Raw genomic sequence first — 57,104 nt, forward strand, 5'->3', positions numbered from 1 at the left:
TGAGCGGATACATAAATTATGTAACATAACGCTCCCAAGGGTCTGAGGCCGCTCGTCCCACTCAGCTACGTTAATATTTTTGAGGGAAGATGTGTGAATATTCACACCAAAGGAGAGCCGTATAAATAGTTCCTATTGGTTGATTTGCCGCCACTTGAGACCTGGCCAAAATTAACCCTCCCAAAATGGGTTTGGCTTGTCAGAGTTTTTTGGAATTCAGAATTGCAGATAAAGGATTCTGAATTCTACATTAGCAGGCTGCTTGCCAGTGCAGCCACATATATTCCTCAGCTTCGGTTTTCAGATTTGGAGGTTTTCAGGATCCTTGGACGCCCCTCCTGGCAGCCCCGGCCCTTGCAGTCAGCTGCGGAGTTGGGAAGTCTATTGGCTGAGACCACCTCCAGGGCTGGATCCTGACTGGTCTAAATTTTTATAGTAATCCCGCCTTGCCTTGCCAGTAAGTGGGCAGGAACCCCAGCCTTAACCAACCAGCACTTAACATCCCCCTGGCACAGGCATTGGTTCAGGCGTTGTCATGTGACACATTTTGATCCAATCAGATTGAAGCAAAGACCTTTGGTTCATTGGTAGGAAACAGAACTCCTTTTGAAGGGATGACAATAAGGAGCTGGCAGGTACTTCGGCCTGTGAGCAGCTGGTCTACCACCCCGAGGGACAGCCACTTGGGAATGAGCCAGACCCTGAAGAACCAGAAACAGTTTAGGACCCTGATATGGTCATGAAGGGAAACTGCTGAGATCTTCCAAGGGCACCTGCTGCTGTGCTCAGCTGATGGAAAGCATCATTGTGTTAGGGCCAACTCCATGCTTCCTTTGGCTGCGCCCAGCAATGACTGACCACACCGGATATTAGTGCCAGCTCCCTGCTACCCAATGCAGGACTCCTCTGCCGGACAACCTGTTCAAGGACTCCCCTTGGTGGTGGTAGCTGCCATCCGTGTCAGCCCCCAACTCATGGTGACCCCATGTGTTACAGAGTAGAATTGTGCTCCATAGGATTTTCTTGGCTGTAATCTTTATGGAAGCAGATTACCAGGCCTTTCTTCCACGGTGCCACTGGGTGGGTTAGAACTGCCAAACTTTGGACTAGCAGCCAACTGCAAACCACTTGCACCACCAAGGCTCCTAAGGACTCTGCATAGACCTGGCCAAGACATTCTCAGAACTGTGTTGCAACTTGAGGCACCTCCTACCCAGACCCTCCTTACCTCTCTCATTTCACAGCTTCCAGCCTGGCATCACACAAAGTCCTGCTCCTTCCCCTCCACCCCTTACACTCCCCACATGTCTAATTCATTCTGGCGTCTGCTTCCCAGAGGACCCAAACTGAAAAGTCCCCAGTGACACTGGAGAGAGCTTAAAAGTATAGGTTCTGGGAGGTCAAACTGCCCAGCCGTCAAATCTTTGTTCTACTGTTTATTAGCTGTGTGACACTGGGCAAGTTACTCCACCTCTCTGAGCCTGTTTCCAAATCAGTAAATGAGGGATAATAATAGTACCTGCCTCATAGTCTTGCCATGAGGGTTGACTAGATCAAGGGCTTGGAATAGGATCTGGCTATTTTCACCACTCTGGAGTCCCTGAGTGGTGTAAATGGTTGATGCACTGAGCTGCTAACTGAAAGGCTGAAGGTTTGAGTCCACCCAGAGTTGCCACAGAAGAAAGCCCTGGTGATTTACTTCCCGAAAATCAGCCATTGAAAACCTTGTGGAGCACAGTTCTACTCTGGCACATATGGGGTAGCCATGAGTCACAATTGACTCAACAGCAAGTGATTTTTTTTTTTTTTTTTTGCTATATCACCCAAAAACCTCCCAGTTGTGTGAGCGTGTAATAAAGAATTTGGCCTTGCCCAAAAAGGGCAAGCCCTTGATATATACAAAACCAAACCCGTTGCTGTTAAGCCAGTTCCGAGTCATAGCAACCCGATAGGACGGAGTAGAACTGCCCTAGAGGGTTTCCAAGGAGCATCTGGTAGATGCAAACTGCCAACCTTTTGGTTAGCAGCATGAACTCATAGCCACTATGCCACCAGAGCTCCGTATGTATACATGTACATATCCTACCTGATACGAGTGTCTTTGTTTGGGGTAGAGTCTAGCCACACCTGATAGTCTTAGGTTGGAAGTTGGTCATACCAGAAAGACTGTGTGATTTAGGGAAAGGGGTTTGGGTCATGCGGTATATTCATTTCCTATGGCTGCCGTAAAAAATTACCACAAACTGGGTGGCTTAAAACAACCAAAATTTCTTCTCGAACAGCTCTGAAGACTGGGAGTCTGAAATCAAGGTGTCAGCAGGGTTGATTCCTTCTGAAGGCTCTGAAGGGAGAACCTTTTCCACGCCTCTTTCTTAGATTCCAGTGTTGCCAGTAATCTTTAACATTCCTTGGTTTTCAGGTGCGTCAGCCCAATCTCTGCTCCAAAGTCAGTCAGCCTTCTCCCAGTGTCTCTGTCTCTTCTCCTTTTCTTAAAGGGACATCCGTCATATTGGATTGAGGACCCATCCTGCTCCAGTGCGACCTCATCTTAACTAATTACATCTGCAGTGGCCCTATTTACAAATAAAGTCACATTCTGAGATTCCGGCTGGATATGAATTTTGGGAGAGCTGATACATGGTGTCATTCGACCTGGAGGCTAAGATCAATCATGCAATCAATTGATCAATAATGTCTATATAACGAGAATAACAACGATTGTGAGGATGGTGCAGGACCCAGCAGTGTTTCATTCTATTGTACTTAGTGTCACTATGGATCGGAACCAATTGGACGGCTCCTAACAACAATAACAACGATGACGACCCAGTCAAAACTCTGGACACTGAGGCTTAGATGAGCTTCCCTGGTTGGCAATACTCCATGTGTGTTGTCACACATCCAAATCTGTAGGGCATGTGGCAGGTGGGAGAATCCTGCAGTCTAGCCTCCCAAAGTCAAGAGGTCAGGCAACGGGAAGAGTTGCAGAGAGAGAGAGAATCAGTTCTGCAAAATATCTATTTATAGTCTGGAGGGTAATGTGTCCTGAGGACAACAGAAGCTTCTGGTTTCAATCCTCCTTGATTCTACCCTAGAGGCCTATTCCTCTGGCTGATTTTGATATTGTGGTGAATTGAGTTCCTTTATAAGGCCTTTTGCCTCGATTCTTCAGAAAAGAGCTTTTTCCCCTAAGCCTGAGGAATTACCTGTCCCCTAGATTTCCACCCCAAAAGGTCTGTTACTTTTGTCCAGGTTGATTCAGAGGCGTAGGGATGGGAAGTTAAAAAAAAAAAAAAAACTCATTGCTGTTGACTCGATTCCGACTCATAGTAACCCTACAGGACAGAGTAGAACTGCTCCATAGGGTTTCCAAAGAGCACCTGGTGCATTCTGTTGACCTTCTGGTTAGCAGCCATAGCTCTTAACCACTATGCCCCCAAGGTTTCCGGGTGGGGGGTTAGAGGGAGGCATTTGCTCCCAGGCACAAGTACGGGGGGCACCAGAAAGTTCCTGACCCACTCCCATCGAGGGGAAAGGGGATAAAAACTTAGAAACATTACTTTCCATAACCCTCTGGCCTTTGATTGACATTTCGTGGGTAACCTGCAAACAACTCGAAGTTTTATAGTTTTTGTCTGGCCCTGGACTGCAGCCTGCCCTGTGATTGGTATGCACTTTCCAGGGATTAGTCAATACGCTAGTCAAATGAAGTGACTATGGACTGTGCAAACCAGGTGACTGTAGCCTAGTTCGTTGTTAGGTGCCGTCCAGTTGGTTCCGACTCATAGTGACCCTGTGTACAACAGAAGGAAACACTGCCCGGTCCTGCACCATCCTCAAAATTGTTGGTATGTTTGAGCACATTGTGACAGCCAATGTGTCAGTCCATCTCATTGAGGGTCTTCCTCTTCTTTGCTGACCCTCTCCTTTCGACATCCTTCTCCAGGGACTGGTCCCTCCTCATAACATGCCCAAAGTACATGAGACTCAATCTCGCCATCCTCGCTTCTAAGGAACATTCTGGTTGTACTTCTTCCAAGACAGATTTGTTCATTCTTCTGGCAGTCCATTTAACATTCTTTGCCAACACCATAATTCAAAGGCATCACTTCTTTTTCAGTCTTCCTTGTTCATTGTCCAGCTTTCACATGCATATGAAGCGATTGAAAAAAAACATGGCTTGGGTCAGGAACAATTTGACATCAAATTGACACTTTAAAGAGGTCTTCTGCAGCAGAGTTGCCCAAAGCAATACATTGTTTGATTCTTGACTGCTGCTTCCATGGGTGTTGATTGTAGATCCAAGTAAAATGAAATCCTTGACAACTTCAATCTTTTCTCCGGTTATCATGATGTTGCTTATTGGTCTAGTTGTGAGGATTTTTGTTTTCTTTATGTTGAGGTGTAGTCCATACTGAAGGCTGAGGTCTTTGATCTTCATCAGTAAGTGCTTCAAGTCCTCTTCACTTTCAGAAAGCAAGGCTGTGTCATCTACATAACGCAGGTTGTTAATGAGTCTTCTTCCAATCCTGATGCCCCGTTCTTCTTCATATAGTCCTGCTTCTCGGATTATTTGCTCAGCATACAGATTGAATAGGTATGGTGAAAGGATACAACCCTGACACAAACCTTTCCTGACTTTAAACCACTCAGTATCCCCTTGTTCTGTTCAAACCACTGCCTCTTGATCTATGTACAGATTCCTCATGAGCACAATTAAGTGTTCTGGAATTCCCATTCTCCACAATGTTATCCATAATTTTTTATGATCCACACAGTCGAATGCCTTTGCATAGTCAATAAAACACAGGTAAACATCTTTCTGGTGTTCTCTGCTTTCAGCCAAGATCTATCTGGCATCAGCAATGATATCCCTGGTTCCACATCCTCTTCTGAATCCAGCTTGAATCTCTGGCAGTTCCCTGTTGATGTACTGCTGCAACTGTTTTTGACTTATCTTCAGCAAAATCTTACTTGTTTGTGATATTAATGATATTGTTCAATAATTTCTGCATTCTGTTGGATCACCTTTCTTTGGAATGGGCACAAATACGGATCTCTTCCAGTCAGTTCGCCAGGTGACTGTCTTACAAACCTCTTGGCATGGATGAGTGAGCAGTTCAAGTATTGCACAGCCTACAAGGCAAATGAAATATCTGTGACCTATGGAGAGGGAATTGGTCAGTTTGTGGCCCTGGCGGAAGGGCCATACCTCGAAATTCATGATGAGTTTGTGTATATATGCAGTCAACCCCACAGAGGTTTTTCAGACAGAAAGAAGCAGGAAGAGAAGCAGCAGGAAAGAGCAGAAGGAAGAAGAGAGAAGCAGAGAGGGAGAGAGGGGTTGAGGAACCTCCTAAAAGAGTTGTAACAATGGCTATGACACTGATGACAGCAAGAGTCCCGGAAGAGGCCCAGTGGCAGAGCCAGGGGTGACAGAGAGCAGAGCCAAGAGGAGCCTGCCCTGAGAGGGCTGAGAGGAGTCCTGTACTGCCAAGAGGAGCTGAGAGAGCTGTCCTGCACTGAAGAAGGGAGACTTTGCCTACAGGCTTCCTGATCCTGATCCTGAGTTGTAGCCTGTTACTTCCTTCATAAACCACCTAACTGTAAGTATGGTCTGTGAGTTCTATGTGGCCATTGCAACAGATTGTTGAATCCAGCAGAGAAGTAGAGAGTGCCATGGGAGGGATGGCTGGTGTAAGAACTGTGAAAAAGTGTTGAGAGTGAAGATATGTCTGACCTCCACCTCCTAGGGATCAGCCTTGGCTGATCTTGATTCGCATTATCCCCCCTGAAGTTAGACAGGTTCTGACCCTACTGGGAAAGCCCACTGCACACATAGTGACCCCATAGGGTTTCCAAGGCTGTAAACGTTTACAGAAGCAGACTGCCACATCTTTCTCACACGGAGCCTCTGGTTGTTTCGAACCATCAGCCTTTCCATTAGCAGTCAATGCTTTAGCCACTTTGCCACAGGGCTGCTGATGATACCACTACTACACCATTTTTACAGATATGTAGCCTTCCCCTGTAATAAACCATAACTGTGAGTATAACAGCTTTCAGTGAGTTCTGTAGATTCTTCTAGCGAATTATTAAACCTGAGCGTGGTCTTAGAAACCACTCCCCAACCTTGCAATTGGTGTCAGAAGTGAAGCAGACTCATGAAGGACTGTGCCCTCAAACCTCGAAATTTGGCTAACTCTGGGTAGTTAGCCAATCAAGTTCCTTATGGTCAAATCCAGGTAGAGGGAGTCCTGGGTGGCTCAAACAGTTAGGAGATTGGCTACTAACCAAAAGCTTGGCGGTTCAAATCCGTCCAGAGGTGCCATGGAAGAAAGGCCTGGCAATCTACTTCCAAAACATCACAACCATTAAAAACCCTATGGAACACAGTATTACTCTAATACACATGGGGTCACCATGAGTGGGAATCGACTGGATGACACTTTTTTTTTAAGCCATGTAGAGTTGAAGGTTTCTGTTACTTGTAACCAAGCCCCTCCTGACTGATGCGTTACCATCTTCCCTTCCCCAAGTCAAGCTGCCTGACTCACAGAAACAAGTCACCTGTGAACGATATGGTTAGGGAGCCTCCTCTAGGAAGCCCTCTCTGATCTCCAGACTGATCCGGTGGCCCCTGCCGCCTGGGCTCCCTCATTCCATCCCTGACTACTTTGGATTGTCACTGTCTGGGGTCAGGTCTGTCTCTCCCACTGGACTGTGGGCCCATGAAGGCAGGGACATCACTGCCATGTCCCCAGCACCACTCAGCACAGGGCTGGGCGAGAACGGCCCAAGGTGCAGGGTCACCACCATCTGCAGGGCTCTGACTGTTCCCAGCCCAGTGCTGAGTGCTTGATGCAGGTCTGGCATTGACTCTTCACAATCCCTCTGTGAAGCCAAGACTACTATTCTTCCCTTTTCCAGATAAGGAGGCTGAGGACAACAGTGACATCATAGGATACTTCTGGAACATTTTGAGACCCTAAAATTCAAGAGGGGCAGGAATTAATCTCTTCAAGTTTCCCTGGACTGGGATGTGGGAAGCTGGCAGGGTTTGGGGAGCTTTTTTGTTTTGCTTAATAATTTATTTTATTTTTGTTTTTCTTGAGAATATACACAGCAGAAGATACCCTGATTCAACAATTTCCACACGTACAATTCAATGACATTGATTGCATTCTTGGAGTTGTGCAAATATTCTCATCCTCCTTTTCTGAGTTGTTCCTCCCCAATTAACATAAACTCACTGCCCCCTAAGGTTCCTATCTAAACTTTCAAGTTGCTGTTGGCAATTCCATCCTATATAGATTGTTCTGAAAAGAGCCCAATGCTCAGGCAGACAATTTTTCCTAATTAATATTGTTTGGTTTACAGAAGACTTCAGGGGATATTTTTGATTCAAGGTTTAAAGATGATCTCAGGGCAATAGTTTCAAGGGTTCATCCAGACTCCCTGGCTCCAGAAAGCATTGGGGTGGGGGGGTGTTTAATCAGTATACTTTAGAATTGTTTCACAGAGGAAAGAAAGGGAGAGACATGAGGGAGAAAACCCGGCAAGTGGGGAGGAAAGAGAACGGAAGAGAAGAAGAAAGTAGTAAAGGTCCTAACCCTGATACCCGGTCTTGGGTATCTAGTGCTGCTATAACAGAAATACCACAAGTTGATGGCTTTAACAAAGAGAAATTTATTTTCTCACAGTCTAGTAGGCTACAAGTCCAAATTCAGGGCGTCAGCTCAAGGGGAACGGTTTTTCTTTCCTGTCAGCTCTGAAAGGAGGTCCTTGACATCAGTCTCCCTCTGGGCTAGAAGCTTCTCTGTATAGGAACCCTGGGCCCAAAGGACACGCTCCGCTCCCGACACTGCCTTCTTGGTCATATGAAGTCCCCCTCTCTCTCTGCTGGCTTCTCTCTTTTATATCTCAAAAGGGATTGGTTTAAGATACTATCTAATCTTGTAGATCTCATCAATGTAATTGCCATTAATCCATCTTATTAATATCATAACGATAGGATTTACAACACATAGGGAAATTACAGCAGATGACAAAATGGTAGACGATAATAAAATACTGGGAATCATGCCCCAGCCAAATTAATATTCATATTTTGGGGGGACTCGATTCAATCCTGACATACCCATCAGTCTCTGAGTTCAACAAGTAGCCCCACCATCCACCCAGGTGCCCAGACCCAAACTTAGGTCAGGCTTCTCTCTTCCTCACCCACAGCCAACCCAGTTGGTCCTACCTTCAAAATATATACAGATTTTGTTTAGTGGTTCCTCAAGTTAAACATAGAATTACCACATGACCCATTAGTTTCACTGCTGGGTATATACCCAAAAGAATTGAAAAGACATGTTTAAACAAATACTTGTGCGTGAATTCTCATAGCAGCCCTATTCACAATAGTCAAAAGGTAGAAACAACTCCCATGCCCACCAACGAATGAATGGGTAAACAAATGTAATATATACGTATGTTGTTGTTACTGGGTGCCATCGAGTCAGTTTTTGACTCATAGTGACCCCATGTGACAGAGTAGAACTGCCCCCACAGGGTTTCCTAGGTGAGTAGGAATCAACTCAACAGCAATGGGTTTTGGGTTTTTTGGAATATTTACGGGAGCAGATCACCAGGTCTTTCTCCCACAGAACTGCTGGGGGAGGGGGGTGTTCAAAATACCAGCCTTTCAGTTAGCAACCAACCATTTAACCATTGCACCACCAGGGCTCCTTCCATATATACATATAAAAACCAAATCCATTGCCATGGAGTCGATTCCTTCCGACTCATAGCCACCCTATAGGACAGAGTAGAGCCACCCCCACAGGGTTTCCAAGGCTGTAATCTTTAAGGAAGCAGGCTACCACATCTTTCTCCCCCAGAGCAGCTGGAGGGTTTGTACTGCCGACTTTTGGTTAGTAGCCGAGCGCTTAACCACTGCGGCACCAGAGCTCCTGTATATACATATAATGGGCTATTATTTAGCCGTAAAGGAATGAAGTCCTGACAAATGCTACAAGGTGGAGGAACCTTGAAAACATTATACTGAGTGAAAAACACCAAATGCAAAATGACACACACTGTATGATCCCACTTACATGAAGTGTCTGGAGTAGGCAAATCACAGAGACAGAAAGCAGATTAGCCATTGCCAGGTATTGGGGGTAAGGTGGGAAGCAAATGTTTAATGGGTACAGTTTTGTTTTGTTTTTAATGTTCTGTTTTACAATGCAAACTGTTTAAGAGCCGGAACTCACCAGGACTGCCTTGTTTTCCGGGCCTCACAAGCTTTCTGCCTTTGACAGGATGCAGTCTTAACCACTTTTCTATCGCTCGTTTTAGTGGGAAATATTTGAGTTTTCCTTCTCTGACAGGTTTCCACCTTACACAGGTACTGACTTTTGCAAGTTTTACTGTAGATAGTGATGGGTGCGCTACTTTTTGTACGTAAATCCCACTGAATTGTTCACTTTAAAGTGGTTAAAACGGTAAGTTTTATATTATATGCATTTTAACACAATAAACACACATATATGCATATTTTGACAACTTTCCCCCTCCCCAGCCACCACCCTGGTCCAGCCACCTTCCTACCTCATCTGAACCTAACAATGGTCTCTTTTCTCAGTGGCCTCTCGGCTTCCACCCCGGCCCCCACAGTCCATTTCCCACATGGCCGCCAGAGGGCGCCTGTGAAAACCTAAGTCAGCTCCCTCCCTTCCTCTGCTCAGAGCCCTTCAGTAGTTCCTGTCTCAGAGTGTAAGCCAAATTCCTCACTGTGACCCAAGAAGCCCTACACGATCTGGATCTGCCCCGTATCTCTCTTGCCTCCCCTCCTCCCACTCTTCCCCTCACCCGCTCTGCTCCAGCCACACTGGCCTCTTTGCTGTCCTTCGAACAAGCCACACACCACCAGCCACAGGGCCTTAGCACTGGCTCTGCCCTCTGCCTGGAATGCTTTCCCTCCAGGTAACTGCACGGCTCCCCACCCTCCACCTCCTTCAGACTCCTACTCAAGTGTCCCATCCCTGACCACCCTATACAAAATAGTAATCAGCCCCCTTGCTCCCTATCACCTTTTCCCACTTCCTTTTCTCCTTTGTGATTACTACTATTGACATATACAAGCAAACAAAAACCAGTTGCCGTCCAGTCAATTCCAACTCGATCTGACGTTGTTGTGTGCTGTTGTTTCCAACTTCATAGGGACCCCATATGACAAAGTAGAGCTGCCTCATATGGTTTTTTTGGCTGTAATCTTTATTCTTTTACTTATTTTTAGTGAAAATATACACAGCAAAACCTGCTCCTATTCCACAGTTTCTAGACACAATGATCAGTGACATTGGTTACATTCTTCACGTTGTGTCAACATTCTCCTTATTTCTGTTGTAGTGGTTTCACTTCCATTTCCTTAATCCCCTGCCCTTCAAACTTCTCATATGTGCTTTAAAATACCTGTTGACCCTTTAGTCTTATGTTGTTGTTGTTATCGGGTGCCATCGAGTTGGTTCCAACTCATAGACTGGATTCTTTACTGGCTATAATCTCTAAGGAAGCAGATGGCCAGGTCTTTCTCCCTCAAAGCCACTGGGTGGGTTTGAACAGCCAACATTCCAGTTAGCAGCAGAGCATTTAACCCTTGCGTCACCAGGGCTCCTTCAATCTGACATGCTGCTGTTGCTGTTGGGTGCCGTCAAGTCAGTTCCAACTCATAGCGGCCCTATGCACAACAGAATGAAACACTGCCCGGTCCTGAGCCATCCTTACAATCGTTGTTATGCTTGAGCCCATTGTTGCAGCCCTGTGTCAATCCACCTCGTTGAGGGTCTTCCTCTTTTCCACTGACCCTCTGCTTTGCCAAACGTGATGTCCTTCTCCAGGGACTGATCCCTCCTGACAATGTGTCCAAAGTATATAAGATGCAGTCTCGCCATCCTTGCTTCTAAGGAGCATTTTGGTTGTACTTCTTCTAAGACAGATTTGTTCCTTCTTTTGGCAGTCCATGGTGTATTCAATATTCTTCGCCAACACCACAATTCAAAGGCATCAGTTCTTCTTCGGTCTTCTTTATTCACTGTCCAGCTTTCACATGGATATGATGCGATTGAAAATACCATGGCTTGGGTCAGGTACACCTTAGTCTTCAAGGTGACATCTTTACTTTTCAACTCTTTAAAGAGGTCCTTTGCAGCGGATTTGCCCAATGCAATGTGTATTTTTGATTTCTTGACTGCTGCTTTCATGGGTGTTGATTGTGGATCCAAGTAAAATGAAATCCTTGACAACTTCAATCTTTTCTCTATTTATCATGATGTTGCTTATTGGTCCAGTTACAAGGATTTTTGTTTTATATTGAGGTGCAATCCATACTAAAGGCTGTGGTCTTTGATCTTCATTTAGTTAAGTGCTTCAAGTTCTCTTCACTTTCAGCAAGCAAGGTTGTGTCATCTGCATAATGCAGGTTGTCAATGAGTCTTCCTCCAATCCTGATGCCCCATTCTTCTTCACGTAGTTCAGCTTCTCAGATTATTTGCTCAGCATACAGATTGAATAGGTATGGTGAAAGGATACAACCCTGACGCACACCTTGCCTGACTTTAAACCACTCAGTATCCCCTTGTTCTGTCCGAACAACTGCCTCTTGATGTAGGTACAGGTTCCTCATGAGCACAATGAAGTATTCTAGAATTCCCATTTGTCGCAATGTTATCCATAATTTGTTATGATCCACACAGTCGAATGCCTTTGCATAGTCAATAAAATACAGGTAAACATCCTTCTGGTATTCTCTGCTTTCAGCCAGGATCCATCTGACATCAGCAATGATATCCCTGGTTCCACATCCTCTTCTGAAATCGGCCTGAATTTCTGACAGTTCCCTGTCAATATACTGCTGCAACCACTTTTGAATAACCTTCAGCAAAATTTTGCTTGCATGTGATGTTAATGATATTGTTCAATAATTTCTGCATTCAGTTGGATCACCTTTCTTGGGAATAGGCATAAATATATGGATCTCTTCCAGTTGGTTGGCCAGGAAGCTGTCTTCCATACTTCTTGACCTAGATGAGCGAACACTTCCAGGGCTGCATCCATTGGTTGAAACATCTCAATTGATATTCCATCAATTCCTGGAGCCTTGCTTTTTGCCAGTGCCTTCAGTGCAGCTTGGACTTCTTCCTTCGGTACCATTGGTTCCTGATCATATGCCACCTCTTGAAATGGTTGAACGTCAACTAATTCTTTTTGGTATAATGACTCTGTGTATTCCTTCCATCTTCTTTTGATGCTTCCTGCGTCATTTAATATTTTCCCCATAGAATCCTTCACTGTTGCAACTCAAGGCTTGAATGTTTTCTTCAGTTCTTTCAGCTTGAGAAACGCCAAGCATGTTCTTCCTTTTTGGCTTTCTATCTCCAGCTCTTTGCACACGTCATTATAATACTTTACTTTGTCTTTTCGAGCCACCCTTCGAAATCTTCTGTTCAATTCTTATACTTCATCGTTTCTTCCTTTTGCTTTAGCTGCTCGACATTCAAGTTTCAGAGTCTCTTCTGACATCCATCCATTTTGGTCTTTTCTTTCTTTCCTGTCTTTCCAATGACCTCTTGCTTTTTTCGTATATGATGTCCTTAATGTCATTCCACAGCTTGTCTGGTCTTCGGCCATTAATCTGACATAACAGGCATTTAATGTATTAAGTGTATCTCTTGTCTGTCTTCCCACTAATGTATCAGCTCCATAGAGGGCAGGGATTTTTGCCCGGTTTTTTCACTGCTGTATCCCCAGTGCTTAAACAAGACGTGGTGCATAGTAGGTGCCCAATAAATGTGTGTTAAATGAAAGATTAAGCCTAGAAGAGACCGGGAGAAACAGAGAAGGGAAGAGAGATTGAGAAAGGGGAGGAGATAGGGGACGGGGAGATGGGCTGAGACTAGGGGAGAAGTGGAGAAGGTAGGTAGGACAGAAAGGGAGAGCAAGGTGGGGAGGTGTTGAGGGGAGGTGTGGGGAGAGAAGAAATAAAGGAAGCATGGGGTGGGAGGGAAGAGAGCAACAGAGAGAAGATAGAGAGTAGAGAGATACAGAGTGAGAGACAGGCAGGTAGACACCACGAAGAGATTCAGGGAGAGACACAGAGACACAAAGATTGAGAGACAATAGTGAGACATCAGGGAGAAACAAAGACACAAGTATTGAGAGACAGAGACAATACTGAGAGATACCAGGGAGAGACAGATAGATACAAGGATTGAAAGACAATACTGAGACACATCAGGGAGAGACACAGAGACACAAGGATCAAGAGACATCAGGGACAGAGAGACACAAGGATTGAGAGACAGACAATACTGAGAGACATCAAGGGGAGACAGAGACATAAAGATTGAGAGACAATGCTGAGACATCAGAGAGAGACAGAGACACAAGGACTGAGAGACAGAAACAATACTGAGAGACATCAGGGAGAGACAAAGATTCAGAGACAGGAACAGAGAGACAGACACAGAGAAAATAGGAGAGAAATGAAGGTGGAGAGGAAGACACAAAGACAAGGAGAGAGACAGAGAGGTCATGGAGAAATAGGGCTGGAAGAAAAAAGCTGGAAAACAGAAAGAGGGCAGCTAGTGGGAACAGAGATGGAGAGGTCCCTCCCTCTTAACCATTTGCTGGGGTTCAGGGCTCTGAGCTGACTTATCCCTCAGGATCCAAGGTGTGGTTTTTAAAGCTCTGAGGGATGGAGGAAGATGGAGAGAGAGAGCTTGTGATGCTGTTCTAAGGGCTTTAGATGACTAACTCTCAGAGCAACTCTGTAAGTACAATTATCATCTTCATTTTACAGGCTCAGAGGGGTTGAGTAGCCTGCCCAAAGTCACACAGCTAATGAGAGGAAGAGCTAAGATTTGAACCTGGGCCCTTTGGCCCCCAAATCAGTGCCCTTAATTACTACCGTGTTGGCTGTAAAGAGGTACTGCCTTCTGAGTTGTCCTTTAGTCTCCTATATCTACTCCCTCTGGGTGGGGGGAGGGCAGTGGTGAGGGACTGGCCTATAGGAGATGAGGTAAGCAGAGTCACCGACATTCCCAGCCCTGACCATATCCACAGATATCCTGGTCTGCAGGAGGAGCTTCACTCTCCTCGGAAAGTCTCCAGTTCAATGGGGAAGGCTGGACAGAAAACCAGCTTCCCACATGCCAGGCCCCAGGCCCTGCCCAGAGCCAACCCTCAGTCTGCCTGGTGAGAAAATGGACCAACTACCTCTGACTCCTTCAGCTGGACGAGCAGCACTGCAGGTCCGAGAGGTTGTAGGAATCTTCAAAGGCAGCACGGGGCTTTGATAATCTCCTCTGTGGTTTTGAGGCAGGCAGAGCAGTCGGACCACCACCCCTGACCACGCTCATCCCTCTGACTCCAGGAAGAAGGGAGAATCTTTCCCTCTCAGTAGCATCCTGACAAAGATTCCTGGAGGTGCAACAGTTAGGTGCTCGACTACTACCAGAAAAGTTAGTGATTCTGACCCACCCGGCCGCTAGGCTCTGAAGGAGAAAGATCTGGAGATCTCCTTCCATAAAGATTACAGCCTAAAACACCCTATGGGGCAGTTCTACTCTGTCATATACGGTCACTATGAGTGGGAATCGACTCAATGGCACCTGACAACTGCATCCTGAGAGGTCGGAGAGATAGCCTGGGTCCTGGACATCATAATTACAATAGCAACTCTCAGAACCCCAGTTCTTGTGCAAAATCATCCCATTTCTCCCTTCTCCTGTGTTGTGAGATGAGGGCAGGCCTTTTATCTCTGTCCAGAAAGGCTCTTGTCCTCTACCCCAAGCACACACACAACTGGGAAGTCGTTCACACTGTCTGACCTTCAACTGCCCTACTGCAGATAAGTCTCTTCTCCCCACACCAACCCAAAAACTACCGGGAAGCAAAAGACGAAGGAAACGGTTCCCCTAGGGAAGGGGACAAGACTGCACCGCCTAACCAGAGAGATACAAAGATTAAACCCTAGAAAGGACTTCCGCTCAAAAACTTAAGACACCTCTCCAAAAACCACGACATGCACCAGAGGCAGGTGGGGCTGCACTTTATTGCAAATAGATAGGGTGACTGAGGGAGAAGGGGAGGGGGCGGTGGCTGTGAGCTCTGTGCTCAATCCTACGAAGTGATGGTCAGAGAACAGAAGACAGGGAGTAGAGGACAGGTCTGCGAGATGGTGAGGACCCGGCCTGACAGCGGAGCTCCCAGGGGCGGGGCCGCGAAGCCCCCGACTCCATTCTTCAGGATGACGGCTCCGCAGACACTGTGCGATGCCATTAAGAGGGAACCGGGGTCCATCCGGGTACGACGCATCTCAAGGGCCGGTGGTTCGGACCGGGTGGGGGTGGAGGATTACCGGGTCCTCAACTCCGCGGCCTCCGGCATCTCTCCGGGCGTCAGGTGGCTCGGGCGGTGGCTGAGCCGCTGTGGCGGCGGCGGCGGCGGCTCTGCGGGGGCTGAAGCTGCGGTCGCGGCCCGCCGGGGGCCCCCAAGGCGCAGGAGGCGGCGACAGGCGCCGGAGCGGGCGGCGCGCCGGGGCGGGCGGCGCACGGGGCGGGCGCGCTGGGCGGCTGGCCGGCGGGGGCCGCGGGTGGCCGCGTGGGCACCCAGATGAGGCCGTAGTAGACGGCGAGCAGCACGGCAGCCAGCGACACGCAGATGAAGTAAGCGCAGACAGGAGCCAGGCGCAGCCAGCGGCCCCGCGGGCCCTCGCTCAGCCCGGCGCTGCCAGGGCTCTCGCCGCCGCCGCCCACGCAGCTCGTGCCCCGCATCCCCGCAGCCCACTCGGCCCGGAGCCACGGCCCGCAAGGCCCCGCCCCTCCGCGCCCGCCTGCCCCCTCCCAGGCCCACGCCCGCACCCAAGGGCCGCCCCCGCCTTCTAAAACTCCCCCTCCAGCTCCGCCCCCACCGCATGGCCACGCCCCTGCAGGGCGGGCCTCCTCCTGCCCCTGATCCCGCCCCCTGCCCATGCTGACCAACCACAGCACCCTAACCACGCCCCTTTGGGTTCTGGCCCCGCCCCAGAACTTCAAGATCTTTTTTTCTTCCCAAGGGCAGGTCTTGGCCCTCATGCCCAGCCACCCAGCTCCAGCCATGCTCCAGAGTTACACCCAAAAACCAAAACCAAACCCACTGCCTGGAGATGATGCCCCCCCACACACAATGCTACAGGTTATAGCAGAACTGACCCACACGGTTTCCGAGGTTGTCATCTTTACAGAGGCAGACTCCCACATCTTTCTCCCATAGAGCGGATGGTGAGTTCAAAACACCAACTTTGCAGTTAGCAGCCGAGTGCTTCACCACCACTGCCACCAGGACTGCTTGTGTTACACCCCAAAACACCAAACCGTTGCTGTCCCGTCAATTTTGACTCCTAGCCACCCTATAGCACAGAAAAAAACTGCCCCATAGGGTTTCCAAGGAATGCCTGACGGATTCGCCCCCACCTTTTTGTTTGCAGCCTTTAGCAGCCAAGTTCTTAACCACTAGCCACCCTACCACTACTACTACTCGTTGCCATCCAACCCATGCGGACTCATAATGACCCTAACTAAAAAAAGTGACCCTAACTAGCCACCCGAAAAAACCACCAAACCCACTGCCATAGAGTCAATTGACTCATGGCGACCCTACAGGAAAGAGCAGAGCTGCCCCGGTAGAGTTTTCAAGGAGCTCCTGGTGGATTTGAACTCGACCTTTTGGTTAGCAGCTGTAGCACTTAACCAGCCACCCAGGGCTCTAAAATTAGAGACCCGCCCCATAGCTTACTTAGCTCCGCCCTTTGCTGACCTACTCCCTGCCCCACCCCCTTTCTGACAAGTACTCCATCCAGGCATCTAGCTCCATCTCCTCCCCAACCCCCACCCCCCCGCCTCAGGACTCCGTTGGCTCTCAGACCCTTAGATGCAGCCGTGTCCGAGTTCCAATCCCCCTTAAAACGTCATTTGACTCCCAGCCTCCATCCAACTCTGGCCTCACTCATCTCTAGCCCAGGCTCCACCCCTTTTACTCCTCACTCACTCGGTCCCAGCACTGCACTGACAACGCCCTCCGCCTGTGGCCCCGACCCATTCCAGTGTAAAAAACTCCCACCTGAACCCGATCTTTACGTATAAGCCCTGCCCCACAAACCTAACTCCGCCTTCCAGAATTCTGGCCCCGCCCAGGCACCCAAGCCACGACCCTCGCAGGACCTGCCTCCTCCTCCCGCTACCTTCAGCCGCCGTTTCCGGTGTCCAGAAGTCCAAACTCCTGCCGCCCAGAGGCCCCAGCTTCGTCCCACATCCCAACCACGCCCCTTCCCCCAGCTCCTGCCCCCCACACCCACAAAGTTTCGCTCTCCCTTGAGCCACGGGGTCCGGAGTGGGCTCCGGGGAGGAGGGGGCACCGCCCAGAGATCCAGATAAACTCCCTCCTGTCCTCCCCCATCAAGGCGAGGATGCTTCAGGCCCCTCCCAGCTGCGTCTTCAGGAATTCGGGGAGGCCTGCGGGAGGGGGGAGGGAAGGCTTATCAGGGGGTGAAACCGACCCCTATCCTCCCGCCTCTTTCGCCACGGGAAAGCCCGCAAGCACAACAGCCCAGCCTGCGCCGCAGGAACACAGTTCAGAGGTTAGCAGAAAAAAGCAACTGGTTTAATCCAAGTCCTTGGAGAGTCACCGGCCGTTTGCCATGCTCCAGGTGTTAGCCTCTGGAGGCGGGAAATTCTGCCCTGGGACCGGCTTAGTCCCCCACGGCCTCCACATGTGGGTGCCTCCTGGCGTCTTAGCCCACCCCGTGCCTCGATCTCCCCCAGTGTAGGGGCTGGACGACAGTCCAGACCCCACCGCATTCCCTGCCCCTGGCTCCGCCCCCCTTACATTTAACCCTCTCCTGGCTGGCGTGTGGCACAAGCAGAGGACAGGAGCGCGGCGGCGGGAGGTTAGTGCAGAGAGGAGAGGCCGGCGGGCGCGGTCAGCGAGCGGCCCCCGGGGGCGGGCCGGCCCCCACCACCTTGCAGAAACGCACCCTCTGGAAGTCGGTGATCTCCGCCGTCTCCTGGGCCTCAGGGCCGGCCTCTGGAGAGAGAAGACGCGGTCAGCGTAGGGAGAAGAGTTTCCCCACCCCACCCCCGTGCCCTCCACCTGGACCCGGAACACCCACCCCCGTCCATCATCCCAGTGCGGGAATTGCAGCAGCTGGGCCCGCGCTAAGCGGTTTACGAGTCTTTGACTCGTTTAATCCGCTCGGGGGACTCACGAAGCAGCATTCACCCTGCAACATACACCCTGCTTACAACCAAGGAGACACTGGTGAGGCGGAGTGACACCCACCCGCCAACACATGGCCTTAAACTCTGTCCTCTGGAACCCCAGCCACAACCCCGTCTCCCACCTAAGCCAACCTCAAACTAGCCCTACCGGATCTGCCCTCCCTTTTCCTTCCCCCCACCTGACATTCGAACCAGACCTACCTTGACTCTGCCCCCACCCCCCAAACCTAATCCCACTCCTGGGGACAGGGGAGATGGTCCCTGCTTTGCAGCCTGGCTCCCATCGGTGGGGCAGTGTCGCTCCCTGGCTACCACGGGGTGAAGGTGAAAGGGTTCGGCCTTTTGCTCCCACTTGGTCGAGCCAATTAGGTCTTTTCCCTTCAAATTCTAATCGGGTCCGTATTTTCGGTCCTACCTAATTTGTCCCCGCTTGGTTGAGCCTCAAAACTCTAATCCCGCCCACAGCTAAACCTCTTAATCCGCCCCTCCCCCACTCTTATTTTTTTTTTACCTCAACCCAATTCTAATTTCTAATCCAGCCTTTAAACTGCTCCCAAGGAACGTAACTCCCCACCACGTAGCCTTTACTTTCCAAAACCCCACTTCACAATTCGAATCCCATCCTTGTTCCACCCCCCACCCCACCTCCACTCACATTCAATTCCCATTAGCTTGGCCCCAAAAAGCTAGTCCTTCCCATAGCTTCACCCCCGGGCCCTGGCTCCGTTCCCACCCTCAGCCTGGCCCTACCCCATCTGTGGACTCATTGGTCCTCCCGAGCTCTGCATAAGCAGTCTAACATCAGCGCCACACAGACCACATCCTCTTATTCTCACCCCCTCCTACCCCTCAACCCCGGAGAAAAGAGGAAGACACCACCGCCTCCGCCTGCCCCGCCCACTCCCCGCCAGCCCCGCCCACTCCCCACCTGAAGCTGCCTCAGACCCCTTCTCTTCAGCTTTCTGGCTTCCTGGGAGGCTGGGCCCACTCTCCGGGGAGGCAGGAGGCCGCTGGTCACCTCCTGGGGAAGGGGGAAGCCCAGTCAGCCCCCTCCCCTGCACACATCACCCTCACCCCAAGACAGCCATTCTGAAGGAGTTAGAGGGGGCTCAAGGACACACTTCGGGGAATGTCATTTGAAGATGTGAACTCTTTTATTGGGAATGGCCTGGGTCAGGGGCAGAATCTGGGGGTGGGCATTCCAGAAATGGGAGCTTCCGGGGGAGGGAGGAGACAGGCAGTACAGAGAGGGGCATGGACTGCCCTCCAAAGCCACCAGGGCTGTGGGGGCAGCCAGGATCCTGAGGCCCAACCCCCTGAAGGGCCCCTGCCCACCACCGCACCCCTTCAACACACCCCCAGACAGCCAGCTTCATGCATTCCCGAAAGGCCAGGCCTCACCCGGTGAGAGGGCGCCAGCCGGGTGGGCAGTCCGGGGGGAGTTCAACTCCATCTCTTCACCCCAGTCAGATACGGGCTCGTGGCCCCCAGGGGGCGAGAAGGGGCTGGTCGGCGTGGCAGGGGCCTGGGCAAGCGGCAGGGGCTCCTCCGGCCTGGAAGGCGCTGGGTCGGCCGGCTCACTGGCAGGGTGCCCGGCAGAGTCGGCCTCTTGCAGCGGGCGGTCTGAGGCAGGTTCTTTCTCCTCCTCGGCACCATCTTCATCCTCCTCGGCACCATCTTCATCCTCCTCCATGTCCTCACTCTCATCGTCACTTATGTCCTCCCACTCCTCATCCTCTTCCCCCTCTTCCTCTTCCCCCTCATCTTCGGGAGGCCGGTGGGCAGGGGCCAGAGCCTCCGGTGGCTGCGGGGGACACAAGGCAGGTCAGGGAAAGAGTGCGGAGCCCTCAGCACCCACATACCCCCAACCCTGAGATGACGGCCCAGCTGTACCTGTGTGCATGGCTCCTCTGGGGGAGTGGGCTGGGGGGGCTCAGGGGCCGGGGATGCTGTCTCCTTCGTCTCCCAACGGTCATCATGGTCGCTGAAGCGGGGAAGGGAAGGAGTAAGGCCCAGGAGGACAAGAAGAGGTTTAGGGGTGCGGCCTGAGGGGTTTCAGCACGAGGACCCAGGCTTGTTGGAGCAGTGGGCAGTGAGGAGATGGTAGCCTGTGGCCCCAGATGTCAGGGAAAGATGAAAGGGAGGGGAGGGAGGGGCACATGGCAAAAGAATAGATGGGTGGGAATGGTGGAAGGGATGGGGAGGGTTGAGACCCAAACCCCAACCTCTTAAAACGAAGGGCCAGATCAACAGAGATGAGAAGGACAATCCCAAGACCAAGAAAAATACAGACACAGAGACTTGGACACACACAGAGAGATATACCCACATCAACACCAAGAAATCCAAACCCACTGCTTGATTCCAACTCATGGCGACTCCATGTGCGACAGAGTAGAACTGCTCCATAGAGTTTTCTTGGGTGTAATTTTTACAGAGGCAGATTGCCAGGCCTTTCTTCCATGGTGCCACTGGTAGGTCTGAACTGCCAATCTTTAGATTAGCAGCCGAATGCAAACCATTTGCACCACCCAGTGGCCTACAAACCCACAAAGACACACACAAATCAGGAAGAGGACAGGGGCCAGAGCACACTCCACTGGCAGTGTGGACACGCTGGGGAGAAGTGCCCACCTGTAGGCATGGGGGACCGCCTTGGCCTGAGGACGGCTGCTCTTTCTCCTTCTGCGGCTGTTGACCTCAGCTTTGTGCTGGGACAGGAACTCCCCAAAAGTGGGGGGCTTAGGGGGCCGGGCCCAGGGCTGGTCATCTGCAACAGAAGCCAGTTGTCATCTGGGGGCATGTGGCCCAAACTACTTCCCCCACTCTCCACAGCCCAGCCCAGCCCAGCCGAGCTAGCTACCCCACCCAGGTCCAAGGCCAGCCACTCACCATAGCGGTGGGATGTTTCAAGGGCAGGGGCCGGGCCATCCTTGAACCTGGAGAGAGAGAAAGAGGGTGAGCTGGTGACTGGTAGACAGAGGGAGCAGAGAGACAGAAAGAGATGAGGGAGAGAGACGCAGGCCAGGGTCAGAAATCAGGATCAGAGGAGAGATGGTCAAACACAGACACAGGGTCAATGAAGAGAAGGGGGATAGAATTAAGTGACAGACAAGAGACAAATATGATGATATAGTGGTAAATACAGGGGAAAAGATTCAGAATTTGACCCCCAAAACAGAAAGTTTGGGGTCACTACAGACCCTTTGGAAACCCTGGTGGCATAGAGGTTAGGTGCTACAGCTGCTAACTGAAAGGTCAGCAGTTTGAATCTACCAGGTACTCCTTGGAAGCTCTATGGGGCAGTTCCACGCTTTTCTATATAGGGTTGCTATGAGTCAGAATCAACTCGACCTCAACAAGGTTTTTTTATGGACCTTTTTGAAGAACACAAGGCCCCTAGCTTCCTGTCTGACCTCATTTCCCATTGCGCTCTTTCCTTTCTCCAGCTACAGGCTCTCCTACTACACCTGCTCCTGCCTCAGGGCCTTTGCACGTGCTGCTACCTTCTGCTTAGAACACTCTTCCCCCAGATGTTTCAGTGGCTTTCTCCCTCACCTCCTTCAGGCCTTGGCTCAGAGGCCTTCCCAACCTAAAATAATCATCCCCATCCTTCCCTATCTCCTTACTCTGCTTCATTATTCTTCATAATGAGTAGACTTTTTATCTACAGCTAGTGCCCGACTTACAACGGCGTTCCATTCCAACGACTTCATAGTGAGTCAGTTCTGATCTACGTGGAACACCTTTTTTTTTTTTTTTCAGTTTTCATTATTATTGCCTTTTATCATCAGAGTCTTTATAAACCTAATCTTTGTCTCTGGGGATTGAGAACATTACATATAAACTTACAGATATATTTCAATACATAAAAAATACACAAATCATAAAGAGAAAAACAGACAGTCAGAAAGCGCAGTTCGTCGTCACTAGAATACATCGTTAGTCAGGGACTACAGGCACTCCCCAGGTTAGGAATGAGATCCGTTCCTAGGTGCGTCTTTAAGAATCCGTAGCTAAGTCAGAACAGGTACCTACGGTTCCCCTTCAGCCTTACTTCCATGCAAGAAAAGGCTGGGGGCCGTTTCAATGATTTAAAAGCTGCATGTACACGAAGCGAAGGTGACTGTGATGAAGAATCTGTCGCGAGGAGGGATCAGTTCAATCATTTCAACGCTCAAAGACAGGCAAATTTATAACATTAAAGAGCAAGTACAAATGGTCCTTAAGTTCCCGGGGACTCACTGTACCTGTATTCACTGCCCATCTTCCCACTAGATTATAAGTCCCCTGAAGGCAGAAACGTTTTGTTCACTGCTGTATCCCCATCATCTAGAACCTTCCATGACACATATCAGAATTAAATATCTGTTCATAAAGTCAATGCACGCATACTTTAATTAGATTTTGGGGAAAAAAAGAGTAATAAACGGACTGCTTTTGGGATAAAAAGGGAAATACAACTACTTTCTCATTCTTAACCGTGAGAACCTCTCCCCAAAGCCTGGCCACCTACGTGTGTGGATTAGCTACTACACTGGTGCAAAATACTTCTCGCACTTGCCAAAGTTTAGCTCACACTCCAAGAAATGCTCCCGACCACCAGGCAGATAGACAAAATCCTTTCTTTAGTCAGAACCAAGAGGAAAGAGACTGAAGGATTCCCCAAGACTACTGCCCTGAGATACTCTTCAAACTCTGAACCAAAACTAACCCGAGGACATCTTGTAGCTAAATAACAAACTGGGTCAAAAAATAGTATCACCCATAAGTACTGTTCTGCTTTAAAAAAAAAAAAAATCACCTATTTGAGACCAAAACAAGATGAGAAGGTAACAGGGGCAGGGACACTAGATTAATGGAAACAGAACAACCAGAATGGAAATAATGAGAATGTTCCCATGTTGTGAAGAACGTCGCCAGTGTCACTGAACAACTTGTGTAGAAATGGTTGAATGGGAACCTAAATAAACTGCTGTATAAAACCTTCACTGAAAACACAGTATTTTTTTAAATAAAGAGTAAAGGATAGAGGTAAACAAAAACTCCCAATGCAGCAGAGTATGCGGGAGTGGAGTGAAACCTATCAGCTCTTTCGGAACCTTCTCTGGAAGATGGGAAGTTGGTCTCCCTGTCAGTGACACATGATGCCTGTAAGTCCGACTGACTGGATGTTTTCTTGGACCCAAAAGGGAACAATGTTAGACTTGAGAGTAATGCCACAGGGATAAGATGGCAGAAAGGCACGAAGAAAAGTCCAGGGAGTTGGGTGACTGGGGGACAGGTTAGAAGGATAGAGGAAGAACGCAGTGGTCTAACACTGTAATTCTTCATGCCCTTCCTATGTTAGAATTTACAGCCATACTCTTGGCCATGGGCTCTGCAGTAGCACCTACCAGAGTGGGCAGAGTTTACCCTGCGCTCAGCGATGCTGGGTCTGTGGACACGTGTCCCCTCGCCCTGGTGCACATCTCAACACCGTGACATGCACATCCCCAGGTCTCTGCTGCCCCCCGGCCTGAGCCCCAGGATGGACACCCATGCAGCAGAGCTTTGCTCATCCTACAGTGAGGAGCCATGCCCGGCTGGACTATAGCTTGGGAATCCAGCCTGATCCGCCAAACCCAGCTGCCCCAGGAGCACATGAGAAATAAATGCAGCTTTTTTATGCTACCGAGACTTGGTGATTGTTACACAGCACGATCATAGGAATCGCTCACTGATATACAGAGTGAGAAACCCAGACAGCAAGTCAAAGGAATCAGGAGTCAGGGCCGAGGTCAAAGAGCCAATGCGGGCGAGTGGGGAAGAAACTCACATCCCGTCGGTCTTCTCAGCATCCCACTCCCGCCGCCACTGGCCGGTGGGCTTCCGGTGCCTCTGCAACCGCTCCTGGTCAATCTTCTCCCGCTCCTGCTTCCAGCGCAGGTACTCTGACCGTTCCCGGCCCGTCATGGACAGCGTCATGTCACCAGCACCTCCCAGGCCAGCCCGGCGGCCCTACACCCAGCCAATAGCCCATCAGGACCCTGTTCCACAACCCCACCCTGCCCCGCTGCCCTGCGCCTTGTAAACTCAGAGAGATGGAGCCAATGCCCAAGCCACACAGGGAGGTAGCAACGGGGCGGAGATTAGAACCAGGTCTGCTCCAATGGCGCTTCCTCTGGGAGGCCATCCCAGACCTCTCCTTCTTAAGTAGCACCCCTGTGGATCCCTTCTTGGTCCTCTCATCATGTTTGCTCAGTAAATAGTACTAATGTTAGTAATGAGAAGAGGCCCCCAAAACATGCCACAAGGCTGTAATAATTCAAGCAGATGAGACTGGCACAAAGACCGACAACAATTCACTTGGCGTGAAGAACCGAGTCCAGGGGCATGTCCCTTCCACTTCTCCTCAGCTATATTGCCGCCCCTCACACAGCCCCTGCACGTGGTGGGTGCCTTGTAAATACTCCTACTACCAACGAGTGGAAACTTGCTGTAGTAGGAAACAACCTGTACAGGCTACAGTTGTCTCTGACTCATGGTGACCCCACGTGTATCAGAGTAAAAACACTCCACAGGGTTTTCAATGCGTGACTTTTGCCAGTAGATTGCCAGATCCTTCTTCCAAGGTGCCTCTGGTTGACTCAAACTGCCAACCTGTTGGTTAGCAGCTGAGTATCATTAACTGTTTGCACCACCCATGGACTCCTCACAGGAACAACATACTACAAATTTGTGATAATTAAAACACAGCTATCCTGGCACAAGAAACCTTGGTGGCGTAGCGGTTAAGAGCTACAGCTGCCAACCAAAAGGTCTGCGGTTCGAATCCACCAGGCATCCCTTGGAAACACTATGCGGCAGTTCTACTCTGTCCAATAGGGTCTCCATGAGTTGGAATAGCCTTGACAGGAACATGTTTTTGGTTTGCTTTATCCTGGCACATGGAGCCTGGGTGGCACAAGCGGTTTGCGCTCAACTATTAACCTAAAGGTTGGTGGTTCAAACCCACCCAGCAGCTCTGCAGAAGTGAGGCCGAGTGATTTGCTTCCATAAACATTATAGCCAAGAAAATCCTATGTAGCAGTTCTACTCTGCAACACATGGGGCCACCGTGAGTCAGGGGTTGACCCAACGACACCTAACAATGATATACTGGCACAAAAACAAGATAGATAAGGCACTGCAGCCCTGGTCGGCCTTGTCACCTACTGTCCTGGAGTAATGCCTGGTACACGACAAGCACTCGGTAAACGTATGCTGCTCAAATGAGAAACTGGTGCAGAACCCTCAGTGCCTGGGAACGCCTGGCTGCCAGCACCCACCTGCCGCTCCTGCTCAAGGCCACAGCGCACCCGCTCGAAGTCAGGGCCCCCCCAGTTGCGTCCGTGCCGGCGGCTGCCCTCCCGGCGGTCCCGCTCAGGCTCCTCCAGGGGCCCGCTGCGCCGCCGGGGGTCGTCCAGGAAGTTGCGCACCGGGTTCGGCTCCAGCACCCCCTCCTGCAGGCACAGGGAACAGGGATGTCGGCTGACTCACCAGCAGCCCAGGCAGCTCTGCCCCACCTCCAGGGATGCCCGGGCACTGACCCTCTGGTTCCGCTCATACTCTGCAATCTTCTCCATCTCCTCGTTCATCTTCTCAATGTTCTGCCGGCGCCGCTCCTCCCACTCCTGTGGGGAGACAGACGCGACACCCGGTGTCAGTCAGACCTGCTCGACTCGAAGGTTTGTTAGTATCTGGGCAAAAGAGATTTAGCATGGTCCTCAAAAACCTCAACACAGAACTACCACGTGACCCAGAAATTCCACTCCCAAAAGATTTCAAAGCAGAGAGTCAGACACTTGTACACCAGTGCACACTGTAGCACTAACTATTCACAACAGCCAAAAGGTGGAAACAAACCAAGTATCCATCAACAAGATGAATGGGTCAACAGTGTGGTCCGCACATACAATGGAATGTCACTCAGTCGTAAAGAGAAATGAAGTCCTGACAAATGCTACAACACAGATGAACCTTGAAAACAATACGCTGAGTGAAATAAGTCAGACAAAAATGACAAATATTTTATCACCCCACTTCCATGAAATATCAAGAATAAGCAAATGCCTAGAGACCAAAGTTTATTGATGGTTACCAGGGGCAGGAGGGGGAGACGGGAGTTGTTGCTGAAAGGACAGTGGGCTTCTGCTAAAGGTAATAAAAAAAATCTGGAAACGGACGGCGGCGATGGCTGTACGACATGGTGAAGTAGTATCACTGCATTGTACACAGAAAACATGTTGAGATGGCAGATGTTCTGTTACATACAACTGCACCACCAAAAAAAAGGAAGACGCAACGTTAGAAGACACTCAGCTTCTGTTACGGGTGAAGAAGAAATTCAGGAACACTTAATGGTGACAGCTGAACATCATCATGGACGCATTTGATGTCACTGAACTATGCAATGAAGACTGTTGGAACAGCTAATGTTTTGTTACCTATATATTTACCACAATAAAAAAAAAAAGTTACCACAGGAGGCCTGAGACTACTCTCCTTAGAAAGGCTCGCTCTTGGCTAGCGCCAAGAGTTAACAGATGAGCAAGGCTTACTGTGCCTAGACTGCACAAACAGCACAGTTGATGTCCGACACCTCCTTTCCTTCTGGAGGTCTGGAATTTGGGTTCGTGCCAGACAGAGGCTGGCTACGTGACCAGTCCCCAGTCAGAACCTTGGGCGCTGAGTCTCTACTGAGCTTCCCTGGTGAACGTTTCACACGTGTTGTCTCAACTCATTGCTGGGAGAATTACGTGCATCCTGTGTGATTCCACAGGGAGGAGATTCTGGAAACTTGTGCATGGTTCCCCCTGAACTTTGCCCCACACACCTTTTCCCTTTCCTGATTTTGCTTTGTATCCTTTCACTGTAGAAAACGGAAACCATGCATTCAACTATGCTGAGTCCTGGGAATCTTTCTAGCAAGTCACCAAACCTGGGAGTGGCCTTGGGGATCCTGACACCCCATCATTGCTGCAATAATGACAATAGTAGCAACGATAATAACTTGGCAGATCACTAGTAGGCCTCCCACAATCTATTCCTCCCTTTCTTCCATAGAAATGGCATTTTAGATGAGCACGTGGCCACCAGCCAGAGATGACATTTTCATTTCCCAGCCTCCTTTGCAGTTAGGTGTAGCCAGATGTCTAGGTTTTCACCAACAGAATGTGGGAAGTGATAAACATGACCTTCCTGTTTTCCTTCCCATGAACTAGACCTCAACTGTGTCAGTGGCCCTGCTCTGACGATGCAGGCAAGGACCACATCCTGGGCCCCTGAATGTCACAGTGGAGCAGGGCCTCCCTACCTCTCCATGGGGCTCGGCACATGAGAGAAATGAACTTCTACCTTATTTAAGCCACAGTATTGTGGGGCCTGTTTCTTACAGCAGCTTAGTGTGTACAGGTAACAAACAACCACAAGTTAGGCTCACTGAGGCTCACTGAGCGATTACTGTGCCCGGCACCATGCTGCGCTGAGGGCTTCAACGCTCAAGGTCAGGACACCTACAATAACCTACAAGTTAAACCATCATTCCTGTCCAAAAGCAAAAACCCAGACACAAAGAGGAAACGAGCTGCCCAAGGATGTGCAACTCACAGGATCAGGTGGCACCCATGTCATGTGGGGGCTGTAAGCCACTATGCTGGACAGACAGCCTCCCACCCTGCTTACCTGTTGGGGGAAAGGGCAATTCCGATAAGAACATTGCTCCCCACAAACCAATCCAGGGATGGGGACAGACACAAACAGAGAGAAAGCAAGACAGAGCCCACACACCTAAGAACACCACACATAGACAAGGCATGCAAAGACAGATGGACAGTATGCAGACACAGACAGACAGGGTGCACAAAAACAGACAGAGAACGCAGAGACAAACGGGCAGCATGCAGAGACAGATGGACAGCACACAGACAGAGAGCATGCGGAGACAGGACAAACAGTGTATGCAAAGAGAAACAGACAGGGTGCCAGAAAGAGGTGAATGAGACTGCCACGGTGGTGGGCAGACAAGCATACGTCAAACAGCATGAAGACAGACACAGAGAGAAGTCAATGAGGAGAGAACGCAGGGAAACTGGTCAGGAGAAGGCAAGCAAAGAGAAAGAAGAAGGAAAAGGAGCAGGAGAGACACGCCACACACACACACGCCCACCTGCACGGATACACACACGACCCAGTGAGCAAGTGTCACATGGAGGGGCTGAGAAAGAGACTCAGAGGAAAAGATGAAACCAAAAGAAATGGTAGGATGGAGGGCAGGGATAGACGAAAACCAAACACAGAGACTTCCAGACAAAGGACCCAGCTCCCTGCCCAACTCCTACCTTGGATTTTCGGTCAGCAGTGGCAGTCGTGGCATCTCCAGCCCCAGAGAGATGAGGGGACACCCTGCCCCGGCCCCTCCGGCCGCGACGCCCAGCTCCTCCTCGAGGCTGCTCCCCAGGACTCTCCTCCCAGCTACGAGCTGCCCGGCCCGCGCCAGCCCGGCCTCCTCGCTGGGGAGGGGTCCGGGTCCCTTTGCTGGGCCCTGGGGGCCGAGGAGTCCCAGGAGACCTCCGGGAGGGACCCAGGCTCTTCTCCTGGAAGAGGGGGAGGAGAAAAGGACAGTCACTGGGGCAGGGAGACTGGGACACCCCAAGCCCAGGGAGGGCACCTGCCTGGATCAAGACCACCCACAGGTCTGGGTCAGCTGGGAGACTCCTGAGTTTCGGCCCTCAACCCTCACCCTCTCCCCATCCTCAGGAACCCCCCATCCCAGTGTCAAGATCACCACCTCAACCGCCACATTCTCCTTCTCCACCAAGCGGCCCTTCCGGGGGGCTGTCACCGCTACCCCCTCAAGTTCCGCTTTCTTCCGGTCTTCCTCGATCTCCTGGAAGCAAATGGAGGGGGTGGGGGTGTCAGGGATCCTGTTGCCAGCTGGGCTCCACACGCCCTGAACAAGTCCTGCCCCAGCCCAGTTCTCTCTCCTGAGCACTAGACAGCAAGGCCACAGCTGGTCACATCAGCAACTTCCCCCAGGCCCCATCACGGTCTCCCCTGCTCAGAATCCTCCAGTGCTAACCATCTCTGAGTACAAGCCACACCAATGCCCTCCCACGGCCTATAGGGGCCCCGTGACCTCACCTCCCATCCCCTCCCCGCCACACTCTGGCCTCCTCGATGTTCCTAGAACACACCAGGCTGGGTCCCGCCCCAAGGCCTTTGCACTTGCTGTTCCCTCAGCAAGGACCACCCCCTTCCCCAGATCTCCTTCACTCCCACATCTCCTCCAGGTCTTCTCTGCTCATACGGCCCCTGCTTGCTGAGGCCTTCCCTGAAACCACCCTACAGGAACCAGCTCCCTGCCATTCTCTCTCCCCGTTCCCGATTGTATTTTTCATTATGGCAGGTTGTCGCTACCTGGCATTATGTGCATTTGCTTGCTGCTCGCCTCCCCCACCGCAACATAATCTGCCTGAGGACAGGGTCTGCTTTGCCCACTGATGTAGCCCCAAAGCTAGAACGGTGCTTGGCACACAACAGAAATGCAGTAGACTTTTTTTTATATTAATGAACGAATGCATGAAGGATGAATACGTGAAACCCATTCCTCCGCCCGGGTCCCATCTCAGGGACAGCCCCATGATCTAGCCCATCACCTATGACAAAGACCTGGGCCTCCCTTCTCTCCCTCCTCGTACCACAGACCATTGGGCACTGAGTCCCACCTATTCTGCCCTCTAAGTATCTTGTGAGTCCACCTCCTACTCTCCCTCCCCTCAGCCCTGTCCTGCGCCAGACATGTCTTCTCCCCCAGGGTCCCTGCAGCTTCCTCTTTGGTCTCCGGTCTCCGGTATCACCTCCTCCCATCCACCACTCCCACAGCAGCTAGAAGGATCTTCCTAAAAGGCTATTCTGACATGGCCCCACTCCTGCTCAAAGCCCTCCATGGCTCCCCAGTGCCCTCAGGAGGAAAAAACCCAAACATTCTGGTGGTGCCGAAGGCCCTGCATGATCTGGCCCCTGTGGACCTCTCCAGCCCCACTGCTCAACACTCTACCAACTCACTCAACCAAAAAGCCAAACCCGTTGTCACTGAGTTGATTCTGGTTCGTGGTGACCTCATGTGTCACACAGTAGAACTGCTCCATAAGATTTTCTTGGCTGTAATCTTTATGAAAGCAGATCACCAGACTTTTCTTCCACAGCACTGCTGGGTGTGTTCCAACCGCCAACCTTTAGGTTAGTACTCAAGCTCAAACCACTTGCACCACCTAGACAGCAATTCACCAACCCTAAACTCTCTTTCTTGGTTCCAAACTTTTGCACAAGCTGTTCCCTCTGCCTGGAACACATTCCCCCCTTCTTTTCAAATGGCTAACATCTATTGACCCTGAAGACCTCAAATATCTCCTTCTCCTGGAAGCCCTCCTTAATGCCCCACAGGCTGAGCCAGGCACCCTCTGGTCTCCCACAGTTCCTGTGCCCCCCGGCCCCTGCTCTGTCCACTCTGTGTCATCACTGACTGAGAACAGATCTCTGTCCGTCACTGAACTGTGAGCCCTGGAAGGGTACACCCAGGCTGTCTTGGCCACGGATGGGTCCCCAGAACCAGTCGGCATAGGATCTAGCACAGTGAAGACCCTGGTGAATACGTGTGAGCAAATGAATGATGAAATGAAGGAAGGAATGCCAGGCTAAGAGGTTTGGTGTTGATCCTGAGAGCAATGGGGAGCCATGGAAAGGTTTTAAGGAAGGGAGTGGTATAGTCAAAACGAAAGTCTAGGAAAACTCACTGCGGGGAGGAGAGGGGGTAGGGTCTCCCAGGGCGGGGCTAGGGCACCTGGTAGCGCCGGATAAGGGCCTCGTTCTTCCGCCGAAGGGCCTCGATCCTCTTGTCCAACTCAGCATCCTTCTCCTCCTTCGATTTTAGATCCAGGGTGGCCGCCTGGGAGGGGAGGCAGTGAAAAGTTGGTAAAATGCCTCTACCCATCCCAGTGCTAGTCAACCCAGAGTCTGAGAGTCAGGCGCCTGAGCCCCCTCCTCCGAGTCTCCTTCCCCAAAGCTGAGATTCTGGGAAGCCCATTTTCCATCTCACCATTTTGCTGGCTGGCTGGGGTTGCGTTCCCAGGACACTTCCCTGCAGAATCTAGACGCAGCACTGGGGGTTCCTGAGGACAGAGGAAACAAGGACTAAGGTCAACACCCCAAGATTACTGGGCCTCAATCCTACACCCTCTTCCTGAAGTCCTAGCCCCGCCCCCTGCCCTGGAAAGATTTAGGCTATGCTGTTTTTAGACTAGGAACCTTACTGGCTCCACTGTTAACCAAAAGGTCGGCAGTTCAAATCCACCAGCCGCTCCTTGGAAAGCCTATGTGGCAGTTCTACTCTGCTCTATAAGGTCGCTATAAGTCAGAATCAACTTGACAGCAAAGGGTTTGGTTTCACTTTTTCTTTGGTTGTTAGACTATACCGTTGCTGGTAGCTTCCGTTTAGTCAGCCCCCAACTCATGGAGAACAAAATGCTACCCAGTCCTGCACCAGCCCCACAGTCGGTTGCAGATCAAACCACTGTGATCCACAGAGTTTTCACTAGCTGATTTTTAGAAGTGGATGACCAGCTCTCCCTTCCTAGTCCATCTTGAGTCTGAAAGCTCTGCAGAACCTGTTCAGTACCATAACAACACACCAGCCTCCATGCAGGAGGTGTACTGGAAAGCTAAAATTCTACCACTGAACCACTATCTCTCCCTAATGACCTGTCAGGATCCCTGCCTGGCCAAAGTAAGCATTTTCACGCCCACCTTGGGAATGTTCTGGCTCCGCCCCAATTCTTAAGGCAGCATCCCAACACTGTTCCCATCCAAAGGAACATTCCAGACCAACCTCCACATACCTGAGGTTGTGATTTTAGCCCAAGTCCCTTTCTCAAAAGAGCTTCAGATATACCCACCCTTAATCAAAATAAAAATCTGCACAAGAAAGTTCTAGCTCCACCGCCTGACACCCATTCTGGTCACACTCACATCCAGGGAAACCTTCCAGCTCCACCCTCCTTTACAGGGAAGCTTCTGAAACGTCCTTTAGCCCCACATAGAAAAGGCTCGAGTTCGAACCCCACTACTACTTGCTGCCCCGACCCTAAGACAACATTCTAAACCCAGCCCTCTCTCAGGCAGGTCCTAGCCCCAACCCCAGCATCCTGATAAAAGTGCCGCCACAGCCCCTCACCCCCGCAATAATTGTGAACTGGGGCCTCTATCCACCGGTGAGGCTTCCTGGCTCTGGCTCGGCTCCGCGGTGACCATTCTACCCGTCCCCAAGCGGACAAAACTTTCTGAACCCGCCCTGGCTTTCCAGGAAAAAGCACCAGTCCCAACTCCTGGGAGAACATCACGGCCCCGCCCACGGCACAACTTTCTGGCCCCGCCCCCAACGACGCCGCTTTCATCTGCCTTGCGAGCGACTTTCCCAGCCAACCTACTGGCCCCGCCCCCTGACTCCCCAGGCAACATCCCGAACCTGTCCCCACTTTCTCGCGTTATTATCCTGGCCCCGCCCCAAGCATCCCCGGCAGCGCCCTAGTCCCGCCCCTGACGTGCCCAGGCAATCTTCTGGTCAAGCCCCCTGACTCCCACCCGCTTCCTTGCGTCATACGTGGCCCCGCCCCTGCTTTCCCCAGTCAAGATTCCGACGCCGCTCCCAAAAAAAAAAAAAAACTTTCCGGCCGCGACCCTGGTCTGACAAAACTTTCTGGCCCCGCCTCCAACATTCCCGCCAGCACCACGGCCCCGCCCCCAGCGCCCCGGCCTCATCTTGGCCCGGCCCTCACCTTCGCGTCAGCCTCTGGTTCCGCCCCTGGTTTGCGGGCCAGCATTCCAGGCCCACTTCCAACTCAAGCAAACTTTTCTGGCCCCGCCCCCAGCGCTTTCTGCGACTGTCCTAGCCCCGCCCCTAGCTCGCCCGACAATAGTCTGGCCCCGCCCCGGCTTCCCGGCAGTCGTACTAGCCCCGCCCCATGCTAGGCACAACTTTCAGGTCCCGCCCCCAGCTGCCCACCCACGCCCCGGCCCTGCCCACTCCCCGACGCCCCGCCCCGCCAGAGCCCCTCCAGCTTCCATGTGGGCGTCCTGTCCCCGCCCTCCTCTGAGTACTCTGACCCCGCCCCGCGAACTGCTCTCTACCCCTCCTGCGCCTGCTCCGGCTCCCCGCTTGTGGAACGCCAGGCCCCGCCTTCCCCGGGCGCGCTCCCGGCCCCCTCCCCCGGTCACCTGTCCCGAAGACCCCGCGGCGTCCGCGACTCTGGATCCGTCGGCCTCTGTCCGCAGCTCCCGGGCCGCACGCGTCACTTCCCGCTCGCATCACGTGAGGAAGGGAAATAGAGGGTCACTTCCGGTTCAGCGGTCCGCTTCCGGGAGCTTTAAAGGGGCCGCGCCCTGGCGGATGGAAGCGAGCGCAGGGTAGCTGGCTTCCCCGGGAGTGATGCTCCAGAAGCTTGTTCAACTTCTGTCTGGCTGGATTAACTCTCCAAGTAAAAGGAGACACAAGCCTCAGTTTGTGTCCTCTGTAAACTGTTTCCACCTCCAGCCCCATATTCCTGGTTCCAATAAGTAGGTCCCAGGCGCTGGACAATGACTCCTGGAAGCCTGGCCTGCTTTGACCCCACTCCTGCCAATAAATCTTAGGGTTAGTTGTTGTTGTTAGGTGTCGTCAAGTCGGTTCCGACACATAGCGACCCTGCGTACAACAAAATGAAACACTGCCCTGTCCTGCGCCAGTCTCACAATCGTGGCTGTGTCGGAGCCCATAGTTGCAGCCACTGTGTCAGTCCATCTAGTCGAGGGTCTTCCTCTCTCTCACTGACCTTGTGCTTTACCAAGCGTGATGTCCTTCTCCAGGTTCCTCCTGATAACATGTCCAAATATGTGAGATGAAGTCTTGCCGTCCTCGCTTCTAAGAAGCGTTCTGGCTGTAGGAACTTAGAATTTCAACTGATAGAATCCTTTGCTAATTCTCTAAATCAGCACTGAGTACTAACTCAGCCTAGCACTCAATGTTGGGCATTGAGGTGGAATCAAGATGATGAACAAGGCACAGCAGTTGTGAGAGCCGCCTTACAAGAGGCCCAACAGGAGAGGCCTGATGGTGTCAGAGGGTCGCTATCCAGGCAACAGAAACAGCCTGTGCAAAGTCAGCTTGGTGTACTACAGGTTCTGAATGAAGCTCAGAGAAGGAGCAAGCTAGATTTTGGCTACAAAGTTCAGGGGTTCATTAACTAAAACTTGCACATAATAAACCTGTTATAAACCAACCAAAACCAAACCCAGTGCCGTCAAGTCGATTCCGACTCATAGTGACACTATAGGACAGAGTAGAACTGCTGTGTAGTTTCCAAGGACCACCTGGTGGATTCGAACTGCCGAGCTTGTGGTTAGCAGCTGTAGTGCTTAACGACTACGCCACCAGGGTTTCCAAACCTATTATAAGTGATGATAAATGCCATGAAAGAACCTTACAGAAACAGGAGAACAGACTTCCAGACATTTTATTTTGTGATTTAAAACATGGAAAGTGGAAGTAGCCAATAATACCTTACGCCATATATGGTGTCTTAGTTACCTCATGTAATGGATTGAATTGTGTCTCCCAAAACTTTGTGTGAACTTGGTTAGGCCATGTGTGGTTATCCTCCATTTTGTGATTTTCCTACATGTTATAAATCATTTTTTTATTTTTTTATTTTTTTTTAAATCATAATCTCTGCCTGTGGTTAAAAGGATTAAGGTGGAATGTAACACTCTTGCTCAGGCCATATCCCTGATCCAAAGTAAATGGAGTTTCCCTGGGGAGTGGCCTGCACCACCTTTTATCTCTCAAGAGATAAAAGGAAAGGGAAGCAAGCAGAGAGTTGGGGACCTCATACCACCAAGAAAGCAGCACTGAGAGCAGAGCACATCCTTTGGACCTGGGGTCCCTGCACCTGAGAAGCTCCTTGACCAGGGGAAGATTGAGGACAAGGACCTTCCTCCAGAACCCACAGAGAGAGAAAGCCTTCCCCTGGAGCTGATGCCCTGAATTTGGACTTGTAACCTACTAGACTATGAGAAAATAAATTTCTCTTTGTTAAAGCCATCCACTTGTGGCATTTCCGTTATGGCAGCACTAGATGACTAAGATACCTAGTGCTACAGAAATACCACAAATGGGTAGCTTTAAATAACAGAAATGTATTTTCTCACTGTTCTAGAAGTTAAAAGCCCAAATCAGGTTCTCAACCAGGTCTTCTAGTATTGCGTCTGCCAGAGATGCTTGGCTTCTATTTTTCGGGGTGTGTGTGTGTGTCCTGGTCTTTTGTAATTCAGAAGCGATAGGCTTAGGACCCACACTATTCCACCATAACCTCATTAACATCACAAAAAAATTTTTCCAAACAGGATCACATCCACAAGTACAGAAGCCAGGACACATATTTGGGCGGGGAGGGGAACACAATTTAATCATAAAAAAAGAGACAGTCCTTTTTTCTTTTAACAGAGCATCACGAAAGGTGTGTGTCAGGGTTGTATCGCTTCCCCATACTTATTCAGTTTGTATGCTGAGCAAATAATACGAGAACCTGGACTAAATGAAGAAGAATAGGGCATCACGAGTGGTACAATACTCATTAACAACCTGCAATATGCAAATGACATAACCTTGACTGCTGAAAGCAAAAAGGATTTGAAGCACTTACCAATCAAGACCAAAGACTACAGCCTTCAGTATGGATTACACCTCAATATAAAGAAAACAAAAACCCTCACAACTGAACCAATAAGCAACATCATGATAAATGGAGAAAAGATCCAAGTTTTCAAGGATCTCATTTTACTTGAGTTCTCAATCGACACCCATGGAACCAGCAGTCAGGAAATCAAAAAAGGCATTGCATTGGGCAAATCTGCTGTAAAAGACTTCTTTAAAGTGTTAAAAAGCAAAGAGAACTAAGATGCGCCTGACCCAAGCCATGGTTATTTTCAATCACCTCATAAGCATGGGAAAGCTGGACAATGAATAAGGGAGACCACAGAAGAATTGATGCCTTTGAATTATGGTGTTGGTGAAGAATATTGAATATACCATGGACTGCCAGAAGACGAACAAGTCTGTCTTGGAAGAAATACAGCCAGAGTGCTCCTTGGAAGCAAGGAGCAAGGATGGTTAGACTTCCTCCCACATACTTTGGACCTGTTATCAGGAGGGACCAGTTCCTGGTCCCATCATGCTTGGTAAAGTAGAGAGTCAGTGAAAAAGAGGAAGACCCTCAACGAGATGGATTGACACAGTGGCTGCAACAATGGGCTCAAGCATAACAACAATTGTGAGGATGGTGTAGGACCAGGCAGTGTTTCATTCTGTAGTATATGGGGTCGCTAAGAGTCCGAACTGACTCGACGGCACCTAACAAGAACAACAACAATTTAATCTATAACAATTTAATCTATAATTGCCCTGGTGGCACAATGGCTAAGTGTTCAACTGCTAACCAAAAAGTCTGTGGTTCATACCCACCCAGCAGCTCCACAGGAGAAAGACCTGGCTCCCATAAAGATTACAGTCTAGGAAGCCCTGTGAGGCAGTTCTACTCTGTCGTATAGGGTCACTATGAGTTGACATTATCTCAGTGGCACCTCACGACATTTCACCTTTTAGAGGCCTTCTCTATGCATGTTGTTGTTGTTGGTTACAGTGGAGTCAGAGCTGACTCATGGTGACCCCATGTGTGCAGAGTAGAACTGCCCCATAGAGTTTTCAAGGCTGTGATATTTTGGAGGCAGACCTCCAGGCCTGTCTTCTGTGGTGCCTCTAGGTGGGTTTGAACCGCCAACCTTTTGCTAGTAGTCAAGCACCTCACCATTTGTGCTAACCAGGGGCCCCTCTCTTCCTAACCAGCTTAACTATTTTATAATTTCCCATCAAGTTCCCTCCCTCACCTCTCTCATCTCTTTATTCAAATATCACCTCCTTCTTGGGGTCTTCCTTGAAACCACTCCTTTAAAAATTGCAAAGCCCTTTCCCATCCTATCTCCCTTCCCAGCTTTATTTCTTTTTTTTTTAATTAATTTTTATTAAGCTTCAAGTGAACATTTACCATTCCAATCAGTCTGTCACATGTAGGTTTACATACATCTTACACCCTTCTCCCACTTGCTCTCCCCCATTGAGTCAGCCCTTACAGTCTCTCGTTTCGTGCCAATTTTGCCATCTTCCCTTTCTCTCTATCTTCCCATCCCCGCTCCAGTCAAGAGTTGCCAACACACTCTCCAGTGTCCACCTGATTTAATTAGCTCTCTCTTCATCGGCATCTCTCTCCCCGCCACTGACCAGTCCTTTTCATGCCTGATGATTTGTCTTCGGGGATGGTTCCTGTCCTGTGTCATCAGACGTTCTGGGGAGCATTGTCTCTGGGATTCCTCTAGTCTCAATCATACCATTAGGTATGTTCTTTTCATGAGAATTTGGGGTCTGTATCCCATTGGCCTCCTGCTCCCTCAGGAGTTGTCTGTTGTGTTCCCTGACAGGGCAGACATCGATTGTGGCCGGGCACCAACTAGTTCTTCTGGTCTCAGGATAATGTAGGTCTCTGGTTCATGTGGCCCTTTCTGTCTCTTGGGCTCTTAGTTGTCGTGTGACCTTGGTGTTCTTCCTTTGCCTTTGCTCCAGGTGGGTTGAGACCAATTGATGTATCTTAGATGGCTGCTTGTTGGCATTTAGGACCCCAGGCGCCACAATTCAAAGTGGGATGCAGAATGTTTTCATAATAGTATTATTTTGCCCATTGACTTAGAAGTCCCCTCAAACCAAGTTCCCCAGACCCCAGCCCCTGCTCCGCTGACCTTTGAAGCATTCATTTTATCCCGGAAACCTCTTTGCTTTTAGTCCAGTCCAATTAGGCTGACCTTCCTTGTATTGAGTGTTGTCTTTCCCTTCACCCAAAGCAGTTCTTATCTACAGATTGATTAATAAAAAGCCCTCTCCCTCCCTCCCTCCCTCCCCCCTTTGTAACCACACAAGTATGTATTCTTCTCCGTTTTTTCTATTTCTCAAGATCTTATAATAGTGGTCTTATACAATATTTGTCCTTTTGCAACTGACTCATTTCGCTCAGCATAATGCCTTCCAGATTCCTCCATGTTATGAAATGTTTCAGAGATTCGTCACTGTTCTTTATCGATGCGTAGTATTCCATTGTGTGAATATACCACAATTTATTTACCCATTCATCCGTTGACGGACATCTTGGTTGCTTCCAGCTTTTTGCTATTGTAAACAGAGCTGCAATAAACATGGGTGTGCATATATCTGTTTGTGTGAAGGCTCTTGTATCTCTAGGGTATATTCCGAGGAGTGGGATTTCTGGGTTGTATGGTAGTTCTATTTCTAACTGTTTAAGATAACGCCAGATGGATTTCCAAAGTGGTTGTACCATTTTACAATCCCACCAGCAGTGTATGAGAGTTCCAATCTCTCCGCAGCCTCTCCAACATTTATTATTTTGTGTTTTTTGGATTAATGCCAGTCTAGTTGGTGTGAGATGGAATCTCATCGTAGTTTTAATTTGCATTTCTCTAATGGCTAATGATCGGGAGCATTTTCTCATGTATCTGTTGGCTGCCTGAATATCTTCTTTAGTGAAATGTGTGTTCATATTCTTTGCCCACTTCTTGATTGGGTTGTTTGTCTTTTTGTGGTTGAGTTTTGACAGAATCATGTAGATTTTAGAGATCAGGCGCTGGTCGGAGATGTCATAGCTGAATATTCTTTCCCAGTCTGTAGGTGGTCTTTTTACTCTTTTGGTGAAGTCTTTAGATGAGCATAGGTGTTTGATTTTTAGGAGCTCCCAGTTATCTGGCCAGCTTTATTTCTTCATCTTACTCTTCACCCTTGAAATCACCATGTTTTTTACTTATTTATCTTCTTTACCATCTGTCTTCCCCACTAGAACATCAACTTCATAAGGGCAAGGACTCTTGTCTATTTTATACCCTGGGGTATCCCAGTTCCTCCAGCAGTGCCTGGTATATAGTAGGCTCTCAAATATTATATGTCAAATGAACAAGTGAAACTTTCTTACTACTGTTTTCTTCTCTTTTTATAAAACAAGGAAAATATACATCCTGCAGGGGAACTCTGTATCTTGAACTTGACAATGGGTGACTGACAACCTTTTAAACTGCTCTATAACATTTCACCCTATAAAAACCAAACCAAACCAATTGCCATCAAGTTAATTCTGACTCATGGTGACCCCAGGTGTTTTAGAGTAGAACTGTGCTCCATAGGGTTTTCAATGGCTAGTGTCTTTCAGGAGCCTGGGTGGCGCAAGTGATCGGTGATCAGTTAGTAACTGAAAGGTTGGCAGTTCCAACCCATCCGGTAGCTCCACAGGAAAAAAAAAAAAAAAACCCTGGTGATCTGCTTCCATAAAGATCACAGCCAAGAAATCCCTATGGAGCAGTTCTGGATAACACGTAGGGTCACCATGAGTCAAGGGCCGACTCGACAGCAGCTAACAACAGCTACACTATCCTTTGGAAGTAGATTGCCAGGCCTTTCTTCCCAGGTGCCTCTGGGTGGATTTGAACCACCAACCTGCCATCCATTAAATGTGCCATAATTTGCTCCTACCTGGTCTCATTAGAAGTCCTGGTGGCACAAGGGTTAAAGGACTTGGCTGCTAACCAAAAGGTCAGCGGTTCAAACCCACCAGCTGCTCTGCGGGAGAAAGATGTGGCAGTGTGCTTCTATAAAGATTTACAGCCTTGGAAACTTTATGGGTCAGTTCTACTCTGCCCAACAGGGTTGCTATGAATTGGAATCAACTTGATGGCAGTGGGATTTTGGTTTGGTTTTTGGTCTCACGGGGATTTGAGTTTCCAATTTGAGGAGCTTTCGAACAAGGCTGCATTGAGCTTCTTCTATAAGCACACATCTTTTTGAACACATGATCTTTAACTTTGCTCAAAAGAGCATATAATATCACAGTTAAGAGTGTGGATGCTGAAGGCAGACGGCCTGGGTTTGAATCCTGACACTATCACTTACCAACTATGTGACCCTGGGCAAGAGATGAACCTCTCCGGACCTTAGTTTCCTCATTTTAAAATACAGATGGTAATAACACCTCCTGTCTTAGGCAGCTCTAGAGAAACAGAGCCAGTGGCTGTTGCTATGGTGCTGAACAGGTTTTGGCAGACCTTCCAAATTAAGACAGACTAGGAAGAAAGGCCTGGTAATTTACTTCTGGCAATTAGTTAATGAAAACCCTGTGGACCAGAAGAACTGGATGGGGCCTGGCTACCACTACTGAATATTTTTTATCAGAAATTCTATAGAAGAATCCTGATCAAAAAGGGGAAAGTACAGAACAGAATTTCAAATTCTCATGGAATCTGCATTTTCTGGAGCCATAGAGGCTACATGAACCCCTGAAACTACTGTCCTGAGATAATCTTAAGCCTTGAACAAAAAAAAATCCCCTGAAGTCTTCTTAAAACCAAGCAATACTTTAGCTTAACTGGAAAAGAATGTCTGCCTTGAGCATTGTGCTCTTTTAAGATCTATCTATATGGGATCAGGAAAACCTGGTGGCATAGTGGTTAGGAGCTATGGCTGCTAACCTAAAGATTGACAGTTCAAATCCACCAGGGGCTCCTTGGAAACCCTATGGGGCAGTTCTACTCTGTCCTATAGGGTCCTACAAGTCGGGATCGACTTGACGGCAGCGGGTTTGGTTTTGGGTTTTTATATGGGATCAAATTGACAATGGCAACTCTAGAGATTAGATAGGAAGTTTAGGGGGCAGTGAGTTTATGTTAATGAGGGAGGAACAATTCAGGAAAGGAGGGTGAGAGTGGTTACAAAACTTGAAAAATGTAATTCGTGTCAATGAATTGTACAGGTAGAAACTGTTGAATTGGTGTATGCTGTGCTGTGTATATTCACAACAACAACAAAAAAATTCAATAAAACAAATGTTATATATTTTAAAAAACCCTATGGATTACAAAAGTCCAGTCCACAACCAATCATGGGGATGGTGCAGGACCAGGCAGCATTTGGTTCTGTTTTGCATGGGGCCGCCATGGGTCAGGCCAACTCACAGCAGCTAACATAACAAGCAGGACAGGAACATGTGCTTCCCGGAAGCCACATCAACACTTACTTGTTGATCTTTGCCAATGGATGGCCAAAGCATGGTATCTCAGTTAGTAGTTTCAATTAATTAAAAAGTGAGAAGGAAGCAACTTTATTCATAACTGGCCAAAACTGGGAACAACCAAGGTGCCCTTCAACAGGTGAATGGATAAACTTAACTGTGGTACATCGATACAATGGAATATTACTCAGCAGTAAAAAGAAATGGGCTATTGAGTCACGAAAAGACGTAACCTGTGGCCGTCGAGTCATTTCCAGCTGATAGCAACCCTATAGGACAGAGTAGAACTGCCCCATGGGATTTTCTAGGTTGTAATCTTTGCAGAAGCAGATTGCCAGATCTTTCTACTGTGCAGCAGCTGGTGGGTTCGAATCACTGTCCTTTCTGTTAGCAGCAGAGCACTTAACCATTGTGCCACCAGGGCACAAAAAGACATAAAGGTAGTTTTAAATGCATATTGGTAACTAAGCAAATGGAGCTAATCTAAAAAGGCTACAGACTGTATAAGGTTCTATGACATTCTGGAAAAGCAAAACTATAGAGACAAGAAAAAGATTAGTGGTTGCCAAGGGTTCAGGGGAAGGGGGAGTGATGAATAGGTGGAGCTCAGGGCATTTTTAGAGCAGCGAAACTGTTCTAAATGATACTGTCATGGTGGACAGTGATGGTTAAGATTCTGTGTCAAGATTATTTTAGCGTTTATATGTGATCACTCCCATGATGGGATCTGCTGTGAGTAGCCAAGCAGTTGAAAGGGAGTTTCCTTGGGGGCGTGGCCTGCATCCGAATATAAGCAGACATTCTGGCTTTTTGCTCGCTCTGGATCCTGTGGCTGCTTCCTATTCATGGTTCTTGGGGCTTTAGCTATCAGCTTATCTGCTGATCTTGGGATTTGTCAATATTCACAGCCTGTGAGCAAGAGCCCTGCTTTCCAACATGTTGATACTGGGTTTGCCAGCCCCTGTGGCTACATGGATCAAGCGAAGCCTCTATCCTAATCCATGGCCTGGGACGTTCCTGCATCTACAGTCACGTGAGCTGTTTCTTTGATACAAATTTCTCTGTATATATATTTATATGCTTTACTGGTTTTGCTTCTCTGTAGAACCCAGCCTAAGACATGAACACATGGCATTAAGTGTTTGTCAAAGCCCATAGAACTGTACAACACAAAGAATGAACCCTAACATAAACTATAAACCAAAAACCAAACCAGTTGCCATCAAGTCGATTCCAACTCATAGCAACCACGTGTGTCAGAGTACAACTGTGTTCCATAGGGTTTTCAATGGCTATGATCTTTCAGAAGTAGATCACCAAGCCTTTCTTCCGAGGGGCCTCTGGATGGATGTGAACCTCCAACCATTTGGTTAGCAGTGAAGTGCTTAACTGTTGGACTTCAGTTAATTAAAAAGAAAAAAATCCTCTCATGTTCTGCATCCTAGAGAGTTGAGTAGTGTCTAGGGTCTTAACTTTCAAGCAGCCATCTAAGATACAACTATTGGTCTCTACTCATCAGGTGCAAAAGAGAAAGAAGGAAACCAAAGTCTTGGAGAAGAAACTAGTCTACAGGGCTGATAGACTACACAAGGCACAGCTTCATCTACCCTGAGACTAGAAGAACTAGATGGTGCCCGGCTACCACTACCAACCATTCTGATCAGGGCCACAACAGATAGACTGTGATAGAACAGGAGAAAAATAAGGAACAGTACTGGACCAGTTGAGAGTAGAGGACTCCGTGAGACTATCCCCCTGAAATACTCTTTAGATCTTGAACCAAAACTTTCCCCCAAGATCACCTTTTGTGAAATAGCAGATTAGCTCACAAACTAAAGGATATTATCTCTGAGCACGGAGCTCCATTAAAAAAAAAAATTCTATATGAGACCAAAAGATCAACAAATACACTAAAGCAAAGCTGAGAAAATAAAGGGGCAAGGAAACTAGAGTACTTGAAAATGGAACAACCAGAACGCAATTAAAGAGAATGTTGACACCTTGTGGAAAATGTAACTAACATCACTGAACAATTTGTATAGAAATTATCAAAAGGGAACCTAATCTGCTGTGTAAACTTTCACCAAAAACACAATAAAATATTATTTAAAAAAAAAAAGCCTCCACATTTTCCTAAGAATCTAATAGGCCAGGCATATGCCCAAGGGAGACGCATACTCAGAAAAGACCTGAAAAGGTCCTAAACTCCCACCTCTCACTGATGTTAAAGCTCTGGGCAAGCAGGAAATGAAAGAGAAAGCAGAGCTGTAAATTAACCTGGCTGAGTAATTGACTCATCAATTGTAACAAATGTTTCAGAAATGCAAGATGTTAATAACAGAAAATTGTGCGCAGGGGAGAGTGAGGGTATCTGGAAACTCTTATTTCCTGTGTAGTCTTTCTGTACACCTGAAACAGCTCTAAAAAATAAAGTATTAAATATTTATTGGAGCCCTGGTATTGGGGACAGAAGGTAAAATTAAGAGTGATGGCATTTCCTCAAAAAGTTGAACATAAAACCACCGTAGGACATAGCAATCCCAATCCTAAATATATATGCAGAAGCAATGAAGGCATAACACAAACAAAAACCCACACACCAATGTTCATTGTAGCACTTTTCACGATAGCCAGAAATGTGGGAACCACCGAAATGTCCATCAGCAGATGAACGGATAAACAAAATGTGCTATGTCCACACAATGGAATACTACCCAGCTATAGATAAAGAGAAATGAAGTCCCGATGCACGCCACAACGTGGATGAACCCTGGCAACAGCACGCTGAGAGCAATTAGTCGCAAAAGGACGGGCACTGTATGGTCTCACTTACATGAAATAAACAAATATATAAAAACCAGAGGTTATTAATGGTCATCGGGGTGGGAAGAGGGGGAAAGGAGAAGGTTTTGTTTGGAAGGCGCTGAGTTCATGTTAATGGTGGTGCAATGTTTTGGAAAAGGATAGCAAGAATGGTGGCAAACACTGAAAAATATAATCAATGTCATTGAATTGTAAATGTGGAAGCTGTGCTGGTGAACGTTTTGGTGTATGTGTTTTCGCAACAATAAACAAATAATAAAGAAAGAAAAAGATAGAGGAAAAACACAGGGAGATTTGACACAGACACATGAAGACTCATGTGAAAAAGATGGCAGCAGAGACTGGCGTGATGCACCCACGAGTCAGGAACACCTGGAGCCACCAGATGCTGGAAGAGACGAGGAGGGATCTTCCCTAGAGTGGACGGAGAGAGCATGGCTCTGCTGACACCTTGATTTTGGACTTCTAAGCTCCAGAACTGTGACAGAATAAACTTCTGTTCTTTTAAGTCTTAGTTACCTAGTGCTGCTGTCACAGAAATACCACTAGTGGGTGGCTTTTACAAACAAAAATGTATTTTCTCACAGTTGAAGATGCTAAAAGTCTGAATTCAGGGTCCTGGCTCTAGGGGAAGCCTTTCTCACTCACTCAGCTCAGGAGAAATAGTCCTTGTCTCTTCTGAGCTTCTGCTCCTGGGCGATCTCTATATGACTTGGCATGTGTCTTCCTCCATCTCTGCTTGCCTAATCGCTCCTTTTATATATCAAAAGAGACTGACTCGAGACACATCCTACACTAATCAAAACCAAGAACCAAACCCGTTGCCGTCGACTCGATTCCAACTCATACCAACCCCATAGGACAGAGTAGAATTGCCCCATAGGGTTTCCAAGGAGTAGCTGGTGGATTCGAACTGCTGACCTTTTGATTAGCAGCCAAACGCTTAACCATTGTGTCACCAGGGCCCCCCTACACTAATACTGCCTCATTAAAATAACAAAACCCATTGCGAAATGAAATTGTAACCACAGGCATTGGAATTAGGATTTACACCGCATATTTGAGAGGGATACAGTACAGTCCATAACATCACCCAATTTGTGGTAACTTGTTACAGCAGCCACAGGAAACTAATGGGGGTGGGGGGTTCAATGAGATACTGCTTGTAGAGTACACAGAAGATGCATTTAACTGTTACTGGGAAAACCTGGTGGAGTAGTGGTTAAGAGCAACAGCTGCTAACCAAAAGGTTGGCAGTTCAAATCCACCAGGCATTCCTTGGAAACCCAATGGGGCAGTTCTACTCTGTCCTTTAAGTAAACTACGAGTCAGAATCAACTTGATGAAGATGGCTTTTTTTTTTTTACCTTGGAATCCCTGGTGGTGGTGTGGCTAAGAGCTACGGCTGCTAACCATAAAGGTCTGCAGTTTGAATCCATGGCAACGGGTTTGCTTTTTTATTACTACCTTAGGAGTCCCTGAGTGGTGCAAATTATTATTGTGCTAGGCTGCTAAACGAAAGGTTGAAGGTTCAAGTCCACCCAGAAGCACCCTGGAAGAAGGGCTCGGAAAGCTAGTCTACTCCTGAAAAATCAGCCATTTGAAAACTCTACTCAGATACACACGGGGTCGCCATGAATCAGAATCAACTCCACGGCAGCTGGTTTCATTTATAATAAAACAATGTATATGTGAAAATGTATTGGTACAACCACACTAAAAACCAAAGAAGGAGACAAATGTTTTCACCTACTTATAATAAATGTGTTTGGGTATAAGAGAATTCAGACTGTTGTCAATGGAATATTGTCAATACTCTTTTGTTATGTCTGACATTTGGAAAAAGGGCTGGGTGAGTGCATACACACACACATGCATATATATAGACTCAACCAGAAGGCAGTAGACGAACACAGGGTGTTATAGTGAGGCACCTTGATGTGATTTGAGTACCAGAAGTGGCAGCAATGATGTGATTGTCAAAAATGGTGCACAACCCTTTGTTGGTTTCTGAACAAAACACAGTACAATTTCCCTTGAAAGAAGTAGTTGTATGCCGGGAAAACTCAGGATCTATTAAAACCGTTAAAAAAATCCTTTGTGTTTACCTCCAACAGAATGGCTAAAATTAAAAAGACCAACAATATCAAGTGCTGACAAGAATGTGGAGCAACTAGAACTCTCATCCACTGCTGAAGGGAATGTAAAATGCTCCAACCGCTGTCTGGCAGTGCCTACTGCAGCTGAACAAACACATACCTTATGAGCCAGCAATCCCCCTGTTTCATGGATTGAACTGTGTCCTCTAAAAAGATGTCAAGGACCTAACCTCTGTGAATGTGACCCTGGCTGGGAGCAGAGTTCTTCTTTTGTTATGTTAATGAGGTCATACTGGAGTAGTGTGGGTCCTAAACCTAATCACTTCTGAACCAATCAGTTGTGAGTTGACTCCAATTCAGGGGACCCCAGGGGTGTCAGAGTAAAACTGTGCTCCAAGGATTTTCAGTGGCTGATCTTTCACAAGTACAATGCCAAGCCATTCTTCTGAGGGATCTCTGGGTAGACTCTAATATCTAAACTTTAGGTTGGAGCACGTTACCATTTGCACCACCCAGTGACTCCTAATTCCTTCTGAGTGATGTCTTATAAAGGGGAGTACAGACACAGAGGGACGCACAAAGGGGGAGACACAATGTGATAATGGAGACAGAAGCATCTATAAGCTCGAGAAAGTGAAGAATTGTCAGCAGCTACCAGAAGTTGAAAGAGACAAAGGATGCTCCCCTAGAGGTGACACACTGATTTGGACTTCTAGCCTCCAAAACTGTGAGACAATAAAAGTCTGTTCTCTAACAGCACCTACTTTGTGGTATTTTGTCAGGGCAGCTCTTGGGGACAAAGACACACTCTGAGGGCTTTACCCGACAGACTGCATGCATGCGTTCACCAGAATGTCCACTGCAGCCTTCACATACTAGCCCCAAACTGGAAACAGCCCAGATGCCCATCAACAGTAGAATAGATCATTATATTGTGGTGCCTTCATAGAGGAATACTATGCGCCAATGAAAAAGGAACCGTTTATACATACACACTGCAACATGGATGAATGTCACAAACATTATGCTGAGTGACAGAAGCCAAACCAAAACCAAACCCATTACTGTTGAGACAATTCCAACTCCCAGTGACCTTATGGGACAGAGTAGAACTGCCCCATAGGCTTTCCAAGGAGCAGCTGACAGGTTTAAACTGCCAGCGTTCAGGGTAGGAGCTGAGTTCTTAACCACTGAGCCACCAGGGCTACTGATGGAAGCCAGACAGACACAGAAAAGAGAACATACTAAATGATTCCATTTATATAACATTCTAGAACAAATAAAACTAACTCTGCTGATGGAATTTAGGATAATGATTGGCCTGGGGGATAATGGAGGTCCCTGGGTGGTGCAGATGGTTTGCTCTCAGCCAATAAGTTAAAAATTAGCAGTTCAATTGTAATCAAAGATTCTATGCAAGAATTCTGATCAAAAGGGCGGAAATGCAGAACAAAATTTCAAATTCTCGTGTACTCCAGACTTTCTAGAGACTTGGAGGCTGGATCAACCCTCAAAACTGTTGCCCTGAGATAATTTTTAAAACTTAAGCCAAAAATATCCCTTGAAGTCTTCTTAAAACAAAAGAGTAGTTTTGCTTAATTAGTAAAAACTGTCCACTTTGAGTATTCAGCTCTTTTAAGAACTATCTATATGGGATCAAAGTGACAACCAAACCAAACCAAAACAACAAAAAAAAACCATTGCTGTTGAGTTGATTCTGACTCATAGCGGCCCTATAGGACAGAGTAGAACTGCCCCATAGGGTTTCCAAGAAGTGGCTGGTGGATTCGAACTGCCAACTTTTTTGGTTAGCAGCCAAGCTCTTAACCACTATGCCACCGTGGCTCCCAAAGTGATAACAGTAACTAGAAAGATTAGATAGGAACCTTAGGGGGCAGTAAGTTTATGTTATTGGGGGAGGAACAACTCAGAAAAGGAGGGTGAGAATGGTTGCACAACTTGAAGAATGTAATCAATGTCACTGAATTGTACATGTAGAAACTGTTGAATTGGCGTGTTTTGCTGTGTAGATACTCAACAACAACAAAATTAATTAAAAATTTTTTTTTTAATTTGGCAGTTCAAACCCACCCAACATCACCAAGGAAAAAAGGCCTGGAGATCTGCTTTTGTACAAATTACAGCCAAGAAAGCCCTAAGGAGCTGTTCTACTCTGCACACATGGGATCCCATGAGTCAGAATTGACTCAGCGGCAACAGGTGTATCACTAGGTGGCACAAACAGCTAAGCACTCAACTACTAACTGAAAAGTTGGTGGTTCTAGCCTGCTCAGAGGCACCTAGGAAGAAAGGCCTGGCGATCTGCTACTAAAAAATCAGCCATTGGAAGCCTATGGAGCACAGTTCTACTCTGACACACATGGGGTTGCCATGAGTCAGAACTGACTGGAGGGCAACTGGCTTTTCTTTGGGGGGGGTGGGGATAATGACTAGTAGGGGGGCTTGTAATATTCTATTTCTTCGCTCAGGTCTTGGGGGAGTTTTGTTTTGTTTTGTTGCAAATGCCTTTATTAATAATATCTTCTTAATTAAATCGCGAAGATGTTGAGAACATAGAGTAGCTAGAGCAAATAATTCCAAGACTTGGATGCCATTATAATAATGCCCCCTCCCCCCGTTTTTTTGTACTTTAGGAGGAAGTTTACAGAACAAATTAGCTTCTCATTCAAGAATTTATGCACAGATTGTTTTATGACGCTGGCTGCAATCCACACGGTGTGTCAGCACTCTCCCACTTTCAATCCCCGGTTCCCTGTGCCCATTGGTCCAGTTTTCCTGTACCTTCCTTTCTGCTTGTCTTGCTTTCGGACAGGAGTTGCCCATTTGGTTTTTTTTTTTTTAATTAACTTTTATTGAGCTTCAAGTGAACGTTTACAAATCAAGTCAGACTGTCACATATAGGTTTATATACACCTTACTCCGTACTCCCATTTGCTCTCCGCCTAATGATTCAGCCCTTCCAGTCTCTCCTTTCGTGACAATTTTGCCAGCTTCCAACTCTCTCTATTCTCCCATCCCCCCTCCAGACAGGAGATGCCAACACAATCACAAGTGTCCACCTGATATAATTAGCTCACTCTTCATCAGCATCTCTCTCCTACCCACTGTCCAGTCCCTTCCATGTCTGATGAGTTGTCTTTGAGAATGGTTCCTGTCCTGGGCCAACAGAAGGTTTGGGGACCATGACCGCCGGGTCTTGGGGGAGTTTTACACTTAAGATTTGTGGACTCAGTTCAGCACAACTAGATGGTGCCTGGCTCCCACCACAGACTGCTCTGACGGGGATCACAATAGTGGGTCCTAGACAGAGCTGGAGAAAAATGTAGAACAAAATTCTAACTCACAAAAAAAGACCAGACTTACTGGTTTGACTGAGACTGGAGAAACCCTGAGAATATGGCCCCCAGACGCCCTTTGAACTCAGTACTGAAGTCACTCCTGAGGTTCACCCTTCAGCCCATGAAATGAGACTAAACGGGCACACCAGCCTAGGGGCAAGGACAAGAAGGCAGGAGGGGACAGGAAAGCTAATAACGGGGAACCCGAGGGCGAGAAGAGGAGAGAGTTGACATGTCATGGGCTTTGTAACCGATGTCACAAAACAATATATGTATTAATATTTAATGAGAAACTAATTTGCTCTGTCTTGGAAGAGGTACCACTAGAATGCTCCTTAGTAGCAAGGATAGTGAGACTACATCTCACATACTTTAAACATGTTGTCAGGAGGGACCAGTCCCTGGAGAAGGACATCATGCTTGGTAACGTAGAGGGCCAGTGAAAAAGAGGAAGACGCTCAACGAGATGGATTGACACAGTGGCGGCAACAATGGGCTTAAGCATAACGATTGTGAGGATGGCGCAGGACCAGGCAGTGTTTCGGTCTGTTGTACAGAGGGTCGCTATGAGCTGGAATCAACTCGAGGGCACCTAACAACAATTTGCTTTGTAAACCTTCATCTAAATAAAGCACAATTTAAAAAAATAAAAAAAGAATTATGGACTCCGCAAAAGTATTTGTTAGGCTTCAGTTTAAACAATGTTTGAAAGCATTTTGAAAATAAATTTTAAAAGTTCAAAAATAATCTTTAAAAAAGGCTTTGTGTTTATACGTGAAATGGAGTTAAGTTCTAGCATTACTATTTAATCAGCAGGCTTTTCACTTAACAGCCTGGGAGGAAATTTAATAGCTGGGCGGACGGGAGATGTTTGCTATTGGCCACCAGGGGGCGCTGTTGCCGCTGCCGTCGCCAGACGTGTTCGTTCAAGGAACAGACCTTGTGACAATGAAGCCAATTTAGGCTTCTTCCTGGTTTTGGGATCCGTGAAATGGGGATTAGAGTGTACGCCTGTGCTCAAGGCAGGTCCCTGCTACCATGGAGCTTACTTTCTCCTGCAGGAGACAGAGACAATAAATAGCTAAACAAATGAATAAACCAAACCCGTTGCCATCGAGTCCATTCCTACTCATAGCGACCCTATAGGACAGAGTAGAACTGCCCCATAGGGTTTCCGAGGAGCGCCTGGTGGATTCGAACTGCCGACCTGTTGGTTAGCAGCCCTAGCACTTAACCACTACGCCACCAGGGTTTCCAAAACAAATGAATATGAAATATTAATAAATGAAATTAATCTGTAAGAGTAAATTAAAATGTAATATGCATGCTGTGGAGCCCTGGTGGAGCAGTGGTTAACAGTTTGGCTGCTAACCAAAAGGTTGGCAGCTTGAATCCACCAGCCGCTCTTTGGAAACCCTATGGGGCAGATCTACTCTGCCCTATAGGGTCCCTGTGAGTCAGAATCAACTTGATGGCAATAGGGTATGCATCCTGTGGAGCAAAGTAAAGCTGGGAGAGAGGACAGAGATGGTCCGGGAAGGCATCTCTAAGGTGACATTTGAGCAAAGACCAGAATGAAAAGTGGGGACAAGCCACGTGTCTTAGTTACCTTGTGCCGCTATAACAGAGATACCACAAGTGGGTGGCTTTAACAAACAGAAACTTATTTTCTCACAGTTTAGGAGGCTAGAAGTCCAGGTTTGGGGTGCCAGCTCTAGGAAAAGGCTTTCTTTCTCTGTCTGCTCTGGGGGAAGGGCCTTGTCTCTTTTCAGCTTCTATTCTTTGGTGATCTTCATGTGGCGTGGCGTCTGTTTTCCCCTGTCTGTGCTTGCTTCTCTGTCCTTAATCTGCTCCTTCTATATCTCAAAAGTGATTGGCTTCCCAAGAGGCAGAACGCAACGCAACAGAATGTTGACACATTGTGAAAAATGTAACTAATGTCGCCAAACAACTCTCCTAGAAATTGTTAAATGGGAAGATAATTTGCTGTGTAAACTTTCACTGAAAACATATTATTAAAAAAAAAAAAAAACTGGCGTAAAACACATCCTACAATGATATGATCTCATGAACATAACAAAGAAAACTCTATTCCCAAATAGGATTACATCCTCAGATATAGGGGTTTAGGATTTGCAACACGCTTTTGGGGGGGGACACAATCCAATCCATAACACCAAGTGAATATGGGGAGGACTTTCCAGGTGGAGTAAATTCACGTTGCCAAGGCTCTGAGGACACCAGCTTGGCCAGGGGCAACTGAGGGAGGTGGAGAGGGCAGAGGCAGCACCTTGAGAGTGAGCCAGGTAGGGTAGGAAAGAAGCAAGGCCCAGCACATTCCCTAACAAGTAAGGCAGGGCGGTGCAGAGAAGATAAACCTGCGCTCCCGCCTTTGGCCGCTTGGGGGCAGCAGGCGACCGGTGAATTCGAGGAGACAGGAGCGGGGGCACCTCCGGCAGAGGAAGCTGATGAAATCCTAGCCAACTTGCAGTGAGCTCATCCCGCCAGGGCGCCTCCGGAAGCCGCGGGGCCTCCCGGCCTCCGCCTGGCCCGAGAGATAAAGCTCCGGAGCTGAGCCAGGGAGGAAAGTCCTTCCTGAAGTCTACCCTGCGTGGTGCCTGCTGCCAGAACTCTGGGCCTGCAGGGACCGCACGGGTAAAGCAGGGAATGGTCCCCTGGCTGTCTCCGCAGAATAAAAAGTGAATTCTGAACACGGCTGTGGGAGTGATAGAGAGGATGGGGGAAGGGAGGGAGGAAGGGAGAGAGACAGGAGGTGGAAGAGACAAAGCGAAGGAGACAAAGATGGGGAAACTGAGGCAGAGGAGGGGGAGACAAAGATAGAAACAAGGAAAGACAGCCCGGGAAAGTCAGAAGGAGAAAAAGAGAGGGAGGGAGACAGAGATGGGGAGACAGACAGATGGAGACACAGAGATGGGGAGACAGAGACAGAGATGAGGAGAAAGTTAGGGCGTGGGAGACAGACAGAGAGACAGAGACAAACATGGGGAAGACCGCGTGGGGAGAGAGACCAAGAGAGCGGCAGAGACGGGGAAGCAGAGGAAGCAGCGAGGGAGATGGAGTCAAGGGAGGGAGACAGAGACGGAGACATTGAGTTGGGGAAGACAGTGGGGAGCGGGAGAGCCCTCGGGGTTGGGGTCGCCTGCGGGGGCGCGGCCCTGCGGGAGCGGGGCGGGTCCCCCAGCCCCGCCGCGGCGACGGCGCGGACCGAGTTACCAAGTTACCAAGTTACCGCAGGATTCGGGCGCTCCTCACTGGTGAGGCCGCAGCCAATCAGAGCGCGGCGCCACTGTTCTCCAGCAGGAAGCCTGGAGACACGCGCACCTTCCCCCGACACTCAGCGAAACACGCTGCCACACAATCACAGTGGCGCGCACACACACACTGTCCCCGAGACGCGCAGCGTCGCCCACACACACACAATCACAGTGACACACAAAGCCCCGGCACAGCATCACCAGATGCACACACAATCACAGCGACATACATAAACAGGCCCAGCACACTATCGCCTGAACACACACGCAATCACAATGACACACGCAGGCCCGGCACAGCCTCGCCCGGATAACACACAACAATGGGGACACACACCGTGACATACACACAGGAGCATGCAGTGACATACAACATCACACAGACAAGCCAAATCTCAGTGACACACAGTCTCAGGACACACAACACCACCCAGACCCACAATGACAGTGAAACACAAACCCACAGAAAACAACTTCACTGAAACATACAATCACAAGGATAAACACAATTCTATGGCATACGGCGTCGCACATACACACAACCAGAGTGACACACACGTAGCCTGTATACACACAGTAGCATGTACACACACAGTTCCAGAAATACACAGTGGCACACAGCATCATGCAGACACACAAAATCTCAGTTACACAGACACAGTACCAGGACACACACCACCACCCAGACCCAAAATCACACAGCATGGCCATAACACACTATCACACTGATACCCAGCATTGCACTGACACAAACAATCTTGATGATATATACACAGTCCCATAAACACACAATATCACCCCAACACCAATGTCAGTGGCACACATAGTCACAGTGACAAATAGCATCTCCTTGATGCAACAATCAGTGACACCCTCACGATCTCATAGACAATATCATCCTGATATACACATTAACACAGTGACAGACACAATGACATCAATGACACAATAGCAGTGACACACAAAAATTGCACAGTCACGCAATTCATTAACATACACAGTTCCATGAACACACACCACCCCGACAAGCATAACCACAGTGCTACACACTACCACAATGACATGCAATCACAGAGATACACTGACACACATAGGACCCACGATACACACAACATAGCCCAGACACACAATCACAATGACAATGACACACATACGGTGATACACAGCATTGCATAGATGCACATACTGTTGGTGACACAGTTCCACGGATACACAGCATTGTAGATACAACCACAGTGTCACACACAGAAACATCACCCAGACACACAGTAACACACACACCATCTTCCCCCTGACACTCAGCAAAGCATATTGTCACACACCTCACAGTGACCCACACACAATTCCATCACACACAACATAATACAATTCCACTGACACAGTGTGTCACACAATGTGTGTCATTGATGTTATTGTGTGTGCCACTATGATGTCATTCCAGTGCCGCATACGATCCCATGGATACACAGCATTGTACATACACACAACCACCATGACACACAGACACAATTCCACTAGCACACAGCATTAGATACAATCATGGTGACATATAAACACAGCTACATGACACACAGCATTGCACTCATACATACAACCACACTAACATAACAGCACTCTGACATGACACAGTCACAGATCTCCCCCAACACACATCACTGACACATATACAATCCCAGTGTCACACAAACACAATCACATGGACGCACAGCATCTCACTGCACATAACAGCACACTGACACAAATGACACATTGATATACCATCACACTCACACACAACACACCAGAACATCACACAAAACACACTGACACACTGCATAACACATTGACACAGTGTATCAGACTGACACACAATCACCTTGTCACAACGGCCCTATGGCACTTGACACATGTGGTGGCACAGTGACAAATGTAGCACACTGACACACAGTCAACTGACCCACAACAGCACACTGACACAATCACACACATTGCATGCTGGCACAACCACCACCCTAATATGCCAAGCCTGTGACACACACCAGACCGACAACCACAGATTGACAGTAAACTTCTCAGCACACAGCCACACACGGTCACGCAAACGCACGACCACCACTCCATCCCTGCCCTTGGCCCAGAAAGATGTGTTCAATGTGGGACACTGGGGGGAGGGGTGCTGGGTGGGCTAGTGTGTATGTGTGTGTAGGTGTGTGTCTCTGTGTGTGTGCTACTCCTCCCCCTCCTGGCCTCTTCCCCGGGGGCGGGGCTGAGCTGCAGCCGCTGTTACCGGGTAAACTTCCCGCCTCCCCCCAGCGCGGCCATTAGTCACCCCCCCCTCCAGGATGATGTCATCGCCTCATTCTGGAGGCTGAGTAATCCTTGACTCCACCCCCCCACCCCCAGGTACCAGGGTAGGGCGGCCGCACCTGGGCTGGAGCTGGGGTTGGCCGCCTCGGGAACCCCTGATTTGAAGAACCTGGGCCTCTCTGGAGTGGGCTGAGGGCTCACATCAGGGTCCCTTGAGACTGGGGCCTCCACCCTCTGGGTCTTTGGTGACTGACTAAAGGCATTTCCAGACCTGGGGTTCTGGACCTCCCAGGCACACGGGGCTCAGAAGGGGCCCTCAGCGCCACTGTAAGGGGCTGGGTCACCTCCCTAGGTGTCTGGGGAGTGTGAGAGACTGGGGACTTGGACTCCGGGGTCCTTGGCACTAGGAGGCCTGGGATCCTGGAGTGGGGTGGGGGTCAGAAGCCAAGGAGTAGAGAAAGTCAGGTGCTAGGCTGTGGGGGTCAGATGTCCAGGTCCTCTGAGATCAAACAAGCTAGTCCCAGAGAAAGGGGTCCGAGGAAGGCAGGTGGGAGGTGTGCACCGTGGGACTGGGCAGGTGGACACCTGGATGAATAGGACGCATGAGTATCTGGTGACTGATGGGGTGAGAGCCAGGATGGGGGGTGTTCTGAGGCGGCTCACCGGCTGGAGGTCCAAAGACCTGGTCGCTGTTTCCTGTGGGGGTGGGAAGCTCAGTCCTAATTTTCACAAGACCAACCACACTTGGGTCATTTTCTGGAGGGGAGAAGTTTGGAGGACCCCCTTCTCTATTTTTATGGGGTCAGGACACCTGGGGCCTCTTCTAGGGGGACTCTCAGCCCCCCTTTTCCAAAAGCCACATTGCCTGCGTCCTGTTTGGGGTGGTGGGCAATGGGCCCCCTATCTTCATGGGGTCAGGATACCCAGGTCTCCTTCGAGGAGGGGGACACTTGGGTTCTGTTTTCACAAGGCTAGGACTCCGGGGCACCTTTGGGGGCGGGGAGAGGACAGCAGGCTGCGCAGCCCCGGTTCCTAGCCCATCCCGAGTCCCCATCCTCGCCCAGGGAGGATGCGGCGCAGGGGGTGGGGGGACGGTGCCCAGCCCGGGCCTCACCCCAGCCGGCCGCGCACCGGCCCGGCAGCTCCCCGGGGCCGGCTCCCCGCCCCCTGCGCCGAGGGCTCCCCCCAGACCCGGGCGGGCGCGCAGGCGGGCAGGAGCCGCGGCAGCCAATGAGGGCGCCCGCCGTCTCCGGGAACCGGGCCGGCTCTGCCCGCCTGGCATTGGGCACGCAGTGGGCAGCGGCGGGCGGGGCCTGGGGGGTCCTCGCGCCTGGTTGGGCCAGGCTTGTTGCTGGGTAACGGGGCGGCGAGTTTCCCCTGGCAACGGCGGCGGGTACCGCTCACTGGCTGGCCGGGCAGGAGGGGGGCGCGGGCGCGGGCGCGGGCGCAGGCAGGCCCCGCAGACCCCAGCAACAGCGCGCGGCCCCCGCCCCCGCCGGAGAGCGGTAACCTTCACACGCACGCCGGCCGCTCGGACCCTGCGGACGCCCGCGCCACTGGGTCAGCGGCCCCGCCCCGCCCCACTCGCCTCCGGGCCTGAGGGACGAGGACCCCGAAGGCCCCCTCCCTACCGCGGAAAGCTGAGACTCAGGGCCTGCAGTGAAAAGTTAAGTCTTTCCCAACTCCCTCTCTCCGTTCTACGAAATTTCCTTCCGCAGAGTCGCCTACAAAAGAT

At 49.1% G+C, this 57,104-nt stretch overlaps 2 protein-coding genes across 5 annotated transcripts; both read right to left on the reverse strand.

The window, feature by feature from the left end:
* Nucleotides 1–15,093: 15,093 nt before the first annotated feature.
* Nucleotides 15,094–15,873, reverse strand: INAFM1 (InaF motif containing 1). Its single transcript, XM_049900917.1, has one exon. The coding sequence runs from the start codon at nucleotides 15,825–15,827 to the stop codon at nucleotides 15,453–15,455; it is 375 nt and encodes a 124-aa protein (XP_049756874.1). The 5' UTR covers nucleotides 15,828–15,873; the 3' UTR covers nucleotides 15,094–15,452.
* A 1,492-nt stretch (nucleotides 15,874–17,365) lies between these two features.
* CCDC9 (coiled-coil domain containing 9) lies at nucleotides 17,366–33,685 on the reverse strand. 4 transcript variants are annotated; one of them, XM_049901277.1, is made up of 15 exons: nucleotides 33,600–33,685; nucleotides 31,426–31,498; nucleotides 31,171–31,275; nucleotides 29,119–29,217; nucleotides 28,670–28,924; nucleotides 25,880–25,963; nucleotides 25,619–25,792; nucleotides 24,127–24,308; nucleotides 21,201–21,247; nucleotides 20,943–21,078; nucleotides 20,202–20,292; nucleotides 19,710–20,112; nucleotides 19,237–19,329; nucleotides 18,065–18,114; nucleotides 17,366–17,543 (listed from the first exon to the last, which is right to left on the reverse strand). In XM_049901277.1, the coding sequence occupies exons 2-15, from the start codon at nucleotides 31,426–31,428 to the stop codon at nucleotides 17,526–17,528; spliced, it is 1,740 nt and encodes a 579-aa protein (XP_049757234.1). In that variant the 5' UTR covers nucleotides 31,429–31,498; nucleotides 33,600–33,685; the 3' UTR covers nucleotides 17,366–17,525. The 4 variants fall into 4 exon arrangements, with proteins under 4 accessions (XP_049757234.1, XP_049757237.1, XP_049757236.1 ...); XM_049901280.1 differs by lacking the exon at nucleotides 33,600–33,685 and adding an exon at nucleotides 33,161–33,246; XM_049901279.1 differs by lacking the exon at nucleotides 33,600–33,685 and adding an exon at nucleotides 32,560–32,699.
* Nucleotides 33,686–57,104: the final 23,419 nt, after the last annotated feature.

The sequence above is a fragment of the Elephas maximus genome, chromosome 11 (assembly GCF_024166365.1).
Source record: "Elephas maximus indicus isolate mEleMax1 chromosome 11, mEleMax1 primary haplotype, whole genome shotgun sequence".
NCBI lineage: Eukaryota > Metazoa > Chordata > Mammalia > Proboscidea > Elephantidae > Elephas > Elephas maximus.

Bases quoted from the DNA above. Each gene is read 5' to 3' on its own strand.
- CCDC9 (XM_049901277.1), bottom strand. The intron at 24,309-25,618 runs GTGGGTGCTGGC...GGCTGGGTGTAG, and splicing joins GCCTTGAGCAGGAGCGGCAG to GGCCGCCGGGCTGGCCTGGG. The intron at 18,115-19,236 runs GTGGGGAGTGGG...TTCTCTCTCCAG, and splicing joins GGGGTCTGAGGCAGCTTCAG to AGGCCGGCCCTGAGGCCCAG.
- INAFM1 (XM_049900917.1), bottom strand. From the start codon at position 15,827: ATGCGGGGCACGAGCTGCGTGGGCGGCGGCGGCGAGAGCCCTGGCAGC.